Genomic DNA, 72,089 nt, shown 5'->3' on the forward strand with positions numbered 1-72,089 from the left:
TGTTCCCCACACATACTGAAAGGAACTTCTGATTCCTCTACGCTGTCAACTAAGCACTGTGCCAGCTGTTTACACGCACAGAGCCCTGCCCGTCCCCTTTTGATTTGTAGCATGTGCCAAACCCAAGACAAAAGAACAGACTCTTCACAAGTGTGACTCATGTGAAAATTGAAACTTCATGCTTGATTTTTATAAAGAGCCTTGCTTGCTTTCTGTGGGTTAGAATAATTGGGAATAAAGATAAACATTGTAAACCAAACATGAGCACAGAGTCAATAAAGGAAATTTGAATCAACTGTTAACTGACGGAGCCAGTGGACAAATGTGGAAACGACAGGAATCTGTTATTTCACTTTTCTCAACTGCATTGCTTTAAATTAGTTTAAAAACATTCAGTTACATTTTTATCCATTTCAACAAATGATACCTGTAACAATGTGGGGCTTCACTGAAGAAAGAAGAGGGCTGAGAAGAGGTTGCCAGGGCATGTGGCCAGCATCGTGGGTGAAGGATAGGAGAAGGGTTGGAAAAAGCCCAGTACGAGAGATGACATTACAAAGTAGAGGGAGGAAAGAAAGGTGACATTCACCATGTGCCAGGCATGACGCTAAGCTCCTTACACATAAATAATGTCTTATTTAATCCTAGTAGTGACTTCGCAAGATAGGCGTTAAGATTGCTTTCTTTCTGTCGAAGCTGAGAGCTCCTGTCATCTTTCCCAGGTAATGGAACCAGTAAATGACAGAATTCATTTACTGAACAAGAATTCCTACCCAGTTTCACATGACTCCCAGTCAATGACTTCAAACCACACCCTGGCGCCATTTAACAAAGCTAGAAACGACTATTTGATTCCTTACTGTGTCCAGTTAGTAAGGTAGACACCCACAGAGTGCTATTGGCTTTCCTCATTGCCTGGTGGGTTTCTTTCACTCTCACATGGCTATGGTTTTTTTTCCTAAATCATGTTTTTATTGGAAATGAATCCTTTAAACTCTCTATATTATGTTGCAGATAAGATGCTGTTTGTGAAAATATATGCACATCAATACATATATGGGAACCCTCTCATCAGCCGTAAATAAGGTTTGACAGCATCAGTGTGAAATCTGAGAATCTTAGAAAAAGTTAATATAAGAAATAAGGTTATGAGCAACATTAATGGGCTCAGGAGGTTGTATTTCTGTATGTATATATGAACATATATGTATATATGTATATATATGTAACAATAATAAAGAATTGAGAAGGTGTGTAGTAGGGAAGAAATTGGAGGGGGTGAGGATGGAACAGAAATGATGTGACTAGAGTATCGTAGGAAATTATAAAAAATAAAATAAAAGGAAAGGAGAAGTGAAAAGTTAAAAAACAAAAAGAAATAAGAAGAAGAACTACTTCCTTGGGTAATATCCTAGGAAGGAATAACTCTCTGGGGATGTCTGTGAAGAGACACTGTCAGGACAGCCGTGACAAGGTCAACTTTGACCTTGTCATGTCTGTCTCCTAGTATTGGCTTCCCATAAACCTCCTGGTTATTGGTGCCAGCTCACCTTTGGCCTCCTAAGACTTCCACCTCAACAGCATAAGTGTCGTGTGCATACTGCTGTCTGGGTCATGACTCCCTGTGTCTCAGACTCTGTCTCAGTTTCCTTACTGAAGTTGCCGCTTGTGCCGCCTGGAATAGACACTTCATTTCCACCTGCTTTCAAGACTGCAGGAGATTTCTCTTTTTTCTTATAAACATTAAGGTGATTAAAGGCAGAGTTCCACAGTTATTCTTCTTCCATGACAGGAAAATCAATGGACCCCATCTTAATTATGACCTGAGCAGAGTAAAGGGCAAGGAACAAAACATTTGGACAAGGCTTGGTATTTTGTTGTTAAGTTTTACAAATCTAAAACTAGCAACAAGGTATTTTTTATGTTGCTTTTCATTTTTTTCTCCATCTTCTTGCTTCAGCTTCCCAAGTTCTGGGTTATAGGCATGGACCACCATACTAACTCTTACAGCAGAGTTTTTATCACATTGTTTTAAAGTGACTTTTTTCTTTAACATTATGATGGCACATATGCTCTGGTTTAGACATCGTGTCCTTTCTAACCCTTGATGCTGTTGTGAGGGGCTGCAAACCCTTTTAGAAGTGGGGCCTTGCTAGAGGAAGTGAGCTCATGGGGAACACGGCTTGAGGGTTAGATTCTGCCCTCGATTAGTCCCAAGCACTCTCTGTTTCTGATCCACTGATATGTCAACAAGTAAAACCTCAAGATTCTTATGTTGCAGGCAAAATCCCAGCCACCATGCCTGTCACTGCCATGATGAGTTGCATTCCCTCAACCATGAGTCCATGTAAACCCATCGCCCTCTATTAAGTTGCTCTGTGATATTACAAACTACAGCTATGAGATACACATAGGTTAATATGACAGACAGCACTGTAAAGACTTTGAAAACTAAATTTATTTCTACAAGAAGACCCCCCCCCCCCCAAAGAAAACCAGGCAAAGGCATACTAATTGCTAAAATTTAGTATTTACAAATAATTCTTTTAATGTTGTTTCAAAATAGTTGGGAACCAATTCAAAACGATTCACTATAGCAAAGATCAAGAAAAGTATTGACCCAAATAAGAAAGAAAAATGTATGCCAATACCAAGATAGTTTGAAAGCTAAAGTGGCAAGGAAGAATTTTAAGACAATGCCTTAAAAAGTGTCTTGGCAAATAATTTCAAATACTGTTAAAATGAAAGGAAATGAATAGCAAGAAATAGGAGATACAAAGAATAAGCATCTTAGAATTGAAAATACAGTGTTAAAATGCAAATCTATAAGGAGTATATTGAATAGAGATTGGAGGAATTTGAGGTATGTCAATAGAAACTGTCCAATCTGAACAATAGTGATAAAATGGGTCTTTAAAGAAGAACAGAAGATCAGGGCCAACCATGTAAACAATAACAATAGTGATCTAATATTTATATCACAGGATATAAACTCTCAGAAAAAGATAAGAAGTAGTGGGAGGTCTATAAACTTTTTTGAAAAAAGGAATTATGATTGAAAACACTCCAAATTTAGGGGAAGATGGAAACCATCAGACTCAATCAACTCAACAAATCTCCTCCCACCCCAAAAAACAACAAAAAACAAAATAAATCCATGCTTAGACAGGTCATAATCATATTTATGAAGATTAAAGAAAAAGAAAAGTTTTGAAAGCAACCATCAGAAAGTAACACTTTAATTATAGAGAATGAATGATTTGTATGATGGCCAGAGTCTTTCTAGAAATTGTAAAAGCCAAAATAAGCTACATAAAAATGCTTAATGTCTCTGTGTGTGTATATAATGTCAGTATAATGATCTTATATGTGTTTACATATATTTTATATTTTTGATTCATTTAACACATACATATATACATATACATATACTTATATGCAATATAATATACTTATCTGTGCATATATATATATATAAATAAACTAAAAACCTATATATAACAAAAATATTTTTCAGGACTATGGTTGAAATGCAGAGAGATGAGAATTTGTTGAAGGAGATCCTTCAGATGTAAAGGAAAAGACAAAGAACTTGGAATATTAAGAATAAAAAAAGGATGATAGGAAGGGTAATATATAAGACAATATAGTGATAGAGCTTTCCTTTCCTTTGTCTTAAAAAGCTATGTTTAATATTTAGAAGTAAAACTTCGTAAGTTTGTCTGATGTGGGACCAGTGTATGTGGAATAACACATAAGACAAACATCTAAAATAGAGGCAAGGAAAAAGATATAAACAGTGATGAATTTTCTGCCTTCCATTAGGATGATAAACTATAGCTGGTAATGGACAGTAACAAGGGAAGTGTGTGTAGTAGAATCTATATGGAGGGAGAAGTAGAAGCATGCTAGGGCAATTAAGATGAGATTGAATTCAAAAAGTTTATGCAACTCACAGGAGGGCATGAGAAACAACATACATTTGTAGATAACAAATTTAAAAAGGCATCCTAATGAAGATGGATGCTATAAAATAATCCCATACTATCTCAGAATGGAGTATAATAAGGGGTTATTTATTTAGGGGTAGACTCACAGATCACAGTCCTTTGAATGAACGGGGAACAGGAGCCAAATCCAGAAGCTAGGAGAGAGAGCAAGCATGCTACAGTTGTTTGAGGTGCTTGAGATTTACATGGGCATCACCAGATGAAGATGAATGCTATAAAATAATCCCACACTAGTTCAGAACTGACTATATTAAGGGGTTATTTATTTAGGGGTAGACTCACAGATCATAGTCCTCTGCACAAATGGGGAACAGGAACCGAATTCAGAATCCAGGAGAGAGAGGAATACACACTTTACCTCGTCATTTATAGTATAAGAGGTCACGGCCAAGTGGGCCGGTATCTTAAAGGCTACTGGCTGTAGGAGTTCCCACGGCATTCTAACATATTATTTGTGACCTTTAAATATTTTAAACATGTTAATTAAATTATATAAATAAGCAAAATCCATCTAAAAGTATCGTCTAACTTAAGAAATTATGATTGTAAGCACTCCAAATTTAGTGACAGATGTAAGCTAGCAGACTAAATCAACTCAACAGACTCACCCCTCCCCCCAAAATAAACAGAATAAATCCATGCCTAGACAGGTCATAATTATATTTCTGAAGAATCTACCAGTAGCTCTACTTTAAGTTTTTTAGTAGTGTTATCAGGCTAGTGACAAAATCCTTTCCTTAATAGACAGTCTTTCAGGGACATTTTTGATCCAAATCTTAAGAATACTCTGCAAATAACTAAATGTTAAAACTAGTATAGAAAAAGCCCAGTGTTCAGATATTAACATTATACCAACATCTATTTCCTGGCTTCAGTCATTGGTTATATAGGATGTGATTATCAGGGCAGTCTAGGCAAATAACACAAGAATATTCTCTATACAACTTTCATAGTTTCTGAGCCATGCGTTGTTTTAAATAAAACTAGCAAGCCAGGCATGGAAGTACACACTTGGAACTTCAGCCCTTGAGAGATATATGAAAAAGAGATCACAGGCTTGAGGCCAGACTGAGCTACATAGGAAAAACAAAAACAAAAACAAAACAAAAACATCAAATTTCAATTTGACTGAATTTTTTATTGATTTAAATATTCACAACTGGTTCCTGGTGGGAAAAACTAAACTGAATACTGGGAGAAAGAAGGTGGAGTCAGGAGAAGCCATGTATCCCTGCTGAAGACAGACACCCGGGGGAACTTTATCTGGTAAGCCACATCCACATGGCAATACTCAGATTAATAAAAATGGGTTAATGGAAGATATAAGCGCTGGCTAGTCTGTTTAACTACTATTAAACACAGTAATATGTTTAAGTGATTGTCCAGAAGTAATTTAAATAATTATAGTTTCTGTGTGGTTATTTGGAATCTGAGCAGCCGGGAACAAACGAGTGGCCTTGCCCAACAAATTGGTGCACCAGTGTGGGGCAAGAATTTCTACATAAAATCTAAGAAAGTTTTTTTTTTTTTTTTAAAGGGCTTCTAGACCCACAAAATGGCAGCTTCTTGGTAACAGCAATTTTTCAGATAGGCTCTGTTTGCAGAGGAGGTATAGTAAAAACTGTGTGGCATCTTTAAAAACAAAAGTGGCAACTTCCTGGTTTGCCAGCACGAACAGCTCTAACTCTTTTGAGCACTTAAATGGGGTTTGTGAGCAGAGGGCTACAACTTGCAACATAGACCTTGCTCTGTGCCTGGAACTGGGGCAATGTGCATGGCTCACAGAGGAAGCAAACATGCCTCTGCCAGGTTGGACTAGGCAGAGCAAGCAGGCAGGGACTGTGTTGGCCCTAGTCATGCATGCTTACCATTATATTTTTTAAAAAGTTGCTTCTGGTCAGAAAATAATTACAGATATACAATAAAGACAGATTCAGATTTTTTTAAAAGACCTTTAAATTGGTGATAGTGTTAGATAAATGTATATAGTCTTGGGAGAGAGAAGAAAAAGAGTATAGAGAGTTATAAAAAAAGTAAATCATTTTAAAAAACAAAGGCTTTAAAGAGACAGAGTACAGACAGTCATAGATTAAAAGGAGTAAGAAAAATAAGCCATGGAAATATAGAAAATACACAGAGAGTCTGGATTATGTATATTTTTTTTTTCCTTAAATTTTTTTGACTGTGAAGGAGCTAAGTACAGAGAGACATTTCACTGTATGGGCTGCTAACTTAAACCAACATATATATTTTAAAGGTATGACTTTAGAATTTGGGTCTAAGGATATGTTATTGTGGAAAAGAGGTTCTTCTTTTGTTTCCACAGAGGATGAGAACTTGTGGAATCCTTCTAGTCTAGTGTGGTTTGATGGACCAAGATCCCCCAGAAAGGTTGCTGTAAACACCCCCCAAAATTACTTTGCCCAACAAGAAGCAGGTTGGAGAGAAATATGCCCAAATTCCCTAAATGATTGTTTATGTTTGTTTACATTTAAGAAGGGATATGTTATAGAGATGGATACTTTGTATTGGTATGGATCTTGGTTTATTGATACAAATTTGAGGTCATTTTTGTCATTTGTATATTTATTCTCTTGATTAAGGTATTGTGTTTGTGCAGTTCCTTTAAAAATGTAATGTATAATTAAGAAATATATGTTAATATATAATCATCTATAATAGTCAAGCTAGGTTTTCTAGATATATAGAAATATAGTTCGGGTAGATAGGCATTCTTCAAACCTTTGAAAGATTACAGAATATGACATTTAAAATGTTTTAAGGACAGGATTTTTTAAAATTTTTTTATTATTAAAAATTTCTTCTTCCCATTTCCCTCCTCCTCTCTTAACTCCCCTCCCCCTCCCTTGCCAGTCCAAGGAGCAGTCTGGGTTTCCTGCTCTGCGGGAAGTCCAAGGTCCAACCCACTCCATCTGGGTCCAGGAAGGTGCGCATCTAAACCGACTAGGCTCCCCAAAAGCCATTACATGCGGTGGGGTCAAAACCCAGTGCCATTGTTCTTGGCTTCTCAGTCAGCCTTCATTGTCCGACACCTTCAGAGAATCCGGTTTGATCCCATGTTTTTCAGTCCAGGTCTCGCTGGCCTTGGTGAGCTCCCATTAGACCAGCCCTGCAGTCTCAGTGGGTGGGCGCACTCCTCGCCCTGACTTCCTTGCTCGGGTTCTCCCTCCTTCAGCTCCTCATTTGGGCCTTGGGGGTTCAGTCCTGCGCTCCAGTGTGGGTCTCTGTCTCTATCTCCCTCCATCGCCAGATGAAGCTTCTATGGTGATAAGCAAGGTATTCATCAGTATGGCTATAGGAAAGGGCTATGTCAGGCACCCTCTCCTCAGCTGCCCAAGGAACTAGCTGTGGACATCTCCATGGATACCTGGGACCCCCTCTAGAGTGAAGTCTCTTGCTATCCCTAAAATGGCTTCCTTAATTAAGATATCTTCTTCTCTGCACCCCATTAACCCTTCCTCCATCCCAACCATCGTATTCCCCCAGGATCTCCCCATCCTCCCCTCCTCACTTTTCTATCCACATCTCCCCATCACCCCTTACCGCCACCCCACCCCCACCCCCAAGATCCCAATTTTTTGCCTGGCAATCTAGTCTACTTCCAATATCCAGGAGGATAACTATATGTTTTCCTTTGGATTCACCTTCTTATTTAGCTTCTCTAGGATCTGGAATTATAGGCTCACTGACCTTTATTTATGCCTAGAATCCACTTATGAGTGAGTACATACCAAATTCATCCTTTTGGATCTGGGTTATCTCACTCAGAATAGTGTTTTCTATTCCATCCATTTGCATGCAAAGTTCAAGATGTCATTGTTTTTTACCGCTGAGTAGTACTCTAATGTGTATATATTCCACACTTTCTGTATCCATTCTTCCATTGAAGGACATCTAGGTTGTTTCCAGGTTCTGGCTATTACAAATAATGCTGCTATGAACATAGTTGAACAAATGCTTTTGTAGTATGATAGGGCATCTCTTGGGTATATTCCCAAGAGTGGAATTGCTGGGTCCTGGGGTAGGTTGATCCCGAAGTTCCTGAGAAACCGCCACACTGCTTTCCAAAGTGGTTGCACAAGTTTGCATTCCCACCAGCAATGGATGAGTGTACCCCTTACTCCACAACCTCTCCAGCAAAGGCTATCATTGGTGTTTTTGATTTTAGCCAGTCTGAAAGGTGTAAGTAAGATGGTATCTCAAAGTTGTTTTGATTTGCATTTCCCTGATTGCTAAGGAGGTTGAGCATGCCCTTAAGTGTCTTTTGGCCATTAGAACTTTTTCTGTTGAGAATTCTCTGTTCAGTTCAGTGCCCCATTTTTAATTGGGTTAATTAGCATTTTAAAGTCTAGTAAAGCATCTTCAACAAATGGTGCTGGCATAACTGGATGTCAGCCTGTAGAAGAATGGAAGTAGATCCATATCTATCACCATGCACAAAACTCAAGTCCAAATGGATTAAAGACCTCAATATCAATCTGAACACACTGAACCTGTTAGAGGAGAAAGTGGGAAGTACTCTACAACATTTGGGCACAGGAGACCACTTCCTACGTATAGCCCCAGCAGCACAGACATTAAGGGCAACATTGAATAAATGGGACCTCCTGAAGCTGAGCAGCTTCTGTAAAGCAAAGGACACTGTCACTAAGACAAAAAGGCAGCCTACTGACTGGGAAAAGATCTTCACCAACCCCGCAACAGACAAAGGTCTGATCTCCAAATTATATAAGGACTTAGGATTTTTTATGACAGTAAGACACATCAGATCCTGGCAGCACCAATCTACTTCAAGAGGATGATGACCATCAAAGAGGCTCCTTATGGAGTTTGCTAGTCATTTGGGGAAGAAACTGCTCCAGCCTAAACTGCTTGATTGGCCTTGCAGGACCCACAGAAAAATGACTGCTGAACTTGCCTAAAGGTGAGATGGTCCTTCAGGGCTCCAGTTTCATGAAAGAGTCTGTCAGCCATTCTACAGAAAAAAACAACTGATGGACTTTGCCATTACAGGGCAAAAGAAATCTTCAAATTTCCTGCCTCATGGAAAAGTATGCTGGATACTATGGGTCTGTAGGCCGAAGATAGATGCTCTAATGATACAGAATTTTGGGTGACTATCCAGGCAGTGAGATGTCTCTGTCAATTCTAGAGTTTTGGAAGTTGTTAATGTACTTCCTGCTTACTTAGGTAATATTATATCCTTCCGCAGTCTTTGAAGGAGTTGAAGAATAGATAGTTATAGTTTTCCTTAATTATAATAAAAGATAAAGTAGATATAAGTATTATAACTATAATTCTTGCTTGATACCTGTTTTGTTATATGTAATTTTACTATGTTAAAGTTAAAACCTTCCTTTTTATTTAAACAGAAAAGGGGAAATGGTGTGGGAGGTCCTCCTATATATGTGTTGCTTTTATTGGTTAATGAGTAAAGAAACTGCCTTGGACTGCAATAGGGCAGAGTAGAGCTAGGTGGGGAAAACTAAACTGAAAGCTAGGAGAAAAAAGGTGGAGTTGGGAGAAGCCTTGTAGCCCCACCAAAGACAGATGCTGGAGGAAAATTTACCCACTAAATCACAGCCACGTGGCAATACACAGATTAATAGAAATGGGTTAACCAAAGATTTAAAAGAGCTAGCTAGCAATATGCTTATGTGATTGACCACACAAAGATTTAAATAATATAGTTTCTGTGTAGTTATTTGGAATCTGAGTGGCCAGGAATGAACAAGCAACCTCCCCCAAAAGAGTTCTGCCAAACAACTTCTCATACATTTACTTTTACCCCTAGGTACCCAAAGAAACATTTCATGTAACTTTGATTCTGTACATAGCATTTACTGCATCTTCTTTACATGTCTCACAGTTAGGTACAGTATTGGATCACTTTATGGCATCAAGAAATACAAAGTTGGGGAAACAACATGTGTTACTCTAACTGGTACTAAGAAATAATGCAGATGGCATGCTAACTTCTCAGGTTGAGTTGTAAAGGTTTAAAACTTCATCGCCTTGTTTTGTAAGCTCACTGGTTAGGAAGAAGTCTGTAGTTGCTGAGAGCCTTAATTATCTCTTTTTACTGACAAAAATATAAGCAATGTACTGTCTCCAAATCCCCAGGAATGAGCAGTTGGTCTATGGCTTTAAATCTTTTGCCAGCACAGGTTAAGAGATCAACATAGTTAAGCCCACACAAGTTTATTGCCAACTTGCAGAAAGGGTGGATTTTTATCATCTTTCTATTGATTCTTTTCCTCTTTTTCCAGGGCACTGTCTCCCTACATAAAATGCACATAATTAAAATGATGAAAATTCTTAGTTTTTTAGGCTGATCCCTTCCGCAGTACCTCACACAAAACAAACAAACAAACCAAAAAAGAATCCAGTCATAAATAACTTCCCAAGCTTTCCTGGGGTCATAAAGGGGTAGAGATTCTTCATGTTATGCTGAACTAAATTACTCTAACACTCAGATTCCAGACACCCATAAAGTGATAGCAGAAGCTGTTGTGACCTCCAACTTTGGGAAAGAGCCAGCCCTGACTGTCCAATATACCCTAGCAGTAAGAATAGTATTTCATTGAAGTTCAGCCCCAAGTGCCATTTTGAAGATGTGGAGCCTTTAGGATCTGATTAGAGGAAGTAAGTTTTTAGGGGTAGGCTTTGAAGATTATACCTGCTCATGTTTCTGGATTTTCTTCCTCTGTTTCCTGGCCCAGTGCCAAATGAAAGACCTGTGGCTATAGGCTCCCAGCTCTGTAGTAGAAGAAGACACTCTGCCTTGCCTTTCCACAAAGATGGACTGAAACTTTTGGAAACAATCGTTTAAAAAGAATCCTGTCACCCTTACTTGCTTTGTAAAGGATTTTGTCACAGTGATGAGAAAAGAGAAAGAACATGATGGCTGGAGTTTTCTCCAGTATGATGATTATTAGGTGGATGGCTTATTTTTTTCCTGCTCTTTCCTCGGTAGATAAACAGAGGGAAATTCAGGGACAACCTAAGTTCTGAAAAGATAGGAAGAGCCTGGTTCCCTCCAGTCCCTTGATGTAGGAAGTCCATCTGTATGTGTGTTGCTTTTACTGGTTAATGTATAAAGCATCTGCACTGACCTGTGATAGGGCAGAGTAGAGCTAGGCAGGGAAAACTAAATTGAATGCTGGGGAAAAAAGGCGGAGTTAGGAGAAGCCATGAAGTTGCCAGAAGAGAAAGATGCGAGCCACCAGTGGGAACTTTGCTGGTAGGCCATGAACCTCATAGTAAAATATAAAATAATGGAAACAGGTTAATTCTATATGTAAGAGCTAGCCAATAAAAAGCTAGTGCTAATAGGCCAAGCAGTGATTTAATTAATATAGTTTTTGTGTGGTTATTTTGGGGCTGAGCAGCTGGGAACAAACAAGCAGCCTCCTACAACAGTCCGTGACTGATGATATATGGTACTAGAACAGGTTACATATACAACACTCTCCCCAAAGACCCATGTGCCAGGGGCATGGTCCAAGCTTGGTGCTATTGGTAGTTGGTGGGACAGGAGCCTGTCAGAAGCTAGGTTTCCTAGTGGGACGGTCATTTTTGGCTAGAGTCATGTGCTTGCAGGGGACTGCAGTGCTTCAGCTGCTTCCCCTTACTGTTTAGGTGGTTTATCTCCCCTGCACTTCCACCATGATATTGCCCCTGCTCCAAGAACTAGAAGCAGTGTCTTCCCTACCATGAGTGAGCCTTTGAGAACTTAATCCAGAGTGAAACTCCTCCCCCTCCATAAGCCTTGTCTCAAGATGTGTCATAGTGACAGGGACCTCCAAACCACTAGATCTAAGAGAATGTCTTCAGAGAACAATGGTTAAGTGAATAAATTATTTACATTTCATATCAAATACCACTACTTAACACTGAGAGACAACTCAAAAATTCTATATTACTTAAATGACCTGAAAAATAAAAGCCAGATAACCATGAAGATTGTCCATTAAGACTTTGTCGCCTTTGAAAAAAACTCTGTCTCAATAAAAGAGCCCCAAGCCCAAAGACATTAAGACCAAGATGTTAACCACTGCTCATGCCTGATATTTACTCTGTTTACTGCTAGCCTAAATCTTCTAAGTGCCATGCACTACACAAAACTCATGGCCATCTGAAATACCTATGTATGTCCTGTCTTGAGTCCTACTCCCTAGAAGCATAGTCTGAGGCTAGGGTTTTGGTGTATATGCATTATTAGCAAGTGCTTCCAGGAGAAAGGAGGGAAGCAGGATGGAGCAGGACAGAGTTGCACAAGAATACAGCCTCAATTGGAGTCCTCTGTAGTGGGATCCTAAGAGCTCTGAAGAATGAACCGTGTCATTCTGCAGCTCCACGCCCATGAGTCACTTGTGTAGATGGACAGTTACAGTATCTCTCTGGAAAGGTAGTCCCTATTTGGTCCAGGTCAAGTTTGCAGAAGAGGGAGCAGTTGTGAGCCATTAGTAGACAAATTCATGGCAGCTGCAGGACGTGTGTGCTGGCCTGAATGGAAAGGGGGCTCGGCCAGGTTCCAGGGCCATCTATATCAGTTTATCCCTCGAATGCTGCTGTATTATCCAGTTGTTCCCAACTCGCAATTCACTTCATCTAGAGACAGGATTTCCAGCATCTTGTTATCCAGAGGATCGAGTTTAGAGGTTGACTGACAGTTGCTGAGTCTGTTGGTGGCCATTTCATGCCTGATGAGTTCAGTCAGGAATGGCAACATGAGCTGCTCAAATTTGGTGATGGTTACAAAAATTTTTGTGTTTTTCCCCATATTTGAAAAATATATTATCTCAAAGTTTTAGGAGCTTTTTCTAGGCTTTTCTTACTACATTAGTCCCTCCCTCCCTCCCTCACTTCCTTCCTCCCTCCCTCCCTCCCTCCCTTCCTCCCTCCCTCTCTCCCTCCCTCCTTCCCTCCCTCCCTCCCTTCCTCTCTCCATTTTTTCTCCCTCCATTCCTTCCGTCTTCTACTTCCTTCCCTTTTCTACTTTTTTTTTAATTGAGATTCTGGGAATTTGAGATGGAGTCTCAAGTACTGACCTCAAATTCAGTAGGCAGCCAATGCTAGCCTTGCTTGAGCTTCCAATCCTCCCGTTTCTGCCTCCTAAGTACTGGGATTAGAGAGGTATGTGCCATTGCCCCTGCTCAGACATTTCTCTACTTGTCATGTTTGGAGTTCTTCCAATTGCTGAGCATGTGCATCTGCCCATAAGTTCAATGAAGCAGGAAATCAGCAGTAGGCATGCATTGGATCCACTTAGGGATGGAACAAAGCTAGCACTCCTGACCCACATGTAGCTCTGTTTTAATCAAGGATCTCCAGCATGGTTTTACTCAAGTAATGGCTACGTTACTTTCAAAGTAACCTTTTTTCAAAGTTATAACAAAAATAAAGTGAGTAAAAATGATCTAGTTCTGGAGGTTCGTAGGCTCACATCATAATGACTTTTCTGTTGATAGACTCAAGATAGTGCCGAGCAGCACATGGCAAGAAGCAAGCATCATGCAGGTAGGTGTGTCTCACACCTTCGGATCTCTGACTTGATGTAGAGCAATCGTTTTTTAATCTTCGGGAAGGGATTCCCTTTGATGACTTTATTTAATCCTGATGACCTCTCAAAGATAATTTTAAAAATTACAGAGCAAATTTCTGCCTTCTTGATACCTCACATTGGAATTAAATTTTAGCCCATTGATTACCACCTGCTTGGGGAAATGCTCAAACCGCATCTAAGCCACAGTGTACTTCCTGGACTCTTAAGTTTGGGATCCTTTACTCAACTGTCTCATTTCTGCCTGGGATCTCCTCAAAAGCCCATGTTTTTCACATGCACCTTGAAACTTGCCTAATTTCTCCTCCTTACTTATTTTCAAGACTGCTTCTGCTATTTAGATAATTGTTAGAGTAGAATCCCATTTATTGGTAAAAAAAAAAAAAAAAGAAAAAACCAACAAAAAAGTGTCTTAGTTAGTTCACGCTGCCGAAAGAGAAATACTGCAAATGGCAACTTCAGCAATAGCAATTGTTTTACCACAGAGTCTAGGGTTTTGGTAAGGGTTGCCCACTTCTTCCTCTGTCTTCATTGCCTTTCTTTGGCTCATGACTGTGGGGAGAGATGGAGAGATGGAGAGAGAGAGACAGAGACAGACAGACAGACAGAGAGAGAGAGAGAGAGAGAGAGAGAGAGAGAGAGAGAGAGAGAGAGAGAGAGGACAGAGAGATCTGATGTATTTCCCCATAAGGATGTATAAACACACTTTCTTAAAATCTCATGTAATGTTGGGGACTGTGGACTCCCAGACCCTGACTTTCCTGTGACCTCCCTGCCTGCTGGAGTAAACAACTTGTTTTCTTATGCTTGCAGCTGCTCTGAGCATTAGACCATCAGGAGTTCCTGATGGCAGAGGAGTGAACTTGCAGCTGAGAGTTCGGGAGTGGCCATTAGTCAAGGAGACCCTATATAAGCTGCCCTGGAACACAATAAAGAGGGCATTCTTGGGCATTCTTGGTACTCATGTGTCTGTGTGTTTCAGTCTCCAGCCCCTTGTCTGACTCTCCAATGGTACCATAGCGTGTGGTGCATAGAGCAGGCTTTGTGCTACAATGTAACTAATTTTTGTGTATGTAAAAGTGTGCAGTATGTCATGTGTGTGCATATCCACCTACAGAAGCAAGAGGTTTACCCTGAATGTCATCTACCTACCTACCTATCTATCTATCTATCTATCTATCTATCTATCTATCTATCTATCTATCTATCATCTATCTACCCTTTCTTTCTGAGAAACAATCTCTCAATGAACCAGAGCTTGTTAGCTGGCTAGACTGGCTGCTTAGTAAGCTCCAGGGATCCAACTATCCCCCACGAACACCAGTGTCAGGGTTACACACACAAACTGCCATACTTGACTTCTATGCACGTACGAGGCCTTCAAACTCAGATCTCCATGCTGAGGTGGAAAGCACTTACCTACTGGGCCATCTTCCTAGCCCTTACCTCATGTAATCTCAACTACCTTCTCGGAGGTTCTTTCTCCAACTACAGCCATATTGACAGTGGGGATTTCTGAACTGTATCTTGAAATGTTCTCAGTTTTAAAGAGCACCCCAATATGCGTGGCTTGTCACTCTAAAAATAAATTTTTAAATGGAGGAGGTTTTTAAAAAGAGAAGAAAGAAGGAATCCAAACCCATTGGTAATTTTCTGATCTCTCATCGTGAGGTCTGAATGTAGCTTTCCTGGACAAGCTGATATTCCTGGCGGCGCTCCACGAAGCCTCAGAACAATGAAGCCAGGGTGCAGAGCCTTGGAAGGACGTGTTGGGTGCACCTCTCCACATTCGTTTGTCCATTGTCCCACAGCTGCCAGTCACAGCCCTTTAGAGAAGGTTGGAGCTTATCACAAGAGTAGGGTTTCAGCTGCTAGAATGCTTTGTGACGCTCAGTCATTCTCCCTGCCTCCGGGTCTTTAGAACTGTTCCTTAAGACGCCCTCAAGCCGAAAAGGTGACACAATTTGCATTTGCCTCAATGCTTCCACAGAGCCTTCCCAAGATTATTTTACACTCAGACATATTAGACTATTTTTTTCCACCGGATTGCCAATTAGAAATGGGAGCCGAAATGTATCCTATACCCTACAATTGCACATACAAAAGTCCTAACGTCTGACAAAGAAACAATGCCGCCCTATCTGTGGAATCTAGCTGCCTGGTGAAATATTCAGCAAATATTTATTACATGGAAGTATCTGATCGAAACGTCAGAATTCTCTACATTGCTTCACTGGTCTCCAAACTCCCTTTCCAAGCTCCGGAAGATTGATTGCCTTTCTTCCTCTTCTCATCTGCATCCCGAGACACACACTACATTGTCTGCCTTATCATCAGTGAAGAAGCAAGCTCCACTTGAATGACCCAAGCTCCCGGCTAGTTGCTGCGGAATTGAAAGCTGTTAGGGCATGGAAAACACACGGACATAAAACTCTGTTTTTCTCTTTTGGGTAGGTTTTGATTTCAGCAGCATAGAGGATGGAGCCTGCGAATTGAGAACAGCCATGCGAAAGGTTGAGAGGAAGGCCTTCATTTTCTGCACAAAAATGATGCGTCCTTCTTTTTGTGTCTGAGCGGCAAATCTCTGCAGTGTTGAGGGCCAGCTGCTGCTATGTGCACTGCGGTTAGCACGGTCTCCTTTACGATCTAAGCTTCACCAGACAGGGAGCTGCAGTTATTTTGTTCATTTCTCCATTTCTAGTGCCTGGTAAATGCCATAGTCTTTTTATTATTGAATTATAAATCAATAAAATATAAGCACAAAGCCTGCTAGAGTTTACCTAACTGGTGTATAATCAAAAACATGAATTTTGTGAACAAGAACACCCCAAATGGTACTATTTTTTTTCCATAGAGTTGAGGTGGGTGTTAGTAATGGGACTTTCTAATTGATGTTTAAAAACTCCTTTACCAAACATCAGCGACTTTCGTCATGCTATGTTTAACATACCTGAGACCAGGAACAGGCACTTTCTGGAGTCCAAGATTCACTTCTGTACCACGTGGCAGGCTTGGCAGACGGCAATTTCTAGTACTTGCCCCTGTGATATTTCTCGGGCAGATCATAAAGGGCCTGGTCCTAAAGGCATCGGTAGAAGAGAATGGTAGAGCCACACTTCCGTACAGCCTGGAGTAAGAACGAGAGCGACTGCATGGTCAGAGACCATCCGCTTCCTCCTCTGCAGTTCTGAGTTCTGAGAAGAACTATAACTCCACTGGTTTCTTTCCTCTTGTTTTCATTTACCTGTCATTGCATGGTCCAAGGTTAAAAACTGATTTTTTTTTCTTTCTTCAATGCTGGTTTATCAGGGATTGCTTCCTGACTTTTTCACGTTAAAGTAACCTTTTATTTCTTTATTTTTTCCAGGTTTTAAAAGAGTTTTATCTGGTTTTGATGTCTCAGCTATTTTTGTATATTTAAGTTTTTTTTAAGGTTTAGAGTTACTCATTTAAGTGTGTGTGTGTAACTAGCAATTAATTTTTCATTTCCATCTCACTTTAAAAACTCCAGAGTTTTTACTCCAAAAAAGCAAGATTTTATCAGAAAATGTCACTAGACCAGGAGAGAGCAAAGACACTTGTCACTCAGCTCGTGGGTGCTTGCCCTGGTAGTGTATGAGTTTCATTAAAAGAGCAAAGTTATTTCCTGAGGACTCATGGGAGATGGTGTCCAAGGTTTGACATAGCTGGCATATTGGAACCAATAAAGGAACCTCTTGTTCAGGACCACTTAAATTAAGCATTCTAGGCTTTGTAAGTGACATGAATGTGTGGCTTAGGGTAAGAATACTCTATGCAGGTCTTTATCTCAATTTCTGACTCCCAAGTTTTTATTACACTAGAACAAATTAGGTAGTCATTACATCAGGAAGCCACAGCAAAGCAATATTTCTCAAGTGTTAAATATAAAATATAAGGAGGAAAAAGGAAAGAAAACTTTTAGAAGGCAGAGCCGACCCCCGTAGCTGTGTGAAAGACTCTGGGGCCTGTGAGGGCAGAAGTGCTTGAAGGAGGGCAAAGTGGGCTGTGATCTTCTCCCTGGAACCTCTTGGCTCTCCGGAAAGCCTCTCTGTAGCAGACAGGCATGCCTAGCTCACAGGTGATGGCAGAATGAACTCCATTTTAAGATGTCTTAGGGTTAAATTTCCTGTAGTCAGCTAAACACTTGGTACATCATTTATTTCTCCACATCACTCTTCAAGCTGAACAAAGCTTTCCCTTCTTACTCCAGTCCTAACTTTACAGTGACCGCGAAGGCCATAGTGTGGCCAAGTACCGCAACCAGGGCCCCTACTGGAGTTTCTCTCTTTGGCACATTCCCCAGGTCCCAAGCCCTGTCCACCGTCCAGTAAGCTGTCAAGTTTTCCTATGAGGAATGTACCAGCAAACATGGCTCCTGCCTTCAAGTTCCTGCCTTGAGTTCTTGTCTGGAAACCCATAAATGATGAAATAAACCTTTCTTCACCCGAGATGCTTTGGGTTAGTGTTTTATCATAATAGCACAAAGCAACTTGATACTGAAAAATTATTTCCAAGAATTGATGCAGTTATTAAGAAATCCCCAGGGTTGCCCTGGGGACTCTGAAGACTGCAGCTGAATGAATGAATGCCTGTGATGGATGGGATTGCAAAAACAAAATGCACACCAGAATGATGTTGGGCATTTTGTGAAATGTGGAAATTCTTCAGTTTGATGCAGCCACAACTGTCCTGTAAAACTAGAAGGAGGGAGACTTGATAAATCTCGTACATGACTCTGAAGAACTTTACCGGTTTTGAAAACCAAACGCCCATGGTTTTCTTCATCATGTCTTCCTAGCCAGGAGCCACAAACTGTCTGAATCAGCCCTGTGGCTAACTTATGGAGCAAAATAGTCCTTCCATAACCAAGCAAAGAGACTCTTCAAATGTTTTTTAGTATCTCAAAAAATTCAGTAGAGTTGGGTTTGGTACCATAGTAAACCTTTCCAGTTGTGACTGGCTGGCCTTCTTTTCCATGTTTGCAAAATTAACAAGTCACTTAAAGATAAAAATGTGATTTTTTTCATGATATTACAGATAACCGTAACATCACAGAAATCTGTAAGAGAACTCTTGATGCTTAAGAGACTGGAGAAGATGACATCACAATGTTTTCCAATGTTCTGTATTTAACTATTGTCCAACTTTTATATGTCAAAAATATATATTTCCAAAAGTCTGGGAAATACGCTTAGTCACTCACTTTTTAAAATATCTGCCTTGCTATGTATTTCAAGCTGGTGCTAAGCTGGTATTTCCTGCCTCCCTCTCCAAAGTGCTAGGTCCCAGGTGTGTGCTATCATTCCCAGTTTAGCTTCATACATCTTCAATTTATGATCACCTAACAAAAGCTGGTGCATCAATAAGGATTCTAATCCGACATCTATTACTTTGCTTCCAGGGAATGTTATAGACTTGGACTCAGTGAGATGACACAGTTTGCAAAGGCACTTGCAGTCGATCCTGACAAACTGAGTTTGATCACCTGGGTCAGTAGTGGTTCTCAACCTTTCTATGCTGTGACCCTTTAATATGGTCCGCATGTTGTCATGAGCCCCAACCATAAAATTATTTTATTGCTTCTTCATAACTGTAATTTTACTACTGTTATGCATAATAATGAAAATATCTAATATTTTTTATATTCTTAGTTGACCCTTATTAAAAGGTTATTTGCTGGTTATTTGTTCCCTCTTAGAGGGGATCACAATTAACATACTGTGAACCCTTTATGTAGATCCATCTGGTGGAAAAAGGAAATAATTGATGTTGTAAGTTGTCCACTGACCTCCACAAGTGTAGCATGGTACATGGATGTGTACGTGACAGTACACACATACACACACACACACACACACACACACACACAACACACGCAAATATAATTTAACAGTTTAAAAATACTTACATTTTTTTTAAAAAAAAATTTATTCCCGGTGGTGGTGGTGCACACCTTTAGTCCCAGCACTTGGACATCTCTGGGAGTTCAAGGCCAGCCTGGTCTACAGAGTGAGTTCCAGGACAGGCTCCAAAGCTTTAGAGAAACCTGTCTCAAAAGAAAGAAAGGGAGAAAGATGGAATGTCTCATATGGACCTTGCCTCCATATAGTCTCTGCCATTGCCCTGTGGCGTCCACAGGTACACTGTGCCATGTATGCACCTGCGTGTGCATACAGGAATACACACATACAGAGATAAAATAGTAATAGTAAAATATAAAAGTAATGCATTGTAATAACACATTTAATAAAGTAGAAAAGGCTCGGAGAGGGGAGAATAGAAGAAATGTCTGTTTTGTAGTAGAGATACTGGAAGTAGGAAATTGTCATTTGGTAAAAATAATATTTCTGATTCAGACAAAAATTGGTACTAATGAATTTTACAAAGGTAGGGTCTTCGCTTTTGTTTACTTATTTTATATGTGTTTTGTCTGCATGTATTTCTGTGAATCATGTGTATGCCTGGTGTCCAGGGAGCTTGAGAATTACAAATCCCCTGGATCTATAGTTAAACTTGTGAGCTTCCATGTGGGTTCTGGGAATTGAACCTGGATTGTCTGTGAGAGCAGCCAGTGCTCTTAACCATTGAGCCATCTCTTCTGTTCAGAAGAAGTAAGGATATTTTAAATGTTGAAGTATATCCCTTCAGGTACTTATTAACATCGTGTTACTAAGTAGGCTTTTGTTTGTTTGTTTGTTTTTAGGCAGCTGTCTTTATCTAGTGGAGAAAGAGAAGAACACTGGAGCTCGGATGCACTGACATCATGAGCTTCCTTGCTCAAAGTTCTAAGAAGAACACAATGTTGCTGCTCCCTCCTTCCTGCTGTAAAACAGAACCTGAGGATGATCATGAGTTTCCCACTCCACAAAACTTCAGTGCTGTGCTTAAGAAACAGTGCACAGAAACAGAAAGTGCTGAAGTATGCCTCCAAGTTCAAGGAGACGGAAAAAAAACACAGTAATGAGGCTCACACAATCCTGGGTTAGACTCTCAGTTTGCAAAGAAATCTTACTGAATAATTAGTAAAATTGGAATGGAGTATGTAACTTTGATTAGTAGCCAATTAATGTTTATTTTCCGATGCTGGTCATCCTCTGTGCCCCCACAGGAAAATGCCATTAGTTTTAGGGGGAAAAACCCTAAAATTTTACAAAGCCATGGGTTATCTGCTACTTATTCTTAGGTGATTCAAAAATAATTATATAGGTGCTATACAGTAATTATACAATTGTATATTAAGACATGTTATAGTAAAATATGAATAATTGGCTAATCTGGTATAGATTACTTAAGAATTCTTTGTACTACTTCTGACATTTTTGTATCTATGAAAGAATCTCAAAATAAAAAGTTAAAGAAATTGATGAAATATAGACCAAATAGTATAAGAAAGTAAATCAAGACAGTTGCCCATGTCTGGGATTTAACAAAGGTAAAATTACTGAAGAGAGCATCTTGTAAATACTCTCATCCACCCAACAAAATTTCTTCGGTGAGTGATCACACTCTTGATGAAGAACAGTAGGGTCACATGACTCTGAGAGATAGAGTTGAGTTGTAAGATAACAAACCCCATTATATAATTTTGTTTTTGGAATCAAATGTGATGGTTCTGTTCTTACAGAGGTTCTCAACCTGGGGAGGTCACAATGCCCACAGAGGTTGTATATCAGATATCCTGTATACCATATGTGTATATTGCAATTTTTAACAATAGCAAAATTACAGTTGTAAAGTAGCATACAGTTGTATGGTTGGGGGGTACCACCAAATGGGGAACTGTATTAAAGAGACACAGAATTAGAAAAGTTGAGAACCACTGTGCTAAAATGAAATAGGATTGTATCAAGTTATTGGAGGAAAAGCACTATATTACTAAAAATTAAATGTAATTATGCTTTACTTTTGCTACCTAAAAACATCCCAGCTATGCCTAAATAATCATGAAATTACTTGATTTGTCTTATGTTTATAGTAGATTTGATCCTAGAGTGATTCCCCAGGAATGAATATTATTCTATTCATTTATTCATTTATTATTTCACTTCATGCAGCATCTAGTGCATCGGAATGTTGAAAGCCATAGTGTGAGCATGGATTATGAGGATAAGAGACACAGGGGTGCTTCCCGGAGAACTATGTCAGTCAGCTTGGCATGTCTGTAGTAAAATATCTGAGGTCATAAACTTATAGAGAAGAAACTTGCATTTGCCCATGGTTTTGGAGGAAATAGAAGAAGAAGCTTGCTTTGGGGTCTATGCTGAGGCAGTGCATGGTGATGCAAGCTACGCACTTGATGTTGATCAAGGAGGGGTAGAAGAGGAAGAGGAGTAGAAGTCAAAATCAGAACTGGAATCAGGTACCCAACATCTCCTTTCATGGCATGCTCTTAACAATCTAACCACCATGCCCCCTTTCCCCCACCCCCATGCACCCCCCCACACACACACGGGCCCTACAGGTTACACTACCTCTGTTTAGCGTCTTTCTGAAAAGAAAGCCTCTATCCATACAGCTTTGAGGAACCATTGCATATTCATTCAATAGCAGAGAACCAGCATCATTTTAAAAACAAGAAACAACAGGCAGCCTGACCCATTTAGCTCAAAACAGATTTTAAAGCTGTGGTTCCCAGCACCAGCAGCACCAACCTGACCAGGGATCTTGTTAAGGATGAGCATTCTCAAGCCCTACCCAGACCTTAGTAACTGAAGAGTGGGACCCAGCAGCAGGAATCTTTCAATCTTAGAGATCAGAAAGCCTGCTAAAGTTTGTTAGAGCCTGGCTGAGTCATCTCCTCTGTAAATGTGGTAGCACCCTCTTCTAGGAACTACTCAGTCACCAGTGTCTCCTCAGAGATGGGGGTGCATGAGGACAAACTTCAATGGGTGTTCTCTTCCACTAGCTACAGTGATGTGGGTTGTCTAATCCTACAGCTGGGAGAATGTGTAAAGGAATTCTCTTTGCTCCCTCTAACTGCGTTTTTTTTCTTGGAACATGCAGCCCTGGCTATTATGACAATGACATCTTCCTTTGTCTAAGCCTAGCTCTGTGTATACCTTGTCCCTGGGTTTATAGACAGTAGTGGAAAAAATTCAGGCAAACTTGGCTATTTTGAGAGTGAGGCTTCTGCCACCCAGCCTCAACTTTGACAAACTCCTAGGCGTTCTCCAGATCAGAAATTTTCCACAAACCAACGTCAGGTCATTCTTCCGTCTGTCACACCTCCACCAAGTCACGCCACTGGAGTTTATCTTACATAAGACATTGCTTCTTCCTTCTGATTTGGACTCGTGTTGAAGAGTGGAACTTGTGGATATTGGGGGAGGAGAATAACAACTCTACATATTTTGCTTTGGTGGTACTTGTGATTTGAAAGTGTGTTTGTGTAAGAAGTTGTGGGTTTGATGCACTGCTGAAATGTCTTAAACTAATTGAATTCTGAGTAGGCTGTGAAGTATTCGAAAGGAAGTAGGAAATTCTAAAAGGGCAGTGTGGTGGGGTGAGCATGGTTATATAACCTTGGGGTGCTGGGGAGTCTAGAGAGTGGGAACATTGTAACTCCTAGTATTTGTGGAGTCTGGAGTGGGAGAATCCAAACTCTGGTCCTGAGTCTTCTCATTGGTTAAGGGGAGTGGAGTACTCATTTTAATTCTGAGCACCATTTTCCTTTCAGAACAATTTCTGATCCTAAAGTTAGAGTTATTTCCTCTCAAAAACATAGTAATGATTGCTAAATATGAAAAAAACCTGAACAAAAAAACAGGTGAAATAAGGATAAGTTCTTATACAAAATTTAAATCCCTTCATCACAGTGAAAAATCCAAAGCCTTAACACGGAAGGCAAAGAAATGTGCTTAGAGTTGGTGCCACTGCATTAGAAATTCATGAGCAAACAAAAGAACCGTCTTTGCTGGCTTGTTTAGCAATGACTCCAAAAGGCTGACTGTGCATACTTTAAGAAGCCCATGAATTTTATCAGCCATAGGATTCTATGTGACAATGGCATATTTAGCAAACGTGTTCTACTGTAGTAGTGTGGGCAGCAGTCTGAGTTCTCTTCTCTTGCAGACCAACTGACTCTTCCTTTTTAAATTTTATGCATTTTCTCTGTTAGCATCAAGCCAGAATTCTGGGAAATATATAAAACAAAAAGTCTAGGACATGACTTGCATAGATGGCTGACTGTCGTTCTTCAGCTAGATTTTATGAGCTCCCCCACGAAAGACCATGGTTGGTTTGTTTTCCATGTATTTGATGACAGGGGAACACTGAACCAAACCATTGTGGTGAGGCTCGCAAATCTTTAAGTGTCCTAAATGGCCACAGAGAGGGACTTGCGACAGGCTAAAAGCGAGACTAAATTATATATATTCAAGATAAGTTGCTGTCTTTAAATTTTCAGTGTATCATGAAGAAGATGCTAGATGTGTCAGTAGACCGTGCAGTCATGTGAAAGACTCTCTACATGGACTACTGTGTGATGCCACATACCAACACCAAAGCATCATAAGGATGAGTAAGGAAGCCCCACACCTCTACTGAGAGGTGAGCATTAATCTCTGTCATTTGTTACTTCTGTTGTGCTTGGTGGTTTTTCCTCATTGCTTAACTGCTGTTCTAGCATGGTTTCTTCTCTTCTGCAATCTCATAGATGTAGTTATCTTTCTTCTCAGCCTTAACAGTTCCTCCCAGTGTCCGCTGTTACAACTGGCATAGTAGTTGTCTTAGTTAGGGTTTCTATTGCTGTGAAGAGACACCATGACTTATAAATTCCTATAAAGGAAAAAACATTTAACTGGGGTAGGTTACATTTTCAGAAGTTTAGTCATTATCATCGCTGTGCGACATGGCAGTGGGCAGGCAGACAAGGAGCTAGAGAAGGAGCTGACATTCCTACATATTGACCTGCAAACAGCAGGAAGTGGTCTCAACTAAGTGTAGCTTGAGCATAGGAAACCTCAAAGCCCACCCCCACAGTGACATACTTCCTCCAATAAGGCCACACCTCCTAATAGTGTCACTCCCTATGAACTTACCGGGGTCAATTATGTCCAAACTACCACTGAGGTCATTATTTCCTTTAGTCTGCTCTTACTGTGGAAAGTTTTTCTTTTTCCAGTTGTGACAGTTTTTCTGAGTACAATTAGTCTAGGTTGGCAGTTATTATCTTTCCGGACCCGAAATATATCACCACATGCCCTCCTGGCTTTTTAATTTTTTTTTCTGCCAAGTAATCTCCTACTTTGTTGAGCCTACCTTTATATATGGTTTGATGTTTCTGGAAGCTTCTAACTTATTTTATGTATATTCTGTGTATTTAGTGTTTTGACTATAATATGGTGTTGGAGGTTCTTTTAGTTTTGTTTGTTTGATGTTATAAATGCTTCATACACCTATGTGGGCATCTCTTTTTCAAGATCTGAGACACTTTCTGCTATAATTTTATTGAAAATGTTTTCTGTTCCTTTTGCATTAAATTATATCTTTCTTCTTCTGATTCCGTGATTCATATATTTTGTCTTCATCTATGTTCCATCGATCTTACAATTACTCTGGTGAGTTATGCTTTATATAGGACTTGTTTTTCCTCTTGCAGCTTTCAATGCTTTATTTGTTCTGGACATTTAATGTTTTAACCATTTTTTATGAGGAGATTTTTTTTCTGGTCTTGTCTATTTGACAAGAAAAGACTAAGGAAAGGAAACGCAACCAGGTAACTTCAAACAGTCACAGCTCTCTGGTTTGCCTAGACCCAGGAGCCCTGGCAAAGCTTGTATACAGGAACAGCAAAAGAGAAAGTAGGGAAGGGCAAGGTGAAGACAAGAAGAGGGCAGGACAAAGTGGGGTTTGTTTGTTGTTTTTTTCTTTGTTTATTGGCAGTCGTTATTAAGCAAAAAAATAAATAAGAGTAGATGGCTACAGATTGTGCTTTCTGCTTTGCCTTTTGGTCCATCTTGAGTCTCAAGGGTATTTCCTGGTCTTACAAATGTAAGACCTGTCACACCCAGAGAGCTCCTGTTGTATGAGGCTGGGTTTCAGATGTTGCTTATACCTTCAGAAGACTGGTTGCTTATACTTGCCTCTAATCTCAAGCAGCTCTTTGAAAAACTGGGCCACAGATGCTGGTCCAATCTCCATGGGTTGGGCTGTAAATGTTGGACCTCTTCCTGCCCAATGGTCCCTTGAGGTTCTCTATGCCACTTGAATCCCAAGTCTGTTTTCCTGATGACTCTGGCTCCAGTCAGGGTTTCATCTTGCTGAATGCAATATGGTTCTGATTATGAGTGTCTTCCCTTTAGACTGCAGGTATTAATCTGGCCAGGTTTCAGTGTATAGTCCCATGACACATGCGGTGAGGTTTCCCTAACACGCAGTTCACAGAGCGCCTGGGGCTGTCCAGCCACTGCCTCAGCAGGAATCTTGTTTAAATGGTACCCAGCAGCTGTTGCCAGCCAGCTGAGTGGGTGGGTGGCACCTCCTCTTCTGTCAGTGCTGGCACTTCCCCCACTCTTTCTGCTCTTTACAATGTCTGTTACTCAAAGTACAAGTCCAGATTTTTCTGAGCTTCTGTCTTAAGCCTTGGCTTCTGCCATCTGCTGTCACTGGTTCCTGTCACCTAAGAGTAGAGAGCTTCCCAAATGGTGCCAGTCTTTCAGAGACAGTCCCTCATTTGAGAAGTCCCTCATTTTATGTTGTTGTTAAAGTTGGAGATATTACGGCATTGCCCCCATCTTCTGATACTTGCTTCAGCCTTTCCTGTTTGTTCTCTGGAGATTCTAGCAGACATTCCCTTCCTTGGTCCACCATCTTCTGAAGATCTGTACTACTTATCTCTGCTTCTATTTACCCTGAGAACTACTGTGTGGAAAACCTGAAATAAATGAGAGATAGTTCTTAGCCCGCATCAGAACTCATCTTTTTCATTTCACGTGTGGCTGTTTGGACGAAGGTACTTTTTTTTTTCTAAACAACTTCTAATCTTAGCCATCTTGCAGTTTTCTGCTGGGTCTCTTCTATATAGGACAGGCTGTGGCGGGTGGGGAAGGTTAGGATGGAGCTCTTATTTTATCTGGAAGCCTGTAATGGGCTTCTTTCCTTCCTTCACAATTCTTTCACTTTACCCACACCCCTTGGCTCAGCACGTCTCTCTTTCATCTTAGCCATCCTCAGGCTCTATCCAGACATCCCTGTGCTGAGAGTGGTCCTTTTGGCTTTCATTCCTTTTGAAACCCTCCCTGATCTGAGTACTGATCATCCTTCTATTTCTCCACTATTCCTGACATTAAGATATTCAAAGAGGACATTAAATTCATAGTCATCTGAGTACCTGTATAGTTTCTGTACCACATGTTTTCTCTTGCCCTCTATGTGGCTATATTCTCTGTGTTGTTATGTATTCATATGGAAATTTCCATTTTTTTTTTTGTTCGCTCGGATGGCTGCCGCAGCTGCCGAGGCTCAGTTCTTCTATAGCTCTCCTGGTCTCCCTTTTGTTTCTGGAAACATAGCCTCTGGTGTGGCTGCCTCTAATGGTGTCACCAAGGTGTTCAATGACATGAAATTAGGTGGTCCTCGATGCCAGAAGAAGTGAAGAAACCCAAGAAGGCTGTGGGCTTCTGCCTGAGTGAGGACAAGGGCATCATTCTGGAGGAGGGTAAGGACATCCTGGGAGGAGATGTGAGGCAGACTGTGGACGACCCCTGCACCAGTTTTGTCGAGAGGCTGCCAGACAAGGATTTCAATGGATGCTCTCTACAAAGCCACCTACCAAGCCAAGGAGGGGAAGAAGCAGGACCTGATGTTTACCATCAGGACCCCTGAATGTGTATCCCTTAAGAGCAAAATGATCTATGCCAGCTCAAAGGATGCCATCAAGAACAAGCTGACAGGAATCAGGCATGGATCACAAGCAAACTGCTAGGAGAAGGTCAAGGACTGCAGTATCCTGGCAGAAAAACTAGGTATGCTCTATTTCCTGAGGGCAAGCCTTTGTGAGCCACCTCCAGTCCCCTACATGGAAGACCTAGCAGCTCCAGGCCTGTTCTCAGGTGTTGCAGAATTCTCCTTTCCTGCCAGACCAGAGGGGCTGGGGGTGGATCCCATCAGTGGGAGAGAGTAATCCTCTAGTTGCCAAATGTCTTCTCCACCCCCTGGACTATTCTCTTGACTCCATCCCTGGTGGTTCTGCCTCCCCACACTGCTTCTGATCTTCTGATTCCTCTTGGGTTGAAGCAGACCAAGGCCCTTCCCAGGCACCCAGTGTGAGGGAGCCTGTATTGTTCTAAGGACACTCCTACTCCTCATCTTTCCCCATCCCATGCTGCTAACTTCTAACCCTAAGAGTGACGCAGTGCTGCTCTGTTTAGTTCTCTGTGTAAATGAAATGTGGAAATGACCCTCCCAGCACCAGATGGTCACTCTCCTCTTTCCCTTGTTCTTGGTCATTCATGGAAGAAGGACCAGTAAGGGACCTTCAATTTAAACAACAAAGGCAAACAGCAATAGCAACAACAGCAAGAGAAATTTCCATTTTAAACTCTAGTGAGATGACCTGGTAAACCTCACTTTCTGTGTTAAAACTTTTGAGCTTCACTGAGTGTATATTTGGGCAACTGAATTTTTTGGCTGTTATTGCCAGTGGGGCGCAATTTAAAGAAAAACAAGATAACGCTAAATTTTGGACTGCTTTTATGGAATTTGCTTATTTTTCTTTCTGAGTTTTGGCTAGCACATGTGAATTTCATGGCCTAGTCATTCAAATTCTACATAATTAAATAGAATAGTCTGAAGTGGTGAAAATTTATGGTTGCATTCATTTCTAAATGAAAACAGTTGTGTCAGTTCTAAGAACACACAGTGATGTGATTCACTTAGGAAATACTTACAGTATTTGTTCGAAAGACCTACGGTATTAACATAACAGTCAGTAGGCCAAGTTTCATATCGAGCACTGCAAGACCTTACTGTGAATCTCAGTTTTCTCTGGAAAAACCTTATGTCCTTGACCAAGTCCTTCAGTTTCCACACCACGACACCCTCTGAATCAGTCTAGCTGATCCCAGGAAGGAAATATAAACAGAGGCTTCAGAGATGACTGTGAGTACCCATGTCTGGAGACACACAACTTATTCTACCTCCAGCTGCAGGGGATCAAACATTGTCTTCTGAACTCTGCAGGCACCTTCACTCATAACACATACAACACATACACACACATGTGCATGTGCACATGCACAAATAGAAAGTGAAAAGAAGATAAACAGTAATTTATGTGCATGCCTTGAGAATATAACTACAAAAGAAACGTGGCCAATATTAACATTTTCATATACATATTTCAAAAGGTATAACCAAAGCAGTTACTAATTTCTACTTATACTAGTAGCTATGCTTGCTATTTACTAAGCAAACTCCTCATAGCTTCTTGTCTGAATTATATCTTCTTTACGAGATTTGAACTAATGTAAATTAAATGTGATATGGATGAAAACCCTTTTGCTCAGCTTCCTCAACCACATTGTTCCTGAAAATCTTCTGTTAGGTGTTGGCAGAGGCTGCTAGTTCATTTCCCAACAGAACTGACTCAAAATAATCACACAGAAACTGTATTTTTAAATTACTGCTTGGCTAATTAGCTCTAGCTTCTTATTGGCTAGTTCTTACATCTTAAATTAACCCATTTCTATTAATCTGTGTATCATCACGTAGTTGTGCTCACCCACAAGGTTCCAGTGCATCTGTCTCCTGTGTGCAGCTACATTGTGTCTCACTAACCCCACCTTTCTCCCAGCATTCAGTTTAGTTTCCCCACCTAACTCTACTCTGCCCTATCGCAGGCCAAAGCAGTTCTTTGTTTATTAACCAATAAAAGCAACACATATACAGAAGGACTTCCCACATCAGTTAGGTTTGAGCAGAGAATTGTGTTAGCAGGGAAGAGTTTTAAGACCCGCCATTCACAGACCCTGAACAAGAACTGAACGTGGCATGCTGATGTAAGGCATGCCTGTCTAGAGTTTTTCTATTCTCTCTCATTCCGTTAACCCATTCTTGTAAACTCAGGCATGTGACATTCTTTTTTTCTTTTTCTCATTTTTTTATTAAAAATTTCCATCTCCTCCCCTCCTCCTCCCCCTTCCCTCACCTCCCCTCCACCCATACCCCCACTCCCTCCCTCTCCAGGCCAAAGAGCCATCAGGGTTCCCTACTCTATGTTAAGTCCAAGGTCCTCCCAACTCCCCCCAGGTCCAGGAAGGTGAGCAACCAAGCTGACAAGGCCCGTCCACGCCATAGAATCCAAGCCCATCGCCATTGTCCTTGGCTTCTCAGTCAGCCTCCACCATCGGCAACATTCAGAGAGTCCAGTTTGGTCGCATTTTCCATCAGTCCCATTCCAACTGGAGTTGGTGATCTCCTGTTAGTTCTGTCCCACCGTCTCCATGGGTGAATGCACCCTTCAAGGTCCTGACTTTCTTTCTCATGTTGAATTTTGCGTGCAAATGGATGGAAATAGAAAACACTCTTCTGAGTGAGGGAACCCAGACCCAAAAAGATGAACATGGGATGTACTCACTCATAATCGGTTTCTAGCCATAATTAAAGGACATCGAGCCTATAATTCGGGATCCTTGAGAAGATAATAAGAAGGTGAACCCAAAGAAAAACATATAGTAATCCTCCTGGATATTGGAAGCAGACAAGATCGCCGGGCAAAAATTGGGAACTTGGGGGTGGGGTGGGACGGGGCCAAGGGGAGATGGGGAGAGAAATGTGTGAAGGGGAAAATGGGGAGAGCTCTGGGGAATGGGATGCTTGGGATATAGGAAGGGTGGATATGGGAGCAGGGAAGCATATATCTTAATTAAGGGAGCCATCTGAGAGTTGTCAGGAGACTTGACTCCAGAGGGGTTCCCGGGTATCCAGGGAGATGCCCCCAGCTAGTTCCTTGGGCAGCTGAGGAGAGGGAGCTGAAAAAGGCCAGATCCTATAGCCATACTGATGAATTTCTTGCATATCACCATAGAACCTTCACCTGGTGATGGATGGAGAAAATGACAAAGCCGCACATTGGAGCACCGGACTGAGCTCCCAAGGTTCTGATGAGGAGCAGAAGGAGGGAGGGCATGTGACATTCTAAAGGCACCTGGTCCCTCCATGGAGATCAGATATGACTCATGATGCGTTCTCAGATCAGGGAGGATCAGTGTAGAAATGCAATTGAAAAAGAAGCAAGGCCATAGTGAATGGGTTTGATATTGATGTGTTTATATGAAAAGCTGTGATAAAAGCCTTGTAGAACCCTGAGTAAGCATTTTCGCAGTATAGAGGATCCAGGGACTCTGAGTTTTAAACATTCAGTAAACAATAGTTAGAAGAAAAGTTGGGTTTGGGGCTTATCACTAAATGAGAACTCTTTCTAATGGCTATATTCATTTCCTGTTTCTCCAGGGTGGCAGCTACATCAAGATCATCTTTGTCCAAAACCTGGTTTGAAGTCTGGAGTCTGGAGGTTAATCTTTCCTTTGAAAGGGAAAACAAACCACTAACTCTGGAACTCTGGAAAGTCTCATGCATCAGAAATGTTCTAAGTCATGTTGAAGAAATTTCACCACACTCTTCATCTTAGGAATCACCTTGTCCAGGAACAATAGACACACTGTACCAGGTTCTCCTGGTGCTGGTTCATTCAGCTAACAGAGCCAGGAAGCAAAAGGCTCCCAACACTGTAGTCTAGATGGTAGGTCATTATAGAAAACACGAAAGCATGTTGGGTGTGTGTGTGTGTGTGTGTGTGTGTTGTGTAGGAGAATGTATGGTATGTCAGAGGACAAGGAAACATTATATAATTAATGCAGTTTTTACTTCACTGTGTCCAAACTCTTAATTCCTGGTATCCTTCTACTTTTAAATTCCTGAATATTTCTGATATCCATCAATGGAAAGCTCCATCCTTCCAGTGGCTGAGGCCATATTCTTGGCATCATCCTTAAATCTTCTTTCATGTTACACGGATAATCTGTCAGGACACCTGCTGACTCTGTCTCTTTATAACACACATCTACCTAGTACCCTTGCTCCAAACCACCGTATCTCACCTGGATCAACCCACGACCTTCTACCTGGGGATGTCCAAGATTTCCCAACCATAGACATTCCAAACAGGGGCTAAAGTTATACTTCTGAAACAGAAGTCACACCTCCTATTCCTTTCCAAACAATTCATCAAGTGGAAGCTAAGCATGCACATTATAAGCCTGCGAGACCATTTTCATTCAAACCACTACAAGCAGTATGCAGGGCTTGTGGGATGTTCGGATGTGTTTCTTAGGCACCGCCACTTGACAACATCTGCTCAATGATCTGTCGTTTCTCTGTTGTAACTGGTTTGTATGCTGCTTAAAATCTTCTTTCAGAGAAATTATTACTGCTTTGGTGTGAAGATACTCAAAATTATTTTTCCCTGAAAACCCCAGTTTGTGGCATTTGGTATGTGTGTCCATAGGCACTTGCCACGAAACCGAAGGTAACCTATTCTCACATTTGAATAAAGAAGTTAAGGGCAGTTTAAAGCATTTCACTCATTTGCATTGCAGAGTAAATATCATAAACTAGAAATAATTATAAGATAATGCTAAAGTTTTTCCAGGGTTTTGAGACAGGACTGCATGCTCCATCAGCAGTCACACGTTCCCCTGACTCAATATCTAGGGAAGTGGTGGGGGACAATTCGGTATTCTGTCAATTATGTTTTAAATAAATGCTGATTGGCCAGTAGCTAGACAGGAAGTATAGGCAGGACAACCAGACAGGAAGCAGAGGCAGGGCAATGACAACAGGAGTATTCTGGGAAGGAGGAAGCCCATTCTTCTGCAGTCTTGTCCAGACATGGAAGAAGCAGGATGTGACCTGCCCCACTGAAAAAGGTACTGAGCCATGTGGCTAACATAGACACAAATAATGGATTAATATAAATTATAAGAGTTAACAAGAAGCCTGAGCTAATGGGCCAATCAGTTTGTAACTTATGCAGACTCTCTATGTGATTTTCTCTGGGAATAAATGGTTAGGGAACCGGGCAGGACAGAAACCCCAACAAGCAGGCCCTCATGTTACAGGGAAGTGTCATTTTGTGACTAGCTTATGATTTACCTTCTTCGCTGCCTTATTAACCTTTAGGGAGCTGTCCCCTGTCTTATTTTCACCCCTTATTCTGAGCAAAAATTTACTTCTTTTCTTTGTATCTTTCATTTATTCATGGTGTTATCTGAGTATCTTTCTGGTAATGAGTTAGTTCCCCTACCAAGGACAATTTTTCTTAGAAGTTCTGTGTTTATACATCAAGGTTTCTAGTAGCACAGACACTGAGAGAAACAATTAATAAATGGAACCTCCTGAAACTAAGAAGCTTCACAAAGCAAAGGACACAGTCAACAAGACAAAAGGGTAGCCTACAGAATGGGAAAAGATCTTCACCAATCCCACATTGGACAGAAAACTGATCTCTAAAATATACAAAGAACTCAAGAAATTGGTCATTAAAAGAAGAAATGATCCAATTTTTTTAAAAAAATGGGGTACAGACCTAAACAGAGAATTCTCAACAGAGGAATCTAAAATGGTTGAAAGACTCATAAGGAAATGCTCAGTACCATTAGCCACCAGAAAATGCAAATTAAAACAACTCTGAGATTCCATCTTACACCTGTCAGAAGGGCCAAGATCAAAAACACTGATGACAGCTTATTCTGGAAAGGATGTGGAGTAAATGGAACTTTTCTCCACTGCTGGTGGGAGTGCAAACTGGTTAAGCTGTTTTGAAAATCAGTATGGTGATTTCTGAGAAAATTAGGAAACAACCTATTTCAAGACCCATCAATACCTTTTTTTGGTAAAAACCCAAAGGATGCCCAATCATACCCCACATAAGGACATGTGCTCAACTATGTTCATAGAAGCATTGTTTGTCATAGCCAGAACATGGAAACAACCTAAATGCCCCTTGACCAAAGAATGGATTAGAAAAATGTGGTACAATGGAGTACTGTACAGCAGAAAAAATAATGAATCTTCAAATTTGCTGTCAAATGGTTGTATCTAGAAAATATATTGACTCAGGTAACAGACCCAGAAAGACAAACATAATATGTACTCACTGATAAGTAGTTTTTAGACATAAAGCAAAGAAAAATCAGTTTACAATTCACAACCTCAGAGAACCTAGATAACAAAAAGGGCCCTAAGAGAGACATACATGGATCTAATTTGCATGGGAAATAGAAAAATATAAGATCTCCTGGGTAAATTGGGAGCATAGGAATCACAGGAGAGACTAGAAAAGGATAGGGAGAAAGGGAGAGAAATGGAGAAAAATATAGCTCAATAAAAACAATTTAAAAAGAACAATTAAATTGAAGTATGTAGTAGGAACTAAGCATATGTGAGCCAAAGATGGAAAGAAAACATAACTATGTATAAAAGGTTTCTACGAAAGGAATGCTTAGAAGCAATCCCAAAATTCATATGGGAACACAAAATCCTCAATACTTCAATAGCAAGCTCTTTTTAGGACCAAAGGCAGTGCTGGAGACAACCAATAACTAAAGTCAGATCATGCTAGAGTCACAGTGCTACTGTAAAAGCCATCATCAAGGTCAAGGGAAAGATAGAGCAGCCATACATGACCCACAGTCACGGTTACCTAATTTTAAACAGAGTGTGTTAGGAAAGCTGAATCTCACCATGTAGGAGATCGTGCTTACTGGATACATAAACATCAACTGAAAATAAAGGCAATGCCAAATTGATCAAAGACAATAATGAAACTTTGAAACTTCTAGAGGACAAGAGGGTAAACACCTCAAGATACAGACATAATCAAAGGTTTTCTGAACAGGATTGCAAGACATGGGAAATCCCAAGATCTGACAAGTGTTGGGGCTTGAAGTTAAAAGGCTTCTGCACAGCTTATGAAATAGTCATAGGGTAAAGAATAGCCTAAAGAAGGGGAGAGATGACCTTTACCAGCTGTATATCAGAACATTAAGAAATACTTATTATTACTATATTACTTAAACAGTATTAATGATAACTAAGTAATAACTATAATGATTAACTTTCAAGAAACACCCAAATCATTTTCTGTTTCTTTTTAATTAAAATATAATTACAAATTACATCACCGTCTCTCTTCCTACAAACCCTTCCATACCTACTCCAGCTCCTTTTCAAGTTCATGGCTTCTTTTTCTTTAATTATTCTTATCTTAAACACACACACACACACACACACACACACACACACACACACTGAAGTGGGGAGAGATATGAATAATTAAGCAAATACAACCTGCTGAACCTGTTTAGTGCTGCTTGTATGTATTTATTTTTAGGGCTGACCACTTTATATTGACTAACTATTCAGGATAATCAATAAAGGAGCTAATGGGTTAAACATTTCCTCTCAAAAGAAGATATACAAATGCCAATAAATACTTTTAAAAGTGTTCAACATCCTTGACCACCTTGAAATGCAAATTACAACTGCCTTGGGATTTTATCTTATCCCATTCAGCATAATGATCATCAAGACAATGTATGACCCTCCCCCCCCCCAAGAGCCATAGGCCATCCAACAAAAACCCTAGAACCCGGCATGAGAAACTTTTTTAGTTATTGGTTAGAGTTATTCAAGAGACTCACAAACACACACAAAATACGGGCTATTTCTGTTAACCTTGGTTGCCTCTAAGAGGTTGAAAGTAATTCCCTATTGCTAAAAACATGTGTATTTTGGACACAAGACTCAAAAGACTTGAGCTGGATATGACCTAAAAAAAAATGCCTCCCGGAGGACTAGTGTTTATAGTGTCAGAAGGTGCTAGGCAAGAGGCCAAGGAGAAAAGCAATCAGTCATCCTACCTAGCTGTGATATCTCTGAAGAACAACAATAGCCAGTACAGCAAGATGTTTCTAAAGGTGCAATAGTGGCATTCCTGTCTTCACAGTAATCAGCGGCTGTCTAATTGGATGCAAGTCTCACTCAACAGGAAAGGAATCATGCCTGGGACTGGAAACCTAGACAAACACCTGAAGCTAGTGAGGTCATAGATCTTAGAGGAAAAACTACCTATGCCACTTTACTAGACCAGCGTAATTCCTAATTCCTAGCTGCAGTCTAAGTACTTGTCTTCACACTCACAGTTACATGACGCTCACTGCTTATCAAGGTAGCTTCTCTTTGCAACACATGGAGAGCATCACAGAAAACCACAACTGGTAGAAATGCAAAGAACAGCTGATAATGGGATGCCTAGCCCTGGTTGACACATCTACAACATAAATCTCACCATTAAAACTCAGAGAACATGGTAAAAGATGGGGCAGAAAGGCAGTAAGAGCCAGATAGCCAGGAAGTTTGACATGGGATTGTATCTCCCCAAAATGACAAGAGAGTCATGCCCATGATACTTCAACTGTATGGTTGTTTAAAGAAAACCCTCCAAAATGATACCACCAAAAGACAAGGTAATAAGGAAGGAAGAAATCACATGGGACCCCACCCTAGACTAAGAACTATAGGCAACCAATGACTGCTGAGAGAAGAATTAGCCTTCTGTAGTGAGATGTTCTCTAATTAGTCTGTCCAACAAATAGTGGTCAGGTATGAAGTCATATGGTTACAAGAAATACTAAATGGACTCAGTGGATGGCACTTATATATTTATTCATACATATGTAGCAATAATAATCAACTAAAGGGGACAGTGAATTTGAGAGGCGGTAAAAGGGGCATCAAAGGGTTTGGGAGGAAGAAGGGAAAGAGCAAAATGATGTAATTAAATTTAAATTAAAATAAATAAATAAAATAGAAATGAACATATTGAAAACTCTATAAAGAATGTTGTAATATGTGGCTAGAGAGATGGCTTAGAGGCTAAGGGCACTTCTTGTTCTTGCAGAGAATCAGGTTAAGGTCACTTCTTGCTCTTGTAGGGAATCAGGTCCAATTCTAAGCATCCATATGGTTCCAGGGAATCCCATTCCTCCTTCTGATCTCTGCTGGCACGGGGCATGCACATGGTGCACATACAAGCATATATGCAAAACACTCATACACATAAGATAAAAAAGATTAAGTCTTAAACAAATTTAAAAAAAATATTTAAGAAGGTCTAGAGAAGTGGCTCAGCAGGTGACGTGCCTCTTGAACAATCATAAAGGACCCATGTCCTGATTCCTACTCCCCATTTGAAACCCGTGCATGAGAGTGCATTTGTAGCTCCAGTGTTGGGGAGGAGAGGGAGACAGACAGCTCCCTGGGGTGTATTAACTGGTCAGCCTACCCTTCTTACACATGCTTGTATCTTCACACCATGCACGCATAATGCATGGCTGTAGGGATTGTCAGCAGCTTGTCCTTATTAAGTCTTGCTTAGTTGAATAACATGCTTATGGCTTTACTTTTTTTCTTAAATGGAAGTGGCTTGTCAATGTAGCATCCTCCAGTCCCATACACTTCTGCCTCAGAGCTTGGCTGCTTCCCAGAGAACACTGACTAGAATTCTCATTAGGCAAATCTGAGTTGACTTGGTGTGCTATGTTTCAAACCCCTAATTGGTACTTTTTGGTAGATGAGGTCCTGGGTTTGGAACACAATTCCCGAGCAATCTGGACAATTTGGCTGAGCTGAAACCTATTTGATAAACCATTTCCTTATACTAATTCTAGTTCTTTCAGATGAATGCAAAACCTCAGTAACCAAAATGAATTCAACCCACAGGCTATAAATCCCCAACATGCTTCAAGTCTGGTTCTGAGACAGAATCATCTAAAGTTTGGAATCTAATCAGAATTCTGGATGAGAAGAACTCTCCCAGCTTAGCCCACAGTTGTGGTATTTAGGGTCCCCAGGATCTGAAGACAAGCTCATTAGATGCTGGAAAACACATGCATTCCATTGTGGACCCCTCTTCTGAGAAAACAGCCCTGATTCCTATGTTGAAAGAACATGAAACTAACATACTCTTCTCAGCTGCATAAATATCACTGGGCAAAAACTATGGGCTGGCATGCCAACAATCAGAATGCAGCCTTTCATCTCCACCACCGCTCCAGAGAGGCTCTCTGCCTGTGCTTGGCCTCTGTGATGTGCTCATTCGCTTCATTCAAGCCACTAGAATGCTGCCATACTAGGGCTTCAAAGACATAGAGGAGATGGGGAAGACTCAGGGGTGCTACCAAAAAGTATGACTGCTTCCTCTACTCACAGTAATCACTGGAGCATTCCCATGACTTCCAACCAAGTTAAAGAACTGTATTTGAGAATCAACCTAGTTTAAACCCAAAGGAAGTCCCAATATTCCTTTTATTTATTTAATTAGTTCCCATGCTGGCCATATTTGTCTTCATTTCTGAATAATAGGGATTATACATTTGGAGACTCCTCCATTTCTCTCAGTACCTAGAATAAAAGTGCTATGTGAAACTTTTTTTGGTCCAAGATGTCCTTAGTACTCAGTAATTTTTGTGTGTGCATGATTTCCCTTTGCGAGGTTGCTGGACCCAAACACTTAATGGTTGTAATTTTTTCTGTGTTCATGAGCATCACTGTGTTAAAATCCTCACAGAGCTCCTGAGAGTTTGGTAAGGTACCCAGGTCCCATCACAACAGTGAGAGTCTTGCATGTAAGTGTGAGGTAGGGTAGACGTAGTAGTTATCTTCTATTCAAAATGAGCTAATTGATCTTATAGGGAAAATGATGTGAGCACAGTAAAATATATTACAGAACAAAGCAAGATATTCTGCCCCAATAAGAAGGGCATTTTATGGGTTAGCAAGTTTAAATTCAGAAAACAGAATCCATCATGCTGTGTTTGGGCAGAAAGTGGAATGTTGTGCTGATAGAATTTCTCAAAAGGTCAGGAAAACAAAGATGGCTGCTGTGGAACTAGTAAATATGTTCAAGTGTACAATAAAACTATCAACAAAGCTTATTAATTGCAGCCTTTGATTTCTTCTACAAAGGACCTATGATCCAGGACACTACACGGTGTCTTGAAACAAAATAACTTTGCCATTTTGGAATCCTGAGCAAACCTATAAACATACAACCATCCAGCCTCCCCAGTGTTATGGAAACCTAGACATTCTCACAATGGCCAGATTACAAGTGAAGGAGTCAAGGATGAGTAGATATTTTTAGTTGTTATGCTTATTCAATATAGAAAGGCAGTCAAGAAAAAACCATACCTAATTTTCAGTATCAGTTCTGGGTGACTGCAAGGAAGAAAGAAAGAAAAAGGGAGGGAGGAAGGGAGGGAGGGAGGAAGGGAGGGAGGGAGGGAGGGAGAGAAGAAAGAAAAAAAAGAAAGAAAGAAAGGAAAGAAAGAAAGGAAAGGAAGGAAGGAAGGAAGGAAGGAAGGAAGAAAGAAAGAAAGAAAGAAAGAAAGAAAGAAAGAAAGAAAGAAAGAGTAATAGGTAAAATCTGGATGTTGGAAATTAAAAACCCTAGACATAGGCTATAAATTGGGCCATAAAAAATGATGATCTTTACACAATGGAGTACTACACAGCAGAAAAATAAAATGACTTCTTGAACTTTGCAGGAAAATGGATGGAGCTAGAAAACATCATTTTGAGTGAGGGAACCCAGACCCAGAAAGACAATTACCACATGTACTCACTCATAAGTGTTTTTTAAACATAAAACAAAGAAGACCAGCCTACAAATCACAATCCCAGAGAACCTAGACAACAATAAGGACCCTATGAGAGACATAGATGGATCTAATCAACATGGGAAGTAGAAAAAGACAAGATCTCCTGAGCATGGGAGCATGAGGACCTTGGGAGAGGGTTGAAAGGGAGGGGAGAGGGAGGGAGTGGAGCAGAGAAAAATGTAGAGCTCAATAAAAATAATAAAAAAGAAAAATGATGATCTATACAGGGAGAAATGTGAGTGCCCATTCACAGTTGAAAAATAAGACCAGTAATGGTGTAGAGGTAGGAAATTGTAGGGTAAAACTCAGAAAATTCTCTGTAACCACTGAAACACACTTTAACAAGTGTCAGAACTTGAATTTATGATAGTGTGGTGGGAAATTTCACTCAACAGAGAAACACCTAAAATGTAGACAGAGTTGACTGAAAGTGTCCTACCAAACAACATCAAAATCATTAAATGAAGGTTTAAAAATAGAAACTGAAACTATTGAAAAGTGATTAGGCATTTTTTTTTAATTCTAGCCTTAGTCCCTAGGTGACTCCACATCTTTGAAGGCATCTAGATGCTACTACCTACTCTCCATGGTGGGTTTATAGATGATTCTAGATGATGGCTGTAGCTGGAGGCTGCTTGTTCATTCCCCGGTGCCCATACTCAAAATAACCACACAGAAACTATACTAACTGCAATACTGTTTGAACAATAGCTTAAACATATTTCTTGCTAGCTGTTACATCTTAAATCAACCCATCTCTAATCTGTGTATGGCCATGTGACTGTGGCTTACCAGTAAGGTTCTGGCAGGCTCCAACAGAAGTGTCTGTCTCCAGCAGCAGCTACAAGACTTCTTTCTGATTCTCCTCTCTCTCTCTCTCTCTCTCTCTCTCTCTCTCTCTATATATATATATATATATATATATATATATATATATATATATGGAATATATATATATATATATTCCAGCCTGCCTATATTCTGTTAAGCCATTGGCTGAAAGCAGCTTTATTCATTAACCAATAAAAACAAAACATATACAGAAGGACTTCCCACACCATTTGCCCTTCTCTGTTTAAAATAAAAGGGAAGGTTTTAACTTTAACATAGTAAAATTACAAATAAAACAAAATCTTTAAAGAGACAGAGTACAGATAGTCATAGGTAAAAGGAGCAAAGAAAAATAAACCACACAAAGATGGAATATACACAGAGTCTGGATTACACATATTGTGTTTTCTTTGAATTTTTTAACTGTGAATGAGCTAAGTACAGAGAGACATTTTATTGTATGGGCTGCTAAACTAAACTAACATATATATTTTAAAGGTATATGGACTTCAAAATTTGGATCTAAGGATTTATTGCTTTAAAAAAGAAGTTCCTCTTTTGTTTCAACAGAGGATGAGAACCTGTGGATTCCTTCCAGACTAATATGGGTTGATGGACCAACACCCTCTGAAAGGTCACTGTAAACACCCCTAAAAATTACTTCACCCAACAAAAATCAGGAAGCAGTTTGAAGATAACTATGCCCAAATTTCCTAAATGATTGTTTATAAATGTTTATTTACATTTAAATGGGGATATGCTATAGAGATTTGCATTGGTATGAATTTTGGTCTACTGATAAAAATTTAAATATATACACATACACATATATATTCTTGATTAAGGTGCTGTGTTTGTGTAGTTCGTTTAAAAATATAATGTATAATTAAGAAATATAGGTTAATAGATAATCATCTATAATAGTCAAGCCTGTAATCATATTAGTTAGGTTTTCTAGATATATAGAGATATATTTCAGTTAGATAAGTATTCTTCAAATCTTTCAGAGATCTGCAGAATATAGCAGTTAAAATTTTTTTACAAACTTTTCATACAATGAGACACATCTGCTCCTGACAGCATCAATTACTTCAAGAGAAATATGGGCATCAAAGAGGCTCCTTATGGAGTTTGTTAGCTCTCTGGGCCAAAAAAAAAAAAAAAAACTGCTCTAGTCTGAACTGTTTGACTGGACTTACAGAGCCCACAGAAAAATGACTGCTGAAGCTACCTAAAAAAGGTGAGACAGTTTTTTGAGTTCCTGTTTCATAAAAGAGTCTGCCAGACATTCTGCAGGACACAGAAGAAAGTGACTAACAAACTGCCAATATAGGCAAACTGTCATTGAAATTTCCTGCTTCATGGAAAAGTCTGCCAGATACTTTGGGCCTGTAGGCTGAAGATGGATGCCCCAACATTACAGAAGAACTTTGGGTGACTGTCCAGGTAGTGAGATGTCTCTGTCAATTCTAAAGTTTTGGAAGTTGCTTACAATATGCTACTTTCTGTTAACTTAGGTAATATTATATTCTTCTGCGGTCTTTGATAGAGTTAAAGAATGGATAGTTACAGTTTTCCTTAGTTATGATAAATGATAAAGTAGATATAAGTGTTGTAACTGTGATTCTTGCTTGATACCTGTTTTGTTATATATAATCTTGCTATGTTAAAGCTAAAACCTTCCTTTTTATTTAGACAGAAAAGGGGAGGTGATGTCAGAGGTGATGTATGCTGTAAATATATTTTACTGCCATGGTTAATTTCAGCCAATGACTTAACAGAGTAAAGCCAGACTGAAAGAGATCTATATAGAGAGAGATTAGGCAGAGTCAGAGAGAAGCCATGTAGCCACCCGCAGGAGACAGGTACACCTGAATCTTCCTGGTAAGCCACCGCCACATAGCAATACACAAATTTATAGAAATGGGATAATTTGAGATATAAGAGTTAGCCAGAAATATGCATAAACTATTTCCCAAACAGTACTGCAAATAATATAGCTTCTGTGTGATTATTTCAAGTCAGGGTCGTTGGGAAACAAGCTAGCAGACTCTGCTAACAGATGGGTATGCCACATTCAATAAAACTAGCATGGAAGTCTCACTTCTCCATGATGACCTCCTCACCACAATCATGGCCTCTTAGCAAACTGCAGGTTCCACCTTTCAATTTTCAGGCATGAGTATACTCTTCTTGCCTACTATTTTCCTGCCAACTCTCAGAAAATCCCACCAGAAAACCAGGGAGCCTAACAGATTCTCCCTCAACCCTATATCACCACTTCACTGTAAGCCAGTAGCACCACTTGCCTGATTACTAAAGGGAAATAAATAACCCTTCGGTTTCAAGACACCTAGCATGCAGCAATCAGATTGTTTTCTCAACAATTCTGTTTAGAAAGTACCACTCTTGGGATGAAAAGTCTGTGGTGACTTCTCATCTCACGAGAGTAAAAATCTCAGTCTTTGAAGACTTACTTGAACTTGTCAAATAAGGAAGATGATGTCCAACTCTCAAATTTTAAATATATATTACAATTAAGTATATATATACAGCAACAAAAACTATTCACCAACATGACAGCTGAGGGTTTTTTGCTGTTGTTTTTGTTTGTTTTCTGTTCCTAATTTTGTTTCTACATCCCTAGGCCTTCATCTTCTAATTTAATACCTGCTTCTTCATGAAAATAGTGATAGAATTATAATTCCATCCAATCAGTGACTCCTAACAGTTTGTTAGGACTGTTACATTCATCTGCTGATTGTAACCTCACAACAACACTGAGACTGAATTTAGTGGGTTGTTTTTGTTTAATAGATGATAAAGAAAAATTTAAAATGACAAAATTACTACCTTTGGTCACAGAGCAACAAGAAGGTGGCAAATAGCACTCCAAACACAACCGACAAACCCCTGAGTTACTAGGCACATGAACATTAATTAGACAGTTTGTAGGGGAAAACAGTTTGTTCATTTATCCTTTATTCATTTCTCATGGTTGAAAAACTGCACAATCACTGATAACTTGGATTGGAGTAGCAGCTAAGTTCATGAACAACGGTGGAGAATCTGTAATGTGGGTTTGGTATGAAGGCATCTTACAGAACAGTGTTGGATGTATGGTGTCACCGCAGGTTTGGATCAACAGTGATTCAGAACACAGCTTTGCCCAGAGTGATCATGAAATATGTTCCATTGAGGGGAGAAATCTGGTGGCTAATGATGATGAATTAGGATTTGGAGGATGTTTTCTTGGCAACAGGCATACTTGTGCCTTCACACAATTAAACAGCATCATGCACTTCTGAAGAAGGAGCATTGTGCAGTGGAATCAGAAGACAGGAGCTCCCCTCATCCATTCTGATAGAGAGATAGTCCTGATGTGTGTTGAGGAAGACATCCTGGGCAGATTTCCTGGGCAGGTTTCCCAGAACGTTTGTGGCTCAACACCTCTTTGAGAGAGAGAAAAGAAAGGAAGAATGTTTTATTTTTTTCTGGATACCATGAACTAACAATGGTCTAGGACAAGCTGCTTGCTTCAAAGTATGATTCTTCAAAATAGGGTACAAAATGGAAGGTCCCTAACATTTTCATTGTCCTTCTGGGAAAAAGCTTATAAAACTCAGGAAGAGTCGTTTTCCTGAGACACGTCATCGGGCCTGCAATCCAGAATTGTCCTCTCCATACTTAAAAGAAAGGTACATGCTTATCTCTGATGGCACAGGGCATATAGAAAAATCAGAAGAAAGAAAAAACTGGTCTCCTCCCAAGTTTAAGGCATTAGATCAAATTCCCTTATACAATGATGTTTTTGTGACTATTTGTTTATCAAACCTGACAACAACAACCATAAAAATTCAGAATTCTCTATTTCTTTGAGTCTTCAGCTCCTTATCTTGTGTCATATAAAATTTATAATAAACAAAACTGTATGTCTTTTTGTATTAATCTTTCTTCCATTAGAGCAACCTCAGCCATGGACTAGCAATGGGTGAGGAATAGAAATATTTCCTTCCCTTCTCTGTGAGGAGTGAGGACTGGAGTCTAAAGATGGAAAAGATGATGTTTCTAGGCAAGTTAACGTTGCTCCTGTTTCCAATGGCCCGACACATGAGGGGAACTGAGATGGACAGATTGCTTTCATTTGGAAAATGGAGACTCAGAGATGACAACTGTATGGAAATTGTAATTAGAGAGGGTTTAATTATTCCCTTCAACAGACAGTTCAAATACTCGCACATATCCTAGAAAATGGAGAGCATTTGAGGACATTACGAAATGTCATCCAATGACAGAGACATACTGTGAAATTATCAACCAAGTTTGGAGATTCAGGAGTTCTCTGCTTCCTAAGGATCATGGGTACAGAAAACAAATGAAAGAATGATGTAGTTATTTGTGCATCTGCAGTCTCTTACTTTCCCTCAGGCAGTGAGCTTGTCTAGGAGGTTTGTGAACCTCCACTGTCACTGTGACGTGGAAGTCTCTGGTCACTTTACGTAGCCAGTGTGGTTTGCACTCTATAACTAAAAACGTCACAACCCTAACCTGAACAGCCCTTTTCAAGACAGCTTGCCTACTCTCCACTCCTAGAGACTCTGACTTAACAGATTTAGATGTCAGTTGGAATATAAGTTGAAAACAATCTTCTTAGCAATTCTGCTTTCCATCCAATTTTGGGAAGCACAGAAATCAACCCTGTTTTGGTTTGTGGTGTGGATCGTGCTTCTTAAATAAACTCTTGTTCTTAATTTCTCTCTATTTCCTAGTGACACTGGGCAGCAAACTATTCCAGTTCCTTGACAGGATTTCTAGGTGGTAGTGTAGTACAGTGATTTCCACCGACTAGTTTTGCACTCAAAATGAGAGAATTTCTCACTGAGTGGCCCTTGAGGGCTCCACACTTGAAAACTCCGCAAACCTCAGTCCATTTTACCAACAGTCCAGAAAAACAGGTCGTCCTTGTCTCTTTCCTATCTACCTGCGTTTCCATGTCTTCCCCTATTAGTCTGATGGTGAAGAAGAAGAATTACTGAATTTTCCATGGAAAAACACATAAACAAAAGGAAGGGTTCTTTTATGCGCCTCTTGAGGAAATAGCAGTCTTAATAACTGAAGGTTTGGACTGATTTCAGTCTTACTCAAGAACAGCAGCTCCCTTTACTTAGCAAAAACAACAACAACAACAAAAACCAGAATTCAACATTTTCATGTGACAATTTAGTATTCTTTTCAAAGCTACATATCAAAACCCACACACAATGGAAACATTCCCTCTCGCTGGGGCATCAAAGCAGAGGGAACTTGCAGACCAGGCTTTCTCAAATGAGGCCTTTTCTTTGCATTCTCAGACTTGCTCTCTGGGGATCACTGCCTCAAAACCATGAAGAAGCGGGTGAGGGGCCATCATACCATTTCCATTAAAAGCAGTTGTTGATGGCCATTTTCTCATTTTCTTTCTCCTCTTTCCTATTTCGCAGTAATGCTTGCATTCCAATAAAATGAAGCTTCCTGCAATAGACCAGACAAGGCTATTCTTCCCCCTAATACCAGTTGCTTTTCAAGTGGGTGGTGGGATAACGAAGAACATTTGTTACTGGTAAGAGTCTCTTCAAACCCATTAAAACGGGGTATTTTGCCATTTCTTTATGTGAGGATAGCTTTTCTCTGTGTAACCTCATTTAATTTTAAAGGGGAGAATACCCATGGTCAGCTGAAAGCCAGTAAGTCACTCCATCTACACAATCAGGGCAAAACAGTAGAAACTTTCCCATTTAACTCAGGGATACTGTATGATTGACTTCATCCTGCGCACTGTAAAACGCACAGGGAAGGGTAGCAATTCACACATATCTGCTTGTGGTTTTGGTCCTTGTTTTGCTCTGAGGAATTGTATACTGCGGAGGTAATCTTTAGAGGCTCCCAAACCTTTAACAGACATGTCTGGTGTATCCCTTCTCGTTCTGTGAGAGCTCAACCTGGGGGCTTCTTTCTAATTAATAGAACATTACAAAATGGATAGGGATGTCACTTCCTCCCAATAAGTCACAAAGACTGACATTTGTCTTTCTGGCCTTCCATCTTGTGAGGGGAGTCAGCTGCCATGTTTTTAGGTACATGGCAGAGTGGAAGGAGGAATTAGCACTGGTTTCTTAGCAACTTAGAAGGAAATAAATTCTCTTGACCACCATATGAGTGGGCCAGGGAAACAATTGTTCCTTGCTAAACCTTGAGGGAGTCGTAGCTTGTGAGAATATCCAGAGCCTGAGAAAACAGTTAGGCTACTCCGGGACTCTTCATCCTTAGAAACAATGCGTAACAAATGGGTGACGTCATAAGATGTTAGGTTTGCAAATAACTTGTTTCAGAGCGGTAGATGTACCAGTAACTTGCATTGTTTTTATAAATATCTTCTTTGAACTGGGACAGAGATAAAAATATACAAATCATAGGATAAATAAATCCTATATAGGTAATACAAATAAATATCATACAAATAAAAAGACTATTATCAATATTCTAGAAGCTTCCTCAGTACCTCTTAAATCATCAACACCCATCCTAAGATAATCCTTAGTTTTGCCTTACATTATTACAGATTAATTTGCCAGTTTTCAGCTTTATCTAATTGAAATCAAGTTTTATATTTTCTCCCTGATTTCTTCCCCACTCCTCTTAATCACATTTGGGGGATTTATCATCTCTGCTTTAGCAGGATTAAATTTGAATCAATTACAATACTACCATTATTTGCATGGGCAATTGGTAAGCTTGTTCTTTATTTGTTTGTTTTGTTTTTTAGCATTAGGAGGAGCACTGCTATGAAAATTCTTCACTCGACCACAGAGCCCCAGCCCAGACTTTGGGCAATTTTAGACGTGTTTCTCTTACATACTGATGCATTTCCGTAGTAATTTAGTGTAACTCATACATAGTGGCATAGGTTCTGAATCTATACACTTGTTCATGTTCTGCCTCTGTAGATATTCCCTATTATTATTCCCATTTCATTGCAGTGATGTTGTGTAAGACTCCCAAGGCTGCCATAATGAAGTAACAAAAGCTGAGCTGTTTAAAATGACTTGTCTCCCAGTTCTAGAGACTAGAATCCTAAATCAAGCTAACAGGACCATGCTCCTGCTGTTGCAAGAAGCCATCCTTGTCTCTCTCTAGAGTCTGGTGGTTTATTGGCAATGTTTGAGGCTCCTTAGTTAGTAGTTAAGAATATCAAGTTCTGCCTCCATCATCACATACTTTTCTCCCTCCTTGGGTCTGTACATGCACAAATGACCCCTTCTCATAAGGATGGCAGTAATATTGAATAAAGAATACATATTATTCCATTAAGACCTTGTCTTAGCTAATTATACCAGGTGATAACTCTGGTTAAGCATAATCTAAGGTATCGGGAGTTAGGAATTGAGCATATCTTTTGAAGGAAAACAATTTGACACAAGACTTTTGGTTCTCTTGTCATAAACCAAGTATGGACATATATGAGACTGATTTTAAATTTCTGTTCTATTCTTGGGCATTCTATTACTTTATTTTGAACCACAACTCTATTCTTGCTTAATAACTATGCTGGCTAAATTGCCATAACAGTAAAATAAGTCTTCATATCCCCATGGTGTGTGATAATAAGATACAGTATGATGTATTATCTTTATTGGCTGTTATTATTATTTTTTGTTTTTTATTTTTTTTCAAGACACAGGTTCTCTGTGTAACAGTCCTAGTTGTCCTGGAATTAGCTCTTGTAGTCCAGGCTGGCCTCCAACTCACAGAGATCTGCCTGCCTCTGCTTCCTGAGTGCTGGAATTAAAGGCATGCACCACCATCGCCCAGTCTGTTGCTCTTCGTTTTATCTTGAAATTCTGTGTATGTAAGATTGTTTTCTTTATATTTGAAAAATTCTTATTCCTATATTTTTTGGTGTAGGTATGCCAGTTATGAATTCTGTTACTGTTAAGAAGAAAACAACTTTAATCCTCCAATGAATTTTTGGTGAATATTCCTTCCAAATATAGAATTCTGTGTTGATATATTATTTTAAAGAATAATTCCACTCACATTTAGAATCTAATTTCCCTTTTTTCTCTTCCATGTGTGTGTGCATATTTGCATGTGTGAACACACATGTGTATGGGCACACATTCCTAAGGTTGATATATGAAATCATTATGTATCACTGTTTCACTGTATTTTCTGAAGTAAGGTCTCTCAATCAAGCTTATGTGATGACTCTAACCATTTTACTTTGAAGCATCCTAGCCCTACCTCCTTTCCAGACTGAAACTGAAGGCAGGTTGCCATGCCTACCTGACACTTACATGGCTTCTGTTGGTCCAAACTCCTGCCTTCCATGACTGCACAGTAAGCACTTGAATCACTTGAGCCCTCTCCCCAGATTAGCTCCTACAATTTCTACTGAAAAGATAAGCACATATTATTATTGTTCTTCTAGAAGTAATACATGTCTTTTCTCTGCCCATTTATTGGAGTTGAAAAATTGCCCTATTTTTTATTTCCAACATGTTGATGTTGAGGCCATTCAATGTTTTTTTAAATTTTTTTTCTTTAAATTCTTAGAACTACTTAAAATGGTTTGATGCTTTGGATGAGTTTGAAGAAGTGATGACTACTTAAATATGCAATATTTAAGGACTTTTCAATGCTACATATGCCAAGTCCTCTTTTTTCTCAACTTGGGGATTCCAAATTCATAGCCTTAGACTTTTCCTCTGGATATCATAATTCTTAATGCAATTTAAATGCTTTCCCAATACTCAGGTTGAGTCTAGAGTTGAACAAGGAGTTGAGATAGAAGATCTTAAGTTCAAGACCAACCTCACTACATAATGAAACTCGGTCTCAAACAAATCAAAACAAAGACAAACTAGAAACAAAGAAAGGGAGCGAATAAGAAAGAGATGGAGGACAGGGAGGGGGAGAGAAAAACAAAAGAAAGAAAAAATAATTTGTACTGAGATTGGGTGAAACTAGTTATGAATTTAAAGAGATGAATAGGTCATGAGGCCTCTCAAGACTGTACTGATATAATAAAGGTTATTGTGGCTCTTCTTACCACAAGATACCAGAACACTATTGATCCACATGTCTGTTTTGATGCCAATACCAAGCTGTTTTTATTACTATAGCTCTAATATAGATCTTAAAGTCAGGGATGGTGATGCTTTTGGAAGTTCCTTTATTGTATAGGATTGTTTTGACTATCCTGGATTTTTTTTGTTTTTCCATATGAAATTGAGTACTGTTCTTTCAAAGTCTGTGAAGAATTGTGTTGGGATTTTGATGGGGATTGTATTGAATCTTTACATTGCTTTTAGTAAGATTGCCAATTTTACTATGCTGATCCTATCTATCCAAGAGCATGGGAGAGCTTTCCATTTTCTGATATCTTCTTCAATTTCTTTCTTCAAAGACATAAAGTTCTTGTCATACAGTATTGGCATAAAAACAGACACATGTATCAATGGAATCAAAGACCCTGATATTATTCCACATACCTATGAATACCTGATTTTTGACAAAGAAGCAAAAACTGTACAATGGTAAAAAGAAGGTATCTTCAACAAATGGTGCTGACATAACTGGATGTCAACATGCAACATGTAGAAAAATGCAAATTGATCCATATATATCCCCATGCACAAAACTCAAGTCCAAATGGATCAAAAACCTCAATACAAATCCAGTTACACTAAACCTGATAGAAGAGAAAGTGGGAAGCAGCCTTGACCACATTGGCACAGAAGACCACTTCCTAAATATAACACCAGTAGCACAGACACTGAGAGCAACAATAAATAAATGGAACCTCCTGAAACTGAGAAACTTCTGTAGGCAAGGGACACAATCAATAAGATAAAACAGCAGCCTACTGAATGGGAAAAGATCTTCACCAACCCCACATCTGACAGAGGGCTGATCTCCAAAATGTATAAAGAACTCAAGAAACTAGACACCAAAATACCAAATAATCCAATTAAAATATGGGGTACATATCTGAACAGAGAATTCTCAACAGAAGAAACTCAAATGACAGAAACACATTTAATGACCTGTTCAACATTTTTAGCCACTAATGAAATGCAAATGAAAATGACTCTGAGACACCATCTTACACCTATCAGAATGGCTAAGATCAAAAACACTGATGATAGCTTATGCTGGAAAAGATGCAGAGTAAGGGGAACACTCCTTCATTGATGATGCTAATGTAAACTTGTACAATCATTTTTGAAATCAGTATGGTGATTTCTCAGAAAATTGGAAATCAATCTACCTCAAGACCCAGCAATACCATAAATACCACTCTTGGGCATATACCCAAAAAATACACACTCATACCACAAGGACATTTGCTCAACTGTGTTCATAACAGCATTATTCACAATAGCCAGAACCTGGAGACAACCTAGATGCCCCTCAACCTAAGAATGGATAATGAAAATGTACATTTATACAATGGAGTATTACTCAGCAGAAAAAAATGACATCATAAAATTGGCAGGCAAATGGATGGAATTAGAAAAAAATCATCCTGAGTGAGGTAACCCAGACTCAGAGAGACAAACATGGTATCTGATCACTCATGAATGGATATTAGATGTAAAACAAAAGATAACCAGGCTACAATTCACAACTTCAGAGAAGCTAGGCAAAAAGAAGGACACATATGGAGGGCCCCAGGAAGGGGAAATAGTTAAGATCTCCTGGGTAAACTGAGAATGGGGGGGTAGAAGGGAGGAGATAGAGGATGGAAACATGAGGGACCAAGAAGGCCTAGTTAGGGAAAGTACAGAAGGAGAGAACAATGAAAGAAATATCTTGATAAAGGGAGCCATTATGGGCTTAGGGAGAAACCTGAGCTAGGGAAATTCCCAAGAATCCTCAAGGATGACCCCAGCTAAGACTCCTAGCATCTGAACAGGCCTCCAGCATAATCAGATTAGTGACAACCCTAATTATCATCATAGAACCTACATCTAGTAACTGATGGAAGCAGATACAATGACCCACAGCCAAGCACTGGGCTAAGCTCCTAGAGTTCAAAGAGAAAGATCATGTGAGCAAGGGAGGTCAAGGTCATAATGTGGAAATCCAGAGAGATCACTGACCTGAACCAGCAGGAGCTCACTGACTCAAAACTGACTGCTGGGGAAACTCCACCAAACTAGACCAAACTAGACCCTCTGAATATGGGTGAGATTTATAAAGCTTGATCTGTTGTGGGTGGAGGCTGGCAGTGGGATCAGGACTTATCCTGGTTGTATGAACTGGCTCTTTGAGCTCATTCCCTACAGTGAGATACTCTGATATGGGGGATAGAGGGGTTGATTCTACCTCAACATGGTATGCTAGACTTCATGACTCCTCAAGGGAGGCCTTATTCCCTCTGAGGGGGATGGGAAGGGGTATGTAAAATGAAATAAATAAGTTAAAGAAAAAAATGGCACCAGAATACTACCACAGGTCACCACAAGGAGACTCTACCTTGAAGCTCTCAAAGTCTTGATGAAGGAGCTAAATAAACGTCCAAGTTGATGTTACCCAGCCTGTGGTAATCAGTTATATCAATAAAGAACTGATGGACACATGATTTTAATGTCCTTTTCTTTATATTCTATACATACAGGAAAAGGGTCATTTTCTATTTTGCTGATTATAATCTAGCGAATCCTGCTGAGGTCCAAAAATGTTACTCTTCTGAGCTCTCTCTCTCTCTTTCTAACTAAACCTATCTATTGAGTTTACAGTAATATCTTTGTTCAGCTGCTAAATTTCCATCCATATCATTTTTGTTCATTTGTCAAGTGACATGCCATGTGATCTGTATTCATTACTACCTTTGAGTCTGCATGAAGAATCCTTAAGAAGTTTCTACTAGTACCAGTGTTTTCAAAGGCTCAGAGAGATTAAACTGCTTAAGTTATTCAACAACAAATTGGGAAAATAGGATCTAACTGTTCAGGGAATTTTTATCCAGAAGTGAATTTCAAAACTTTTGTCACATTACCCCTAGGAAGTGAAATACAGGTCTGTGACAGTAATAATAGCTATCATCTATACAGAAATTATTCCATGTATGTCAGACAGTGTTTTAAGAATGATACATTAAATAACTTATCCAATCTTGCAATGACCTCGAGACAAATAGTATTGTTTCTTTCCACATGTGTGATGCTGAGGCTCCATTAAGGTAAAACTTGCTTAAGATTCACAGCTCATGCATGTAAATCAGCACTTTAACTGGAGAAGTCTGTTCCTAAAGCCCATGCTTTTAACCCCTACACCAAACTGTCTCCCTACTAAGTTAAGCAGGAAATGCTACAGAGATAGAACACAAGCAAGAAAGAGGGGAGAAGAGGGAGAGAGGAGTGAAAGAGAGAGACCCCAAATCTAATCGGTGCGTAGAAGCAGGTCTTAAGTGATTTGGAAGCACAGAGTGGTGCATAGATGCTGATTGTTTGATGCAAGCCAGGGAGAAAAAGGAAAAGGAAACACAGGGCTAAGGCTCATTGCGTAAATTACAAAGAAGAGCATGTTGCACACAGCCTGGAAAGAACATTCTTTGGAATGCAGCTTGCACAACCAGAAGCTCCCTAAGAAGAGTCATGATCATTTGGTGCTGCTGAGTTCTAGCAAGTGTCTGAGATCAGGAGATTCTGAACACCACGGTGCTGGTGAAGACTTGGCTGATAATTGCTAGGTTTGAAAGATAAATATCAAGAAGGCAAAGATGCGGTCAGGTTTGTCCACAGGCAAACCATTGCAAGCAGCAGGAATCTGCAAATGGGCACTGAATACATGGAGGGAAACTATGTTCACTCTAGGCTGTAATTATCTACCATTTCCCAAGCATTCTCAAAACACACAGGCATGCACACACATGCACACACGCGTGTGCACGCACACACATAAATGTGCAAGCCATATATGTTTGTATGTATATAGCTATTCACACACACACACACACACACACACACACACATACATTTTGTGTCAGGCATTTACCAAAGCCATTTTGTTTGCATAAATGACATTAGGCAAAGTTTTCCAGGCTGCAGATAGGACTGTGATTTCCATTCCATGGGATGCAAATAAGTCTCTTCTTTCCATGTAGCTTGGTTGAGATTCCCATAAATGCTGAGGATAAATAGCTTGTTTCTTCAGTTTTCTGGAAACAAAACCACATGAAGAATCCAGGCACCAGAGTGGCTTCTGGGCCCCTCCCCCACCTTGGAAATGCAAAACTGAAAATGATTTGCAGTAAAAGGATTAATAAAGGAACTCAGCTCTTGCATTTAGTCCTCCCCAGAAAGGCAGTTCAGTGTTCTTTGCTCCTCTTTGGAAAAGCACTCCAATATTTAACATCTGTTATAGTCAGAAATGTCCCAATGTAAATCTTCCTTTTTAAAATAGAGGCCTCTAAGGGAACAAAGAACACGAACCAGACTGCAAGTTCAAATTAGGTTCCCTCTTTAATCTCTTCCCATACTCCCTTCCTTCATATCCCACATCATAGCTTGCAACCATATACTTATATGCGCACTGATTTACTCATTGTCTCTGCCTCCCTCACCAGTTATGGTCCAGTGCTCCAATGACAAGGAACATGTCTGTTCACATTTGCATTCACACAGTAGAGTTCCATGCTTAATACAAAGAAGACTGCTAAACTCTGACAGCCTGTAGTGAAGGAATGGGAGGCAAGATGGGCACTATGATTACTGACAGTGCACACAGTAGACATTTTGTTCATGCTTGACTTGCCAGTCAGGGTAGATGCAGCCCCGAAGACTTGGAAATTGGCTCCCTACATTCTCCAAAATCATTTACATGGGTGAGGAAGGCCACCAGCTTCCCACTCATTTCTTTTTTGCCTATCTCAACACTAAAGTAGTATTTCCAAGGTGAGAATGAGTCCTGTAGGAGCACCTTAAAGCTGAAGGACTGACTTTGACCTCATCTCAACATGGTAGGGATGGGCTGATAAAACGACCACTATAGATAGGACTGTAGGTGTAAATCAGTAGGCATTGATGTGCTTCCCTCATACATATGCCAATAGGCTCTGAAAGCCATTACATATCAGTGTCAATTTGAAAACTCTCAGCCAAATTTTGGTTTTCTAGTACCATTCTTGGGTAAAATGAATCGGGCGTCTCTGGAGAAATGACTGGTCTTAAGACTCAGACAGAAAATGTACAAGAGAATTATGAACATCATTTAGACTGCCAAGGTCAGAAAGCAATGTACAGAGAGAAAAAGAGAATGTGACATGGGAAGCATTTAAATGAATAATAGCTGATAATTTCCCCCCAAAATAAATACTTAAAAAAATTAAAATCTAGGATTCAGCTAAAATATCAAGTGGGATAAACACAAACTAGAAACAAAACCCTACAACTAGTTAGATATTCAAGGAACTAAAAAAAAAAAAATCAATAATAAAAAGAAATCCCGGAAATAAAAACAGAGACAAACTGCCTTTAAAACTGTGAAGTAAAGATAAGAACTATATCTGGCTTCTCACAGGAAGAAATGAGGAGCGTGGAATAAAATCTTCAGTGTTGAGAGGAACAACAGCTTGTTGGGGCTCGTGGTTGGGTAGAGCACTTGGGGAGCAAAGCACGAGGACCTGAGTTCAGACTCCATGGCACATCATTAGAAGCCAAGCACGGAGCTACACACATCTCTAACCTCAGCGCTGAGGTTAGCAGGGACAGAGATGTGGGGGGAACCCTAGGGATTGCTGGCCAACCAGTCTAGCCAAAATGATAAGGTCAAGGTTCAGTGAGAGATTTTTTTTTAAAATTAAGGCAGGACAATAAAGTTAATCTCCTGAAGTCAAACTTTGGTCTCAATACATACAGACATGAGTATAAATACACACACACACACACACACACTCACACACGCACATTCACACACACACTCACACACTCACACACACACTCACACTCACTCACACATGCACATTCACACACACACACTCACACACTCACACACACACTCACACACACACACTCACACACTCACACACACACACTCACACACACACACACTCACACATGCGCTCAAAAGAAAAACAACTCCAAAAATATTCTTCAGATGGAATAACTTTAAGGAAAGAACAAGTAAAGGTAATAAAAAATGTTTATTTTTAATTGATGTAATGGCAACAGGATTGAAAAGAATGTCTCAGTCAATAGGGTGTTTGTCATGCAAGTATGAGGATCTAAATTCATGCCCTCATATTCATGTAAAAATTACAGGCATGGTGAAACATCCTTGTAATCTCAGCTCTGAGAGGCAGGAACAGGAGGGTCTCTTGTAGAAGGAACAGTGGGCTGCGTTCCTGCACGGCTAGCTTAGCCCCAGAATAATTACACAGAAACTGTACTCATTTAAACACTGCCTGGCCCTTTAGTTTCAGCCTCTTTTTGGCTAATTCTCACATCTTACTTTAACCCATATTTAGTAATCTGTGTAGCACCACGAGGTGGTGGCTTACTGGGAAAGATCCTAACCTGCGTCTGTCTCAGAGAGGAGAGTCACGGTGACTGCCTCACTGCCTTCTTCCTCCCAGCATTCTGTTCTGTCTTCCCCACCTACCTATGTTCTGACCTTTCAGACCAAGCAGTTTTCTTTATTAATTAACCAATGAAAGCAACAGATAGATAGAAGACACTCCTACATCAGTCTCTTGTGCTCATGCTAGCCTGATGGTGGTCATGCTAGCCTGATGGTGGTCATGCAAGCCTTATTGTGGTCATGCTAGCCTTATTGGTGAGACCCAAACCATGGCGATAGCCTGTCTCAAAGTAGGTGAACAACATTTGTAAGGATAAAGTTATTCTTCAGCTTCCACATACATGCACATATGCCCACAATGAGCATGCGCACATGCATATTAAAAATACAATAACAATGATATTTTGTTATTGGTGTTATATATGATCATGACCAGTTAAAGACAATAACTTCAGTGACATGAAAAATAGAGGAAAGAATCAGGAAGGTTTTATTAGTATGGGTACTATGCTAAATGGATTTGGAATAATTATATGATAGCCCATGAAATAGAGAGAGAGGAAGAAGATTTGTGTTTGTGTGTGTATACATACACATACATACATATATGCATATAAACTTATAGATGCATATGTATGTATTCAAGTCAAAATAACCAAAATAACTCATATAACACTGACAAAAAAAAGAAAGAGCCTATATTTGTCTTGCAGAGGACCAGGTTCAGTTCACAACACTCATATGGTGGTTCACAATGACCTGTAACTCTAGTTCCTCTGACATCCTCTTTTGATATCTGTGGGTATCCAACATGCACATGGTGTACATATATACAGACAGAAACCCAAATAAACATTAAAATTAAAACTATCAAAAAGGAAAAGTTAAGGCAGAAGGACAATACTCTCCAACTTTAAGTCTTAGTATAAAGTTGTAGTGATCAATCCAGTGTGGCACTAGCACAGAAATGTTGGCAATCTCACAGCAAACTCTCTGATCATCTACCTCCTCTTCCTCAATGCTCCAGTCTTAGGAGTAACAGTGTTTAGTAGATGCACCCATTGGTACTTAATTCCACAATTCCTTCTTCAGCTCTAAACCTGTTTTTTCTTTGAAGTTTTGGCAATTATAACTATCCGTGTGCAGGTTTTTTGTTTTTGTTTTTCGTGACAGGGTTTCCCTGTAGTTTCTAGAGCCTGTCCTGGAATTAGCTCTTGTAGACCAGGCTGGCCTCGAACTCAGAGATCCGCCTGCCTCTGGCTCCCGAGTGCTGGGATTAAAGGCATGCGCCACCACAGCCTGGCTTCGTGTGCAGGTTTTTATGTGGATAAAGATTTTTATTAACTCTTCTGAGTGAAGAGAAGAAAATGCAACTACTGCATCACTTAGTAAAAAAAAATTTTTGTTTAGTCTTTTCTAAGACAGCATCTCACTATGTAGACCAGGCTAGTATGGAACATGAGATATAGTTCAGAATAGACTCAAATTTGGGATCCTTCTGCTCTAGACTCCCAATCAATGAGGGAAAAGTATTCTTCAAATTTAAAAATATTTTTCTAATGGCTGTATCATTTTTTTATTCCTTTCATAAGTAAATTAAGGTACCATGTGTTCTATATTTTCAACCCATTTGTGACTGCAATGTAGATTTCTTTTTTTTTTTTTTTTTTTGGTTTTTCGAGACAGGGTTTCTCTGCAGCTTTAGAGCCTGTCCTGGAGCTAGCTCTTGTAGACCAGGCTGGTCTCGAACTCACAGAGATCTGCCTGCCTCTGCCTCCCGAGTGCTGGGATTAAAGGCGTGCGCCACCACCGCCCGGCTGCAATGTAGATTTCAGCCACTCTCACAGGCATGCCGTACTCTCGTAGGCATGCAACCACTATTGCAGTTTGCATTTCTTTGAAGACACACACTGTCGAGTAGATTTCCATGTTCTGGGTAAAGATGCTCTTTGATGAGTTTTCTCTTCAGATCTGCCCATTTTCTTAAGTAGGTCGTTCATTTTTTCTTTTTAATTAGCACACACTCATATGAATGAATGAATTTTGTGATGACATGTCATACATGTATATTATGCTTTTGATCCTATTCACTTTATTTCTTTCTCCATCCATCCTTTTTATTATTGATTTTTTGAAATTTGATATAGATTTTTACTTTGTGTAAAATGTGTCATGTATTTTGTGGGGTTTTCTAAAATTTCTTCTCCAAATGTGTTGCCTGTCTCTTAATTTTTTTAAAAATAATAGTTTTCAAAAAGGAGAAATGTTTACTTTCAATATCGTCCAGTTCTCAATAATTTCTTTCTTGGGTTGTATCTTTAATGATTTATTTAAAAGATTATGAAGCCTGTGTGGTAGCATATGACTGTAATTCTAGTGCTTAGGGAGTAGAAGCAGGAAGATCAGAGTTCAAAACTAACCTGCAACCTGGGATGAGTCAGACCTTGTCTCAAAAAAGCAATCAATCCCCAACAAACAACAAACCAACAGTAGGAAGCATGTCCAAGGTTGTCCAAATTCACTTCTATGCTTTCTTCCAGGATTTTTTTTTTTTTTTAGCTTTTTACTATGCATTTGGTGTCTGGACCATTTAGAATTAAATTTTGATCGTAGTGTAAAGTGCCATTAGATTCATTTACTTTGCATGTGGGTGTTCAGATCTTCCAAAGCAAAGATCATCGCTGCTTCTTTGTGATGCTTTTGTTCTTCTGTCAAAGATCAATTGAAATTTATGCGATTTTTTTCTGGGATCTTTTTCATTGGTCTGTTTTTCTGTTGGTCTGTGTTTCCTAGTAATGACAGAAGCTTCACCCATTAAGTCTCACCAACATGACTACCTAAATATGAGCTGGACAATGATGAGACTGACAGACATCACAAAATGGATGAGAAAAAGTATGAGATCTCAGCCACAGATAAAGAACTACCAGCATCTAAGGAATGCTGAGAGCAGGAGAAATAGTCTTTCTTGAGGAAGTTATTCAATACCAAATGTTCGGCCCTGAAAACATACATATAAGAAACAGTATACAGACTGATTAGGTTATATAAAGGTTTGTGTTTGTGTGTGTGTGTGTGTGTGTGTGTGTGTGTGTGTGTGTGCATGTAATAATTAGTGAATAAAGACACCATGAATTTGAAAGAATGCAAGGAACCACTCATGGGAGGATAAGAGGGGAAAAGGAAGGGAGAAATGTGTAATTGTATCAAGGAGAGTAATGTGGCATCTTTCCCTACATTTCTTTGACAGTGGCTACCCAGCCATGAAAAGACATGAAGTAATTTTAATTGCATATTATTTATTGAAAGAAGTTGATTTGAAAGGGCTCCATATTGTATGATTCCAACTCTATGACATTCTAAGAAAGGTGAAAATAGGAAGAGAAAAAATCAGTGGCTGTCATGAGTCCCGGGGATCCAGAGGAGTAAACAGAAGTCCTGAAAACTTGGCAGGCAACAAAACTGCTTGTTTGTGGGACTGGAATGGTGGGTACATATAACTGCTCTTTTGCTGAAAATCCACTGAGTGTACAGCACTAAGGAAAACGTTTGTGTAACCTTTGGGTAGCAATGAGGTGGCAGTTTAGGGTCGTTTAATCCAATTCTATAGCATGCAGTTGTTATTTGTATATAGTGGACGAAGCTATGCTTATGCGGACTCAGAATCACATGAGAAATTCAGAGTTTCTGCTACATTTTTCCCTGAACCTAAAACTGCAATGAAAAGTAAAGTTTATTGGAAAATGGAGTAGTGAATTAAGAGAAGAACAGCTGGTGATTTTACTAAATTAAGTGGTCAGGGATGACCTTTGTGACGAGGTGCCATTTGATGGAAACCCAGAGGAAGGGAGGGAGTAAGCTGTAGATATTTTGGACTGAGAAAATAGCCAAATCAAAACCCTGCAGTGGCAGAACAGCAGTGGTGTGTTAAAATGCCCTAGAAGAAAAGGAGCTATAGGGGATGGTAGATGGTAAAGCCATGGATAAGTGAGCCTGTCGGTAGGTCTTGTAGGCTTCTGGGCCAGGTATTAGAGATTAGAGTCTGTATCTCATAGTGAGTGAGACGAGAAGCCACTGCAGATACGCAGCAGTGATAGGATGTGCTTTCTGTTCTGTAAGCTTCCCCTGGCTGATGCATGTTGAAACCATCTGGGAAACAGCTGTGTGAGAAAGAATTAGAGATAGCAAAGGCTCAGAGTGAGTGTTCAGCAGCAGAGAGTAGATGGTCTTGATGGTGCTGCTTCTAGGATGTGATCTGTTGGGTAAGAACACAGCCAAGATTGTTTCCAAGGGCTTTTGCCAGAGCACTTGAGAGAAAAGGAAATGCCACTTACTGAGGTGGGAAACAGTGAAAAGGGGGCCAGACTAGAGGGGTACAATTAAGAGTTCTGTTTTGATGCTATGGTAGAGACAGCTCTCTGTCCACCACACATTCAAAGACCATACAAACGAATATACAGAATGTTCGTTCTTCCTTAGAGTAGAAGTGTGTCAGAGATGGGTTTGACTGGCCGGAACATACCCTTTCAAAGTCTCCTTTGTACCATATGTAGCTGTGTGGATGGTACCTTCAACAAAATGGAAAGAGAAATGTCATGCATTTTATATATATATATATATATATATGATAAATATATATTATATATACACATACATACAAATATATGTATATATTGCTTTAGCATGCTTATAAGGACCAGATATGCTCCCTTTACTGTAGTTTTTTCTTCTCTCAGCCTAGTGCAGAGGACTCTGAAGCCCCAGGATATGGTGAGCTGCAAGCTGTAATGATCTCAGGTCCCTAAATCACTGAAGGGAAGAACATGCTCACCAACCCATGAACATTAGCTAGTGTTACGTGAATTAGCCACAAAATTCTACCATGCCAAACCACTGGTGTTTAGGTCTTTTTTTATCTCCCCAAATTTCCTCCTTCTTTTACTTTTAATGATGGCTATAATTAAACCAGCTACTAAAGAGATGTGGCTATTAAGATGGCCATTAAGCCCAAAAGTGGAGGTCCTCAGTAGACAAACCAATGTTAGATGATCAATGACTAACCACTGAACCATGGAACGGGGCTTGATTTGACTGTTTGACATGTCAAAGATGGTAGAATTGCATCTCAAACCACATTGGAGATGCATCTGTTTCTTTTGCTGATGTTATCATAAGCTTATGGGATGGTACTTCAAGATATGTGGAGGATGCAGTACAATTGAGTTCTTATATGGTTTTCAATCTACCTTATACAATGAGGGAAATAAGAACAGTGGGAAGGAAAGAAGAAGGAAGGGAAGGGAGGGAGGGAGGGAGGGAGAGAGAGAGAGAGAGAGAGAGAGAGAGAGAGAGAGAGAGAGAGAGAGAGAGAGGGAGGGAGGGAGATAGACAAAAACAGAACAGAAAGAGAAATAACAGAAATAGATAATACATGTGTCTAAGTGGAAAAGACTAATTCAAATGCTACACTTTTAACTAGACACAGGTGGTGACTGCTTCTGCTGCCACATGCTATTCCTTTTAACATATTTACCTTTGTCGTGGGTACAGATGCAAAAAAATGGCTGCATCACTCTGTAAATGACAAAAGTAAAATAATGCAAACCTCAAAGGCTTTATAAATTGCCTGGGTATCAGAGTTAAAATATAACATTACTAAACAGATTTTAGAAGCAATTTAAGCTTAATGAGACAAAATTGAATAGGAAAAACAAAACAAAACAAAGATATGGACATGAACCAAAATCTAAATTTTCAAATAGAGAGTAGTGGATACTCATCTTTTCAGAAATATATGTAAAGGGGGGATTATAGACACTATTTTAAAGATCAATTATTATTTTTAATTGTGTGTATGTGTGTGTGTGTGTGCGCGCGCGTGCATGTATGTGAGTATACATGACTACATCTTCCCACAAAGCCCAAAATCATTGGAGCTGAAATTATGAGCAGTTGTGAGATACCTAATGTGGGTGCTGGGGAACAAACTCAGGTATTCTGCAAGAACAGGAAGTGTTCTTAGTTATTGAGTCATATCCCAACCCATAGTCAGACATCATTTTAGTTCAAAGTTAACTAGCACAGAAGTGACCACCATAAAAGTGAAACTACCTTTCTTTGACCAAAGCATAATGGAATTGTCCAGGAACCTACACTCTCACCTCACACCATATACTAGGAGCATTGCACACCATGGGTCAACTCTTAGATTCACACACACACACACACACACACACACACACGTGTGTGTGTGTGCATAATATGAATGTATCTTCCTTGAATGCCACACATTACATGTGGGTTACAGACAAAGAGCTTTTGAACATTTACTAGGTACAATATATTATACCTGAATGCTCTCATTTAACCTACCTGGTCACTTATAAGACCATAAGACTTATAAGAATAAGACAGACTTATTCTCCAGTTTATATAGGAAGATTGAGTGTGTAGAAAGTTTAGTAGCATATCTAAACCATACAATTTGTAGGAGATGGTTCTCAGATTGAAATCTAAGCCATCTGTCACATATGTGCATAGAGCCTCTGCTGGAATGAAAAGAGAACCTTCGTGGGATGCCTGTGGATAGTGAAGTCACTGCGCCCACATAGAGAAGTTGTGGAGTTGTAGCTGTTAAACACTTCCCTGCGATATCAGCTTACTGTGGTCCACGAAGCACATCGCTCTACCTCTGCATCAGCCCCGCAGGATTTTCAGCAAGGAACTGAAGCAAATAATTGAGAGTCTAGTCTTTCAGCCTAGAGTTTCCTGTTGGCATGGAAGAATTAAAGAGGCTTGATGTGTCTGATGCTGGATGTTTGTTCCCCTCCTCACGGCTCAGTGCTCACATGGGATCTTAAGCCAGTTTTATCTGATACTTTTAATACCTTAAATGTAACCGATCAGCAGCAATTGAACCATCTACTTATTCCACCAGCTACTGATGTCTTGCATGCTTGTTATTTAACTAAAGAGCATGTTTTACTGTGTTGTTCAGCAAAGTATATATTATATCCACTGCTGACTACTTCCTGCATCATCTTGTAAAATTGCCAGAAGTTAACTATCAGAATAAAGGTAAAGAAGGCTGCCGGATATTATGAAAGTCACTACGTATAGACATGCAATTGCTGCAAGTCTGTTGGTGATAATGACAACGTTGACACTGCCACTCAGTATCCCAGAGACAATTCACCTTCAGCTTCAGGGCTTTACCCAGGATTGGAATTCTAAATTGCCAAATGTGTATGAAGTGCTGAATCTACTCTTCTCCTTAATTGAAAATGACTAAGCATTTCCATAGTTAAAACACAGCCTTTTGTAAAATTAAATTCTGGTAATGAATCGCAACTGTTAAACTCTTTCATCCCTTTAAGTAAAGGATGCAGAAGATCCTTGATGTAATTTTAAGACACCAAGAGGAGATGATCACAGATTGGAGAGCACCTTGGTACTTTGGCATGGTTTCTATACTGTCAGGAGAGCACACCATCACTGTGGTTTACCTCCCCCCCCAAAGGATTTCATTCATAAATAAACCAAAGAGGCAGTTAGAAGTCCATTGGGCAATGCTTAGTTTTTTTTTAATAATCCTAGGTTATTGACATTCCTGACTGGCAATTCCTCATTATAAACAGAAACATCTGTCATGAATTAGGACCAGTGTAGTGGTGAGTATTGGCATTCTGTGTTCATTTAAATAAATTACATAAAGCACATTCTTAAGATGGAAGAAATAAACTTTCACTTTAGATGCTTAAATTTTTATCTTTTGCCACATTTATTTGATCTCAGGGCCGCTAATATGCTGAAACTAGGGAGGATTTCAACACTCTAACCCTATGAAATCAGAAGTGGAAGTTGTGAATATATATTTTGTTTATCTTGTTTTCTGATTGGTATCACCACATAGCCCTGTCAGCTTTGAACTCATGATTCTCCTGACTCAGCCTCACAAGGGCCAAAATCACAGGTCTGTGCTACTACACCTATCTCAATCTTCAACTATTCAAGAGGAATAAAGGATTGAAAATGGCATTAGAAAAGATAGGAATGAGGTAGCAGAGGTGACAGTGGCCAAGATGAAAGATGGAAAATTTTGAGTTTCCTGTACTAAGGAAATACTTTATATTTTATTTACTTTAAAACTATAAACTCAAGTCACTGGGAGGCCGGCTCAGTGGCAAACCATGCCTAGCATGTAGAAGGCCCTGGGGTTGAGCCTTAGTAACATACAAAAGAAACGCACGCATATGCAGAGAGACAGAGAGAGAAAAGAGGGACTAATACATACATCGTAAAATCAAGTGAAGCGTGATGGGTGACCTTCCCTCTTTATGTCTGAATTCTGATCCTGCCCATGGAAAAAAATCTCTGCTCATTTTTTGCCTTCCCTAGAGAACACTATTTATACATTTATTCTATAAACCTCTACCGTTTTCCTATACATTGTTTTGTGGTTTGTGTTCATTTATAAGAGATTTTTATACCTTCTCTCTCAGACCTTTGCCTGCCCTGCTAGGCTTGCTTCAGTAGCTAGGCAGTGAAATCTGGGTGAGCACAGAAAATTGATTCAACCATCCACTTGTGGGTGGACATTCGGTTCTTTCAGATTTCTTTCCCCAACTGTGCTGTAGTATCTTTGGCATGAGCCGGTAAGTCAAGAAGTCACTTCTCTAGGGATGCCCTGAATTGGGTCTTTAGGTCCTCTTTGAAGACTTCCACTTAAGCATGGTGGCTTTGGTAGGGGTCATGGACATGAGAAAACACTCTGGCACCCTTTCATCCTTGTTAAATCTCATAACACATGTCTCCATTTTCCTTAGCACAGAGGGGCTTCAAGGAACTGTTAGAGAAGGGAGCAAAGGAATGAAGCTGCACACCATTGTCATAAAGTTCAAGCAGATAAGGGGTGTCCAATATGGTCTATATGTGCTGTTCTTTAGCAAGAGTCAGGCCACTGGGCAGTTGGGGATGTAGGCAGCTCCAAGGAAGAAACTGAAGTGAAGAGTGATGTGGGAGAGTCTTCTGTTTGTGTTGATTTCATTCGTTAATAAAGAAACTGCCTTGGCCCATTTAATAGGCCAGCCCTTAGGTGGGTGGAGTATACAGAACAGGAAGAAGGAAGTGAGGTAGATGGCTCAGACAATTGCCCCGCCTCTCCTCTCTGGGACAGTCTCCATGAAGTCAGCGGCCAGGTCAGACGTGCCTCTCCTCAGGGAGACAAACGCAATGAAATTCCGGCCCAAGATGGACGTACGCTAGAATCTTCCCAGTAAGGCACCACTTCGTGATGCTACACAGATTATTAGATATAGGTTAATCAAGATGTGAGTAAGAGGCTGAAACTAATGGGCCAGGCAGTGTTTAAATGAATATAGTTTGTATGTTGTTATTTCAGGGCATAAGCTAGCAGGCGGCCAGGAGCGGGAATGCAGCCCGCAGCTCCTACAGAAGAGGAGCATGATTTGTTAGATGGCAGTCAGAGCTCCCTTGGAGGAAAACTGGCTTTTGCAATGACAGCATTTTGCCACAGAGTGACTACATTTTCAAAGTATATTTTATTTGCATATAAATTCTGATTTAGCATATGATAATCATTTTCCATTATCATATGAACATTGTCACTTTATATTGATATTCTTTGATTTGAAGGTACAAAATACTTTGTGAACTATAATGTTTTTTATTAAATCTAAAGGTGTAAAAATAATAATCTTGAAGAGGTAAAAAAGAAACAGAAGGGTTAATGATGAGTTTCCACAAAGCAATAGTTAGTAAACTGAAAACACTGGAAATATGCTGGGCTTGTATTTGTAAAATGCTCATCTGAGACTCTTTTGTATCTTAAGACAGTAAATAAAGCCATTCTCTGTAGGATGAGAAGTGTCAATTTTCAATTGGAAATTAGTAGTTGGGGGGTGAGCAGGGCCTAATGAGCCATCCTTTTTATGAGCACTAGGCACTGACTGGAGTGACTGAAGAATGGCAGGTGCTGGATGGTTGTGGATTTTCTGCTCCTCCTTGGCATCCTTCTGGCTTCTCTGTAAGTCCATTCCAGTCCATGTGCTCCCCTCCCTGGTTTCACCCTGATCCTAACTCTTCCCACTACCATCTTCATTTTGCAACAATATGTACACAAATTGAAAACCTACTGGGTGTCACGTGTTTTACCAAAGCCTGCAAAGGCTCACCTTTTCCTCAGTTTCCCTTGCTCTGATCTTTTTCTTGTTCTTTCAATATGTTGTGCTGATTCCTTAAGACTTAATTGTCTTTTTCTTTTCCTTTTTTTTTTTAAATTACAACACTGCTTGGCCAATAACTTAGGTGTATCGCTAGTGAGCTCGTACATCTTTAATTAACCCATTTTTATTAATTTATATTTTACCACAGGCTTGTGGCTTACTAATAAGGTTCTGGCATCTTTCTCCTTTGGCAGCTACATGGCGTCACCCTGACTCTGCCTTCTTTCTTCTTGTCTTCAGATTAGTTTTCCGGCCTAGCTCTATTCTGCCCTCCCATAGGACAAAGCAGTTTCTTTATTAACCAATGATATAAAACATATTCACAGCATACAGAGAAGAATCCCACATCATCTCTGCTTTTCTATCTAAATAAAAAGGAAGGTTTTACCTTTAGCAGAGTAAAATTACATATTACAAAACTGGTATCAAGCAAGAATTATACTTACAATATTTAGTCTATTTGTATCTAGAAAATTTCATACCTAATTTATCTTTTATCATAACTAAGAAAAACTATAACTATACCTATCTGTCTTCAACTCCATCAAAGACCCCAGAAGGATATAACATTACTTAAGTAAATAGGAAGTGCATTGTAAGCAACCTCAAATACTCTAAAATTGACAGAGACATCTTGCTGTCTGGACAGTCACCCAAAGTTCTTCCATAACGTTGGAGCACCCATATTCAGCCTACAGGCCCATATCTGACAGACTTTTCCATGAAGCAGGAAATTTGAAAGAATGTTTTACCTATATTGGCAGTTTGTTAATCACTTTCTTTTCTTTTGTGTCCTGCAGAATGTCTGGCAGACTCTTTTATGAAGCAGGAACACTGAAGGACTGTCTACCCTTCTTTAGACAGAGACAATTATTTCTAATCTTTTGCCCTCCACATATTATTTCCTCTAGAGATTCAGATAGAGTCTCAAATTCTAGCTTGTCATTGAGGCCTATCTCCTAAGCACTCCCTGTTCTAATTGCTAATTCCACCTTTCTAGAGAACCAGAAGACACATAATCCAGCCTGGAACCTACTCTCTAAGGATGCCAAACACAGGGAAGTCTTTCAAGCCTCTGATAAGGCTCTTTATGTCCCCCAAAAATCAACATATATTCTGAGTCCATTCCAGAAACATGTTGAAGGGGCCTCAGCCTCTCAACTCTCAATACACTGTTTGCATAAATTGAGTATGCCTCTAAAAACAATGGAAAGTTCTGGGATCCCTGGAGTCATATGGTAATTCTGTTTTCCGTGTTTACCTGCCACACTTCTACCATCCAATATTTCCTTTTAGAACTAAGCCTGCTAGCCTCCAGCCTGTAGTCCCAATGCATATGGCTCAGGAAATGCATAGCTCAGGTGAAGAAAAAGTAAAGATTTATAAAGAGTAGGCAGGTTCCAACAGCATTGAAATTAAGAATGTGGCAAGGTAATACAAGAAGTGTGATGAAGAAAGATAAATTAATAAAGACAGAGATAGGCAGGCTTTAAATGACTACAAAAACATAGCAGAATAGAATAGCACTACCTTTGATTAAGACAGTAAGCAATGTAGTGGAAAGATATTTATACTCCAGCCAAGGAAAGTGTATGGGACAGATAGTAGATAATTGTGACATGATTTTTAAAATGTTCTAAGTGGAAGGTCAACCCAGAATAATTTCTCACAATATTCCCAAGCAACTTCACAGAGAGAGACTGAATAATAAAATATTCATGATCAAGGTTAACTCCACTTTGTTCTCAATGCTCAGAAAACAGAAGCTTCTAAATAATTGGGCAATGACTCTTAGGCTAGAGTTATAGTGTCAATAGCTGTTCCTGGGTAAGTGCCAGCTTTCCTGAATAAATTTAGGCAGCTTTTAAAAATAGGATTATCTGGGCTCCATCTCTGGCATTTCCCATTCAGGAGGTCTGGAGTAGGAACTAGGAACCTGATTTTTTTTCAAGTGATTTCAGTGTGCAGTCTGAATTATAACTCTGTTATCTAGAAGACAGAAACATTGATGTCATTCATCAATGACCCATGCTTGATTGTTGGAACTATCTCACAAGACTGTACATCTATATGTTGCGCTTTCTGTTCCTTTCCAGTTAGTGAGACAAATCAAAGCCTGTATGGGCAAATGAAACATTGCATGAGACTTGCTGGACTCCTGGAAAGAAAACCAAGTTTTATCCTTCCTGCTGTGTGTGAATGGCCTAAAATAGTCCTAATTGGTGCCAATGGCCAAGGCATGACCGTAAGGCAAGACAGCTTCAACATGGAAAATTAAAGGAGCCAGGGCCTCACAAGCCATTGCTGAGTCACCAAATCATTGTGCTCTAGATTTTAAGTTACAGGTGATCTTATGCTGGTGACTATACATGTGGATGTCAAAGAAACAGTGTTTATGAAACACCAGCTTCCAAGATGCATAAAAGTTATACACTATATTTCTCCATTAAGGAGAGAGGTAGATCCAACACAGTTTTACATGGGTTCAGCCACTGGGGCACTTCAACTGTTGAAAGAGACCTTGTAACAATTCTAGCTATGAATACTGAGTATACAACCAATGTTGCCATTGTCATAGATGCAATTTCTAAAGAAAAGTATCTGTGGACATAAGCTGAATCTCCTGATATTCAACAGCCACCCCCAAGACTCAGATAATGAACTACTGATGGTTCAATAAGTAGACATAATGACTTTGTATCACTAGCCAGGAATCAACACCTATAGACAATTACAGTTAACATTTTGGAAAATATTGTTCTATCTTCCTGAAATATCCTTCACAGTCTGCTAAGGCGCTAATATTCTTCAAGTTCTTGCTGATATCCAAATTTCTTAAAACTGGCTACTTAAACTCCAAGTGGTACATTTCTCTTTCTGATGACCACTGCAGTTGTAATTCAAATTGTTCATGTAGCCTCTATGGTCTTTGAATCTTTACTTCATTATTGTCTACAATCTGATTCTTAATAATGGCACAATAATATTTGGGCTGTTTTCTTCTCTTAAAACTTCTTGGATCTCAAATGCCAACTGAGAATCAATAACACAGCTGTTACATTTATTTCTATCATTTACCCTCATATAGACTATATGACTGGTTTTACAATATTTTCATAGCTCCCATGCTTGGAACATCTTACTTACAGACTATAGAAGGCACTGTAACCACTGGAACCAAGCAGTGAATAGGTAGGAAAAAAAGGCTCCTAAGTGTATTACATTGGAGGAGGGTATATCTTAGAGCAGATACAGTCCTTGACTGTAGAAGAGGAGAGTTGAGAAGACTTTTTAAATATTTTGGCCAAAGACCTGGTGAAGGGTAATTATACTAAAATGAACTTCAAGTTTGGGCAAATTGTTCTGTTTTGATAGGGGTTTAGCTGAGATAAGGGTAGACCTAAAACTCTATCTGCTTTTGAACCCATGGTACAAACTCTACTTCCTTTCCAGGCTACCATTGGTCAGTGATTCTACACATATATTACTCAAATTCCTGTTCTCCAACAGGACAAGGCCCCTAGGCATCTGTGCATATCTTCTACTGGGACATAAGAGCCTCAACACTAGTTACTCCTATTTGTGATGGGTAGTAATTTAAATGTGGGCTCCAGATTCAGATCATCTGTCTGTATGTTTCTGATGTTGGTGGTGAAGATATGGACACTAAGTGAGAAGTATGTATAAAACACTTAGCATAGTAATAACTCATAAATCAATAGATAGCATACATTGTAAATCCAATAGAACAGAGCATTGCAGTAAAACAGAGGATGCTCAAGGAAATATTTCTTAAGTAAACTGGATATACATGAATAAATAAGTCTCACCAAAGCACCTCAGATACTGACTGTTACACAGGACAAGACACAAGGTCTTCAGGACAAAGGATAGAATCTGGTAAGGCCAGAGGTCACCCAAATCCCCAGACTTGAATTGTCCTTGTACCATGAAATAATCCTGCAGATTTTAGTTGGTTTACTGTCTTTTGAGTTTTATTCTGTCCCTAAGTGTCTTGGGCCTTTGGGGAATTGTTGGGAGGATGACTACCCCAGTGTTTTATAAGGCAGACTTTGTTGTGAGAAAAAATACTATGCATTTCCTGTGCAAGCATTTAAGAGAAACCCTGCATCAAATTGACTCTTCATGCATATCTCACATGTTCTGGGATACCAGTGAAACATTGCAAGTATACATTGTGTACTTTATTATCAAAGCATAACTTAAATATTTCAATGGCAATTTTCATTATTATAGATACAGATACACTTATACTCATCACAGCTTCCCCAAACATTTCTCTGCATTTATTTTGTTTTGCTTTGCTTCACTTTGAGACAGACTCTCTCTGTGCCACTCAAGCCGGCCTCAAAGTCATGGTTCTGCCCCTGACTCTAGAGTGCTGGGATGAGTTGTAACACCATACAGGGCAGGGATTTTTATTTATAAGTTTGGAGGAATATTGCTTCCTACAGCAGAGCCAAAGGGTCCTCTGTGTGTTTATTTGGGGCTTTTTGCTGTTGTTTTGTTTTGTTTTTAAAATATCCTTGGGAGTTTCCTGATGTCTCTTTGGCCTGTTCTCAAATTTAGAGCTAGGGTGCTTCAGGGGAGGAAGAGGAAAGTCGAGTTAAGAGCAAGCTCCGGAGAATCCAACAGCTTATTCGGTAGCCGAAAAAAGATCCTTAGCATTGACAGGATGTTTTTGTAAAACGTAAAATGGATTCTTAACAGCCCAGAAAATCCCAGGCACACTCTTGTCCTTCCTTCCCCATTTCTCCATCAGACAACAGCAAGCAGCTGTAAGGGAAAATTTTTACAAAGCCAGGCGCATAAAACACTCACTTCCTGATGGTCCTGTTTGTGTCCTCACAAGTCAGTGGATGACTGGGCCCGTCCAGAGGTGCTGGTCATCCATTCTTTAAATATCCATCTTAGAGTTCTAAGTCCCAAAGTGTCACGTAGCATCCCTTCATACTAGAGATAGAGTTGCAGAAAAGAAACTGGATTTAAGTGCAAATTACATGAGCAACTCAGAGATGCTCCAGTGGCCTATCAGAAGAGGAAATAGGGGCTGAGGAGACCACTCAGTGGGTAAAGTACTTGCTGCTCAAAAATGAGATGAGCTCAGATCTCAAAGCTGGGTGTAAGTCAATATAACTGTAATTTCCCCTGGGAAGGGGGTTAGTAGTGAAAGCTTAACACAAGTGCCAATATCTATAGTCCCATCACTGGGGGGGGGGGGGGGGGGAGAGAGGCTGGGAGATCCCAGTGGCTCACCGACTAGCTGAAACTCAAGCTCCAACGTCAATGGGAAACCCTGTCTCAAACAAGAATCACCCTGCCCTGCTCTGAAAAAAAAAAGGTAGAGAGCAATAGAGAAAAGCACCCAAATATTGACTTCAGGCCTCTGCAGGCATGCAAGCACACACACACACACACACACACACACACACACACACACACAGAGAGAGAGAGAGAGAGAGACAGAGAGAGAGAGAGACAGAGAGACAGAGAGAGAGAGAGAGAGAGAGTCAGTCACACGGTCGCACAGAGTGGGTGGGCAGAATTAATGCAATGAAATATACTGAAAGGAAATATTAGCAGCTTGAGACGACTACAACCCCTGGAGTTATGCAGCCTCCTTGCTCGCCACTTGAAACACTTTAGCAGAGAAACTTAAGGAGAAACTGTACACATCTTTTACTGTTCTCAACCGAAAAGCAGCAGAAGAGAATGCTGTGATTTTTTTTCTCTTAACTGCCGGATAAAGGAGGGATGTCGTTCCATAATGTCTATCGCGACCCTCGGTTTGGCATCGTGGCAATTTGCTGGGAGCTTTGTCTCCATGTGAGGGATGCCACATACCACCCCGGGTTCCCACCAGAGTCAGCGGTCTGTTTCCTCTTTGTCTTCCTTCTGAACTGCCACCGCATGCCTTCCACCTCCTCAAATGTGCTGTCTTGCATTATTCAACTCAAAAGATGCTTTGCCAGCGCCAGCGTCTTCAGATGTGGTTCTCGCAAATGGCATCCTACCGGCAACTGAACAGTAACCGGCATCCATCAGTCTCTGATGAACAAGTAGCTGAGGGAGACGGGACCGCCTACGGCTT

At 39.8% G+C, this 72,089-nt stretch overlaps 1 pseudogene; it reads left to right on the plus strand.

Annotated features, from left to right (window-relative positions):
• Positions 1-27,055: 27,055 nt before the first annotated feature.
• LOC119821692 lies at positions 27,056-27,739 on the plus strand (annotated as a pseudogene).
• The last annotated feature ends 44,350 nt before the right edge of the window (positions 27,740-72,089 follow it).

Source organism: Arvicola amphibius, chromosome 8 (genome assembly GCF_903992535.2).
Source record: "Arvicola amphibius chromosome 8, mArvAmp1.2, whole genome shotgun sequence".
Lineage (NCBI taxonomy): Eukaryota > Metazoa > Chordata > Mammalia > Rodentia > Cricetidae > Arvicola > Arvicola amphibius.